The 72,089-nt window shown below is 44.9% G+C and overlaps 2 protein-coding genes across 4 annotated transcripts; one reads left to right on the forward strand and one right to left on the reverse strand.

Moving 5' to 3' along the window:
• Positions 1–20,885: 20,885 nt before the first annotated feature.
• Positions 20,886–36,402, forward strand: LOC119311567. 3 transcript variants are annotated; one of them, XM_037587218.1, is made up of 22 exons: positions 20,889–21,356; positions 21,464–21,598; positions 22,109–22,197; positions 22,312–22,401; positions 22,886–23,645; positions 23,968–24,818; positions 25,310–25,427; positions 25,869–27,236; positions 27,321–27,395; positions 27,574–27,706; positions 27,840–27,942; positions 28,015–28,104; positions 28,872–29,255; positions 29,373–29,468; positions 30,989–31,117; positions 31,186–31,329; positions 31,501–31,590; positions 31,698–31,880; positions 31,964–32,008; positions 32,167–32,288; positions 35,844–36,012; positions 36,114–36,402. In XM_037587218.1, the coding sequence occupies exons 1-22, from the start codon at positions 20,981–20,983 to the stop codon at positions 36,186–36,188; spliced, it is 5,625 nt and encodes a 1,874-aa protein (XP_037443115.1). In that variant the 5' UTR covers positions 20,889–20,980; the 3' UTR covers positions 36,189–36,402. The 3 variants fall into 3 exon arrangements, with proteins under 3 accessions (XP_037443113.1, XP_037443115.1, XP_037443114.1); XM_037587216.1 differs by lacking the exons at positions 35,844–36,012; positions 36,114–36,402 and adding an exon at positions 24,947–25,217 and having other exon boundaries at positions 20,886–21,356; positions 25,741–27,236; positions 32,167–32,592; XM_037587217.1 differs by lacking the exons at positions 20,889–21,356; positions 21,464–21,598; positions 22,109–22,197; ... (15 more) ...; positions 31,964–32,008; positions 32,167–32,288 and adding exons at positions 34,924–35,024; positions 35,194–35,249.
• A 373-nt stretch (positions 36,403–36,775) lies between these two features.
• On the reverse strand, positions 36,776–38,968 carry LOC119311568. Its single transcript, XM_037587219.1, has 5 exons — positions 38,536–38,968; positions 37,718–38,416; positions 37,513–37,592; positions 37,360–37,431; positions 36,776–37,262 (listed from the first exon to the last, which is right to left on the reverse strand). The coding sequence occupies exons 1-5, from the start codon at positions 38,851–38,853 to the stop codon at positions 36,983–36,985; spliced, it is 1,449 nt and encodes a 482-aa protein (XP_037443116.1). The 5' UTR covers positions 38,854–38,968; the 3' UTR covers positions 36,776–36,982.
• Between the last annotated feature and the right edge of the window lie 33,121 nt (positions 38,969–72,089).

Genomic DNA, 72,089 nt, shown 5'->3' on the forward strand with positions numbered 1-72,089 from the left:
ACTTTGCAGCAAAATAGGTTGTCTAGATGTGCAACTAAGCGAGCAACCTATATGATGCAATAACAACTAGCACACAAGCAAGCAAAGGATGTAAAACAAGTAGGCTTGCAAAAGTAAAGGCACGAAATAACCAAGAGTGGAGCCGGTGGAGACGAGGATGTGTTACCGGAGTTCCTTCCTTTTAAAGGGAAGTACGTCTCCGTTAGAGCGGTGTGGAGGCACAATGCTCCCCAAGAAGCCACTAGGGCCACCGTATTCTCCTCACGCCCTCACACGATGCGAGATGCCGTGATTCCACTATTGGTGCCCTTGAAGGCGGCGACCGAACCTTTACAAACAAGGTTAGGGCAATCTCCACAACAATCGGAGGCTCCCAACAACAACAACACCATGAAGCTTCACCACAATGGAGTATGGCTTCGAGGTGACCTCAACCGTCTAGGGTGCTCAACACCCAAGAGTAACAAGATCCGCAAGGGATAAGTGGGGGAATCAAATTTCTCTTGGTGGAAGTGTACATCTGGGCCTTCTCAACCAATCCCGAGCAAATCAACAAATTTGATTGGCTAGGGAGAGAGACCGGGCGAAAATGGAGCTTTGAGCCACAATGGAGCTTTGGGGGAAAGAGGTGAGTCAACTTGGAGGAAGAAGACACCTTTATATAGTGGGGGAACAATTCCAACCGTTACCCCACTGAGCAGCCCCGCACAGAGCGGTACTACCGCTAGGGTAGGGCGGTACTACTGCTGAGAGTGGTACTACCGCTCCCTACCCAGCGGTACTACCGCGCTGGAGAGGAAGACAGGCCACTGGCCCCAGAGCGGTACTACCGCGGGAGTAGGAGCGGTACTACCGCTAGAAGCGGTACTACCGCTTCTACTACCGCTTCTAGTGCCGCAAAACTCGACACGAGAAAACACCAGTCTTGAATCGAGGTGGCAGTAGCGCGGCACAGCTGTGGTACTACGGCCGAAGCCCGCGAGCGGTACTACCGCCCTGCGGAGCGGTACTACCGCTGAGAGCGGTACTACCGCTTCGTGGAGCGGTACTACCGCTGGAGGGCTTCGGCGGTACTACCGCTGTAGACCGCGGTATTACCGCTGGCACAGGACGAAGCAGGTACGGAAGAGAAGTTGCAGCTCCAAAGATGCGAAAGGAAGACGACGGGTGTGATTGGGATGTGTACGTGTTGATTCCACCCTAATCTTACCAAAGCGGATCCCCTCTTAATAGTACGGTGACTCCTACGAAACTAGTCCACCAACAACGAAATGAAGGAGCTACACCATCTTGAATAAAACACCGAGGGGAGTAAATCGTCTCGTGCCAATGGATGAATCTCTGAAAGAACTTAACACACACGATTAGTCCGCAAAAGCATTGTCATCAATCACCAAAACCACTTGGGGATAAATATGCCCTTACAATCTCCCCCTTTTTGGTGGATTGATTACAATACGGGATTTGCACAAGCATGATATAGAGAGCGTCAAGCAACTCAAACTCCTCTTTGAGTCTAGCATGATCAACCCCAAGTTTAGCCTTCTCGGAGGTTAGCACACGAGACATGACAAGAGCATGATCAAGATCTTTCTTTAACTTAGCATGGTCATCGTTGTGTGACTCCTCAAAAGTCAAACGATGCACACGCTCTTCCTCAAGAGCATTAGAGAGATCCGATATCTCATCGGCATAGTCACGACTATGACCTTCCATCTTAGAGATGGTTTCTTCGTGAGCCTCGATCATGTCATTGGCCTCACCAAGTTGTTCCAAGAGAGCAACAAAATGCTTCTTGGACTTGCCCTTGAGCTTACTCATAAAAGACTCAAACTCATTCACTTCTTCATTAGACCCATCATGTTCATCAATGCAATCCTCCACGGAGGGATTAGTAATGATGGTGGTTTTAATGTTGGGGGTTACCTTGTTTGAAGCTTTAGCCATGAGGCATTTGGCGGTGATGTTTTCGTTGGGTGAATCGAAGAGAGACACCCGGGGAGTAGAAGCAATGGCAACGGATGCCATGGCCATTGCTTATTCATTTTCATCATCATCGTCATCCTCTTGGTATTCTTCTTGAACCACCAACCCACGAGTGGGAGTCTTCTTGGCGAAGTTGTTCTTGTTGGGGAAGGACTTGGCTTTGTCTTTTCGGATGAACTTGCCACCATTGTCCTCCCGCTTCTCGTAAGGATAATCCGCAACGAAATGGCTCACATTGCCACAGTTGAAGCAAGTTCTAACTCTTTGCTTGCCCTTGACGCCACTTGAGTTGTTCTTGTTGAAGTTGGGTCTTGAATTCTTCTTGCTCCAAAATTGTCTTGAAGCAAGGGCCATGTGCTCATGGTAATCAAATTTGGTGTCTTCGGGGTTGCTTTCCTCATCTTCCACTTGTTCCTCTTCTTCCACAATAACCTTGGCCTTCAAAGCAAGGTTGGGCTTCTTTGCCCTTTGTGAACGGAGCACCGCATTGTCGGCAGTCTTGTCCAAGATGCTCATTGCAACGAACTCATCCAACACTTCACTTGAGGTCATGGAGTGAAAGTCCGGTCTTTGACGAATGACGGAGGACATGGCCTTGTTGTAGGGCATCATGGCCTTGAGGAACTTTCGCTTGATCCAATTGTCATCCGTGTCCTTGCTTCCATGATCTCGGAGTGCAACCGCGAGTTTGGTTACTCTTCGAAAGAGCTCACGAGGTTCTTCATCTTCTTTCATTGCAAACTCATCGGCTTCATCTTGCACCACTTCACAGTTGGAGCGTTGGATGCTAGCACTTCCTCGATAGAGACGCTCGACACATTTCCATGCTTCTTTAGCCATGACATGAGGTCGAAGATGAGGAAGATCTTCGGGAAGGATAGCATCTTGGATGATGAAGAGAGCACTCTCATTGAATTGATTGTCCACGTCTTCTCGAGGGGTGAAGTTGCTTGGGTCATGAGGATAAAAACCTTCTTCAATGATTCTCCAAAGGTTAGTGTTCACATGTTTTAAATGACGCTTGAAGCGATAAACCCAAGAGTCAAAATCTTCATGCTTCTCATATTTAGGAGGAGGTTCCACATGGGCATAGATGCCGGTGCCATTTCTACCACTAGTAGAAGGACTCTTTTCATTGTTAGCTTCCCCCTTGTCGGAGGGAGCATCCGTCACCTTGTTAGTGGGATCACCCACTATCATCGGCGAGGTAGATAGTTTGAGTCCTTCAAGAAAATCAGTAAACATGCTTTTAACCTCAGCCGTCATGGAAGTTTTCAATGTGTCTAAAGCCACATTGAATTCCTCACGTAAGACCGAGGTTCCCCCTTCGGTAGAAGACGAGATGGGATTCACACCGGAGTGTTCCTCCGCACCGTCGTTGGTGTCAACCATACTCTTCGGATGGTAAAGTCCTTAATAAAGAGACGAGGCTCTGATACCAATTGAAAGGATCGATATGGTTGACTAGAGGGGGGTGAATAGGCAACTAACAATTTTTAAGCTTTTCTTTGCCAAATTAAACTTTGCAACAAAATAGGTTGTCTAGATGTGCAACTAAGTGAGCAACCTATATGATGCAATAACAACTAGCACACAAGCAAGCAAAGGATGTAAAACAAGTAGGCTTGCAAAAGTAAAGGCACGAAATAACCAAGAGTGGAGCCGGTGGAGACGAGGATGTGTTACCGGAGTTCCTTCCTTTTAAAGGGAAGCACGTCTGCGTTAGAGCGGTGTGGAGGCACAATGCTCCCCAAGAAGCCACTAGGGCCACCGTATTCTCCTCACGCCCTCACACGATGCGAGATGCCGTGATTCCACTATTGGTGCCCTTGAAGGCGGTGACCGAACCTTTACAAACAAGGTTGGGGCAATCTCCACAACAATCGGAGGCTCCCAACAACAACAACACCACGAAGCTTCACCACAATGGAGTATGGCTTCGAGGTGACCTCAACCGTCTAGGGTGCTCAACACCCAAGAGTAACAAGATCCGCAAGGGATAAGTGGGGGGAATTAAATTTCTCTTGGTCGAAGTGTAGATCTGGGCCTTCTCAACCAATCCCGAGCAAATCAACAAGTTTGATTGGCTAGGGAGAGAGATCGGGCGAAAATGGAGCTTTGAGCAACAATGGAGCTTTGGGGGAAAGAGGTGAGTCAACTTGGAGGAAGAAGACACCTTTATATAGTGGGGGAACAATTCCAACTGTTACCCCACTGAGTAGCCCCGCACAGAGCGGTACTACCGCTAGGGTAGGGCGGTACTACCGCTGAGAGCGGTACTACCGCTCCCTACCCAGCGGTACTACCACGCTGGAGAGGAAGACATGCCACTGGCCCCAGAGCGGTACTACCGCGGGAGTAGGAGCGGTACTACCGCTAGAAGCGGTACTACCGTTTCTACTACCGCTTCTAGTGCCGCAAAACTCGACACGAGAAAACACCAGTCTCGAATCAAGGCGGCAGTAGCGCGGCACAGCTGCGGTACTACGGCCGAAGCCCGTGAGCGGTACTACCGCCCTGCGGAGCGGTACTACCGCTGAGAGCGGTACTACCGCTTCGTGGAGCGGTACTACCGCTAGAGGGCTTCGGCGGTACTACCACTGTAGACCGCGGTACTACCGCTGGCACAGGATGAAGCAGGTACGGAAGAGAAGTTGCAGCTCCAAAGATGCGAAAGGAAGACGACGGGTGTGATTGGGATGTGTACGTGTTGATTCCACCCTAGTCTTACCAAAGCGGATCCCCTCTTAATAGTACGGTGACTCCTACGAAACTAGTCCACCAACAACGAAACAAAGGAGCTACACCGTCTTGAATAAAAACACTGAGGGGAGTAAATCGTCTCATGCCAATGGATGAATCTCTGAAAGAACTTAACGCATACGATTAGTCCGCAAAAGCATTGTCATCAATCACCAAAACCACTTGGGGATAAATATGCCCTTACAATGCCCAATATATAAGCAGCTTCACTGAGGTCTTTCATTAACAAATTCTTATTCAAGTATCCTTTTATGCTATCCAGAAATTCTGTATTATTTCCAATCAATAATATGTCATCCACATATAATATTAGAAATGCTACAGAGCTCCCACTCACTTTCATGTAAATACAGCTTCTCCAAAAGTATGTATAAAACCATATGATTTGATCACATTATCAAAGCATATATTCCAACTCCGAGAGGCTTGCACCAGTCCAGAAATGGATCCCTGGAGCTTGCACACTTTGTTAGCACCTTTAGGATAGACAAAACCTTCTGGTTGCATCATATACAACTCTTCTTTAAGAAATCCATTAAGGAATGCAGTTTTGACATCCATTTGCCAAATTTCATAATCATAAAATGCGGCAATTGCTAACATGATTCGGACAGACTTAAGCATCGCTACGGGTGAGAAGGTCTCATCATAGTCAACCCCTTGAACTTGTCCAAAACCTTTGGCAACAAGTCGAGCTTTTTAGATAGTAACATTACCGTCAGCGTCAGTCTTCTTCTTGAAGATCCATTTATTTTCTATGGCTTGCCGATCATCGGGCAAGTCAACCAAAGTCCATATTTTGTTCTCATACATGGATCCCATCTCAGATTTCATGGCCTCAAGCCATTTCGCGGAATCTGGGCTCATCATCACTTCCTCATAGTTCGTAGGTTCGTCATGGTCTAGTAACATGACTTCCAGAATAGGATTACTGTACCATTCAGGTGCGAAACGTGCTCTATTTGACCTACGAGGTTCGGTAGTAACTTGATTTGAAGTTTCATGATCATCATCATTAGCTTCCTCACTAATTGGTGTAGGCATCATTGGAACTGATTTCTGTGATGAACCACTTTCCAATTAGAGAGAAGGTACAACTACCTCATCAAGTTCTACTTTCCTCCCATTCACTTCTTTCGAGAGAAACTCCTTCTCTAGAAAGGATCCATTCTTAGCAACGAATATCTTGCCTTCGGATCTGTGATAGAAGGTGTACCCAACAGTTTCTGTTGGTATCCTATGAAGACACATTTCTTCGATTTGGGTTCAAGCTTATCAGGTTGAAGCTTTTTCACATAAGCATCGCAGCCCAAAACTTTGAGAAATGACAGCTTAGGTTTCTTGCCAAACCACAGTTCACATGGTGTTGTCTCAAGGGATTTAGATGGTGCCCTATTTAATGTGAATGCAGTCGTCTCTAAAGCATATCCCCAAAACGATAGTGGTAAATCGGTAAGAGATATCATAGATCGTACCATATCTAATAACGTACGGTTACGACGTTCGGACACACCATTACGTTGTGGTGTTCCAGGTGGCGTGAGTTGCGAAACTATTCCACATTGTTTCAAATGAAGACCAAAATCATAACTCAAATATTCGCCTCCGCGATCAGATCGTAGAAACTTTATTTTCTTGTTACGATGATTTTCCACTTCAGTCTAAAATTCTTTAAACTTTTCAAATGTTTCAGATTTATGTTTCATAAGTAGATATACCCATATCTGCTCAAATCATCTGTGAAAGTCAGAAAATAACAATACCCGCCACGAGCCTCAACACTCATCGGACCGCATACATCGGCATGTATTATTTCCAATAATTCAGTAGCTCGCTTCACTGTTCCAGAGAATGGAGTCTTAGTCGTGCCCATGAGGCATGGTTTGCAAGCATCAAGTGATTCCAAAAGCCCATCAGCATAGAGTTTCTTCATGCGCTTTACACCAATATGACCCAAACGGTAGTGCCACAAATAAGTTGCACTATTCATTATTAACTTTGCATCTTTTGGCTTCAATATTATGAATATGTGTATCACTACGATTGAGATCCAACAAAAATAGACCACTCATCAAGGGGGCATGACCATAAAAGATATTACTCATATAAATAGAACAACCATTATTCTCTATTTTAAATGAATAATCGTCTCGCATCAAACAAGATCTAGATATAATGTTCATGCTCAACGCTGGCACCAAATAACAATTATTCGGGTCTAAAACTAATCCCGAAGGTAGATGTCGAGGTAGCGTGCCGACGGAGATCACATCGACCTTGGAACCATTTCTGACGTGCATCGTCACCTTGTCCTTAGCCAATCTTCACTTAATCTCCAGCCCCTATTTCGAGTTGCAAATATGAGCAATAGAACCTGTATCAAATACCCAGGCGCTACTTCGAGCATTAGTAAGGTACACATCAATAACATGTATATCAAATATACCTTTCACTTTGCCATCCTTCTTATCCGCCAAATACTTGGGGCAGTTCCGCTTCCAGTGACCAGTCCCTTTGCAGTAGAAGCACTCAATTTCAGATTCTTCTTGAAGTTCCCTTTCTTCCCTTTGCCCTTTTTCTTGAAACTAGTGGTCTTGTTAATCATCACCACTTGATGCTCCTTCTTGATTTCTACCTCCGCAGCCTTTAGCATCGCGAAGAGCTCGGGAATTGTCTTTTCCATCCCTTGCATATTATAGTTCATCACGAAGCCTTTATAGCTTGGTGGCAGTAATTGAAGAACTCTTTCAATGACACTATCATCAGGAAGATTAACTCCCAACTGAGCCAAGTGGTTATGGTACCTGACGGTGTCCTGGACTAGGGGGTACTCACCACATCGTCTCCCGATCAGGTGGAATGGGCTGAGGATCCCCATGGCCGTATACTCATGGGCCAGTCCGGACAGTTGTCGCATACAAGGAAGATTCCACAAGACTTGGCGATCAAGACAAGGACTCCTCCCCCACCGGCGTATTCGGCTAGGACTCTTGTTATCCTACGCCTCTGGTGCATTATATAAACCGAGGCCAGGCTAGTCGATAGATATACAACAACAATCATACCATAGGCTAGCTTTTAGGGTTTATCCTCTACGATCTCGTGGTAGATCTACTCTTGTACTACCCATATCATCAATATTAATCAAGCAGGACGTAGGGTTTTACCTTCATTGAGAGGGCCCGAACCTAGGTAAAACATCGTGTCCCTTGCCTCCTGTTACCATTGATCCTAAGACGCACTGCTTGGGACCCCCTACCCGAGATCCGCCGGTTTTGACACCGACATTGGTGCTTTCATTGAGAGTTCCGCTGTGTGATCGGCGAAACAATCAATGGCTCGACTGCAGGTCAACTGCGACGTCGACTTCTTCGTCACCAGTTCGGCTGGTCACCTTGGCTTGACCGAGGACTGCGCCCTACCTCCGATTGTCATGTTCGGATGAGGGTCTTCATCAACACCAACTCCGATCTCTATCAAGATCATGAAGGAGTCATCCATGGAGCTCGGGGGCTCAACGTCAACATTGCCCTCAGGCGACCGTGCTGTTTTTCTGGACAGCAAACTTGTATCCGCCGCCACCGCCTCCTCGAGTGTCGCTTAAATGATTACTTCAGTGGAATTATGCGGAATTAAGTCTACAACAACCCTGCAAAAATTTCGTCGAGTTCCGATGGAGGAATCTCCGGCAATCTCCTATATACCGGAGCCCTGTTGAATCTGGACGAGTTTAGGGCGTGGTATCCAACATCTAGCTCGGATGTCCTTTAGAGGATCCAACCGTTGATTTGCTGCGGAATTCCCATATCTACCACCTGCCAAAAATTCAGCTCGATCCGACCGTCCAAACTCTGGGAAACTTACGATTAGTGCATCACTTTTTGGATCTGTTTTCTACGCGAGATGAACGGGATCTCGGACATCCTTTTTGAAGGAAGTTTTCGTATGGGGTGTTGTGTTTTATTCTCAAACACATCCCAGTAGTATTAAAAGTATTTTTTTAATACGAACTTCACCGTCGCGCCGGTGTCAAACCAGCCCGACAACATCACTCCACGGCGGCCGACCTGTGTTAGACACGTCGTCGCTTTGTTGAGCCGAGCTCAATTTCTTCGGATCATCATCTCGGCCAGTCGAACAATAGTTCGTCATCGCGAAGGATAAATCGTCACCAACATCGCCGCCCCACGAATTACACGGAGCGGGCACACCTGCATCACCACGCGGTCGCTTCATCAAGTCAGCATCGACCGCGTCACGACCTGCATCGGCAGGGCCGCACTATTGCTTCTTCAAGCTGGTGTCCATCAAGCCGACCTACTTCGACATCTCGGCTAGACCGGGGGCTTCGCCATATCTTCATCAACCTACTCCGGACACTTCGGCGTCACTAGCCGACCAGGCAATGGGTGCGCGGATCGAGTCCCAATTTTGGGAATCACCTTCCTTCAGATTGCTACAACAAATAAACCAGATGCTATTAATCCTAATATTTCTTTTTGCTTGTTTGGGTTAATTTTTCCCAAGGAATTATTACTCTTGTTAGTCCATCATATGTACACAGGACTATTAAATAGTGGCCGCATTATTGACGGTCGCATGATGGTTCGGTCAGTTTCCGTACATAGTCCGGCGAACGCCGCATCCGGAACTCAGACTGACCTGTGAATCCAGGCTTTGCCACGCATTTATTGCATTACGCCGACGATCTGCATCGACATCGACTTCGGCGCCAGGCCATATTTCTTTTATTACTCACTTTGCATAAATTATTTATTATGCAACGATTTTTTTTTACTATTATCTCTGGTTTGCACTATTTTTTGTGCACAGGAAAATGATCCAGCCGGACTATATCCTTTGACGTCACCTTGGCTGGATAGGGGGCTTCGTCAACACTTCATTACCCCATGCCAGGGACTTCGGCATCACTCTGCCGTCCTGCATTGACCATGCTATGTCACCACTTCACAGTGCCGAGCTCTTTGCTCCGCCACCTCGGGACCGGCTTGGGGGATGGAACCTTGTCCCGCGTCAAGCTCGGACCGCATCGTCAATACCGAACACATTAACCAGCTAAGTTGCCTTCATGCTCAAAGTTTTAAAATTTCTAACTTGTGTTCAGTTCGACCAAGCATTATACTTTCTCGGGAAAAAGTTGCTTATCTTCCTTGTCGAAACTTTGTTCGCACACACTTGACACGCTACCCGCGCTCATTATACCTGGGGGCTTCTTTAACAGAAGCTTATTAATTCGGGCTTTATGCCCAACACATGTGTCACACTTTCGCATGTACCTTTTATTCACCATTATATGCATCGATATGACTTAAGTTTTGGCCAAGCTGGGTTGCCTGGCTCCTGTGCTTACCCCTACGTTCCCGATTGTTCGGCTAGGTGGTAAAGGGAGCACCTCTGCGATTGTTACTGCCGGGTCAGCCGGATGTGTACCTCAGACTGGGTGAAGCCGAAAGCTAGCGTTCTTAAGGGGATACTCGGTCGGTGAACTAAAAGATGATTTCTTACCTATTTATTTACCTGCCCCCAGATGTTTTTCTGCTCTTTTCGCAGTCCGGACATGCACTTTAGGGCATGCCTCCCAGGGAAAGGAACCCCTAACGGAACTATTCTCCCTGGAAGATGTTTCTTACTAACCATGTAATATAACATAACTAGTTGGGCACTTGTCTGATAAAGCACTAATGACCCCTACGCCTGGTCTCCACGCATGCCCCGGTTTTTATAACCGCGAGGGTATTCGGACACACTCCGGATTATTGGGTCCAGAGGTTGAAGCGAAAAGGTCCGCTACGACAAACGATCTACAATCCGGCTAGAAGGCATTCTACATGTCACCTTACATTATCAACTTTTACCCAAGTCACTTGGGGGCTCTTATGTTTATTTGAGCCGTTTCATACTAAGTGTTTCTCTTCCTAGCCGTTGCAAAGTTTTTATTATTATTTATCACTCCTTTTTTCGACACAAGTGTGCGGTCACTAGCCGGGGAGCCTAATTTCTCTCTCAAAGCCGCTTGAGTTTAGTTTGCTAAACTGGCCTAGTAAGCCATAGGCTGACCCGCTTGAAGTTTTGAGATAGGATGTGTCATGTTAAAGCACGGCAGAAGCACCTTTTTTTTCTAAAGTCCAATTTTCGGATTGGCACCGAACACTTGATCTAGTTCGAACATTAATTTTTTGAATAAGTTTTTTGGCTTTTCGAGCCCATGGCACTTTTAAACTATTTGTGTGTTTTCAGCACAAGTCTCGCAGTGCAACGCCAGACACCTTTTGAGACTCGGCAAAAACATTCTCGGATATTGCTATATATGCATCAGTTTCGAATTGTATCTTCGGTCAATAGTTGGGTTGCCCGGCTCCCGCGCTTGCCTCCTACGCTCCGCTTTGTTCGGCTAGGTGTGCAAAGGGAGAACCACTGCGATTGTGCTTCCAGCTCGCATGGTCAAGCACCTCAGTGGAGAAAGCCGAAAACTGACTGTCACAATAGGTGTAAACTGGCCAGCGATCCGATGACTATATTAAATGACGGGCCATTCATTGGCCGAAGTGTTTCCGGCTTGACCTTGACTGTCGTCGAACACTATCGGGGGCTATTAACTGGCCTCTCAAACTAAATCCTCGATATTTTGCTCTTACATTGGAGCAGAGGTTTCATGATCATGCTTAGCATGACAACCCAAAAAAGGAACCGATAGCGGGACTATTTTCTCTGGAAGACATTTCTTCTGTTAAACAGTAATATAACATGTCTCTCCGTGTACCTTTGTTTATAAAACCGTATGGCCAGATTGCCTTGTTTGTTGTAAATCTTTGCCCTCATAAAGGCTTTATAAAGTAGGACAAACACTCCTCGGCTATTGGCCGAGGAGGTGGAAGCCGATGGTCGGTCAACAAAGTTTTGTACAATACGGATCCGAGCATTAATGACGTAAAGTACTTGGATACATAGAGTCATTACACATAATTTGTGATTTTACTATGTATATCGATCCTTAATTCGGCCTCCCGTGCCCGCATTAAGGCTCGGGGGCTACTGGGCTTCGGGCTTATTATTTACAAATATTAAAGGGGCACATCGATCCCCTGATCTGGTGTTGCCACCCGACCAGTGTCTCGGGGGCTACTGCATTGCCTGTTCTATGCAGAAAATTTTAAGTGCAATACAGTTTCCGAGGAGATTTTGATCCTCAGGTTGGTCGGCCGCACCCAACCTGAGTCTCAAGGACTAAGCATGCCGCTTTTTGTGTCCCGAAGTATTCTGCCGAGCTAGGACTTGATCCTCAGACCGATTTTGCAAATCAACATGAGTCTCAGCGGATAATGAGGATTAGCGGTCTTATGTCATCCTTCATGTGCATCTCGGGTTTTAGACCGATACCCACCTTGAGGGCTACTGGCACCAATCAAAAATATTGACAAAAATCGGCCCACATTCGGGGTGGTGCACCACCTCAGAAGCAGTCCGGCGTAAAGCTCGAGCGCTAGTGGCTGGCTCCATAGAGGGCACTTCCGGCATTAAGCTCGGGTAAACTCCTTCAAACTTCTTTGAACCAAGGTGATTTACGACACCTCGGATACAGACCGGCATTGGAGCTTGGATACATAGTCCGGCGTTGGAGCTCGGATACAGTCCGGCGTTGGAGCTCGGATACAGTTCGGCGTTGGAGCTCGGATACATAGTCCGGTGTTAGAGCTGGGAAGCAGTCCGGCATTGGTGCTCGGCTACAAAAGATACCTCGAATGCAGTCCGGCGTTGGAGCTCGGACGCAAGAGGACGTTGCCACCCGGGAACAACTTCAAACCCGAGGCATGGCATAAAAATAACAAGGCATTGATAAAGGCCATAAACTTAAAGGGGCTCCTCGGATACCCAACGCGTAAACTCGTCGAATGCATTTCGGCGATCCTCAAGATAGAAGATGAGAAGATTTGTTGAACCAGTTTTCAAGACCGGCAACCGAAGATGAAGAACAGTTCGGAAGAATCGAGGAGCGTCCCTAACTTGAAGACCGGTTCAGGGGGCTACTGACGGTGTCCTGGACTAGGGGGTACTCACCACGTCGTCTCCCGATCAGGTGGATTGGGCCGAGGGTCCCCATGGCCGTATACTCATGGGCCAGTCCGGACAGTTGCCGCATACAAGGAAGATTCCACAAGACTTGGCGATCAAGACAAGGACTCCTCCCCCACCGGCGTATTCGGCTAGGACTCTTGTTATCCTAGGCCTCTGGTGCATTATATAAACCGAGGCCAGGCTAGTCGATAGATATACAACAACAATCATACCATAGGCTAGCTTTTAGGGTTTAGCCTCTACGATCTCGTGGTAGATCTACTCTTGTACTACCCATATCATCAATATTAATCAAGTAGGACGTAGGGTTTTACCTCCATCGAGAGGGCCCGAACCTGGGTAAAACATCGTGTCCCTTGCCTCCTGTTACCATTGATCCTAAGACGCACTGCTTGGGACCCCCTACCCGAGATCCGCCGGTTTTGACACCGACAGTACCCAAACATTTTGAGTATGTGTTCCTGACAAAACTATTCTCCTCCATCTTGCAGCTATAGAACTTGTTGGAGACTTCATATCTCTCAACTCGGGCATTTGCTTGAAATATTAACTTCAACTCTTGGAACATCTCATATGCTCCATGACGTTCAAAACATCTTTGAAGTCCTGATTCTAAGCCGTAAAGCATGTCACACTGAACTATCGAGTAGTCATCAGCTTTAGTCTGCCAGACGTTCATAATGTCTGGAGTTGCTCCTGCAGCGGGCCTTGCACCTAGCGGTGCTTCCAGGACGTAATTATTCTATGTAGCAATGAGGATAATTGTCAAGTTATGGACCCAGTCCATGTAATTGCTACCACCATCTTTCAACTTAGCTTTCTCTAGGAATGCATTAAAATTCAAGGGAGCGGTAGCACGGGCCATTGATCTACAACAACATAGATATGCAAAAGGCTATCAGGACTAAATTCATGATAAATTAAAGTTCAATTAATCATATTACTAAAGAACTCTCACTTAGATAGACATCCCTCTAGTCATCTAAATGATCACGTGATCCATATCAACTAAACCATGTCCGATCATCACGTGAGATGGAGTAGTTTTCATTGGTGAACATCTCTATGTTGATCATATCTACTATATGATTCATGTTCGACCTTTCGGTCTCAGTGTTCTGAGGCCATATCTGCATATGCTAGGCTCGTCAAGTTTAACCCGAGTATTCTGCATGTGCAAAACTAGCTTGCACCCATTATATGTGAACATAGAGCTTATCACACCCAATCATCACGTGGTCTCTCGGCAGGACGAACTGTAGCAACGGTGCATACTCAGGGAGAACAGTTATACCTTGAAATTTAGTGAGGGATCATATCTACCGCCGTACTAAGCAAAATAAGATGCATAAAAAATAAACATCACATGCAATCAAAATATGTGACATGATATGGCCATCATCATCTTTTGCCTTTGATCTCCATCTCCAAGGCACCGTCATGATCTCCATTATCACCGGCTTGACACCTTGATCTCCATCGTAGCATTGTTGTTGTCTCGCCAACTATTGCTTCTACGACTATTGCTACCGCTTAGTGACAAAGTAAAGCAATTACATGGCAATTGCATTTCATACAATAAAGCGACAACCATAAGGCTCCTGCTAGTTGCTGATAAATTTTACAAAACATGATCATCTCATACAATAACTTATATCACATCATGTCTTGACCACATCACATCACAACATGCCCTGCAAAAACAAGTTAGACGTCCTCTACTTTGTTGTTGCAAGTTTTACGTGGCTGCTATGGGCTTCTAGCAAGAATCGTTCTTACCTACGCATCAAAACCACAATGATTTTTTGTTATGTGTGTTGTTTTAACCTTCAATAAGGACCGGTCGTAGTCAAACTCGATTCAACTAAAGTTGGAGAAACAGACACCACCAGCCACCTATGTGCAAAGCACGTCGGTAGAACCGGTCTCATGAACGTGGTCATGTAATGTTGGTCCAGGCCGCTTCATCCAACAATACCGCCGAATCAAAGTAAGACGTTGGTGGTAAGCAGTATGACTATTATCACCCATAGCTCTTTGTGTTCTACTCGTGCATATCATCTACGCATAGACCTGGCTCGGATGCCACTATTGGGAAACGTAGCATGCAATTTCAAAAAAAATTCCTACGATCACGCAAGATCTATCTAGGAGATTCTTAGCAACGAGAGGGGAGAGTGTGTCCATGTACTCTTGTAGGCCGAAAGCGGAAGCGTTAGGTTAACGCGGTTGATGTAGTCGAACGTCTTCACGATTCAACCGATCTAGTACCAAACGTACGGCACCTCCGAGTTCAGCACACGTTCAGCTTGATGACGTCCCTCGATCTCTTGATCCAGCAGAGTGTCGATGGAGTCGATGAGTTCCGTCAACACGACGGTGTGATGACGGTGTTGGTGATGTGATCCATGCAGGGCTTCACCTAAGCACTACGATGATACTATCGGAGGAGTAAACGGTGGAGGGGGGCACCGCACACGGCTAAGACAATGTTGTGCCTTTGGGGTGCCCCCTGCCCCCGTATATAAAGGAGGGGAGGAGGAGGCCGACCACCAAGGGGCGTGCCATGGGGGGGATTCCTACTAGGACTCCACTCTTAGTAGGATTCGCCCCCCCCCCCTTTCCTTCTTTTCGGAGTAGCAAAGGGGGAAAGGGAGAGGGAGTAGGAGAGGGAAAAGGGGTGGCGCCGCCCCCACCCCTTGTCCAATTCGGATTGGCAAGGGGGGAGCGTGCCACTCCTATGGACGGCCCTCTCTTCTCCACTAAGGCCCATGTGGCCCATTAACTTTCCGGGGGGGTCCAGTAACCTTTCGGTACTCCGAAACTTATCAGAAACTTCCAGAAACCATTCCGGTGTCCGAATGTAACCCTCCAATATATCAATATTTACCCCTCGACCATTTCAAGACTCCTCGTCATGTCCGTGATCTCATCCGAGACTCCGAACAACCTTCGGTCACCAAAACACATAACTCATATAATACCAATCGTCATTGAACGTTAAGCGTGCGGACCCTACGGGTTCGAGAACTATGTAGACATGACCGAGATATATCTCCGGTCAATAACCAATAGCGGAACCTGGATGCTCATATTGGTTCCTACATATTCTTAAAAGATCTTTATCGGTCAAACCGCATAACAACATACGTTATTCCCTTTGTCATTGGTATGTTACTTGTCCGAGATTTGATCGTCGGTATCCTCATAGCTAGTTCAATCTCGTTACCGGCAAGTCTCTTTACTTGTTCCGTAATGCATCATCCCGTAATTAACTCATTAGTCACATTGCTTGCAAGGCTTATAGTGATGAGCATTACCGAGAGGGCCCAGAGATACCTCTCCGATACACAGAGTGACAAATCCTAATCTTGATCTATGCCAACCCAACAAACACCTTTGGAGACACCTGTAGAGCATCCTTATAATCACCCATTTACGTTGTGACGTTTGATAGCACAAGGTGTTCCTCCGGTATTTGGGAGTTGCATAATCTCATAGTCAGAGGAACATGTATAAGTCATGAAGAAAGCAATAGCAATAAAACTTAACGATCATTATGCTAAGCTAATGGATGGGTCTTGTCCATCACATAATTCTCTAATGATGTGATCCCGTTCATCAAATGACAACACATGTCTATGGTCAGGAAACATAACCATCTTTGATTAACGAGCTAGTCAAGTAGAGGCATACTAGGGACACTCTGTTTTTGTCTATGTATTCACACATGTACTAAGTTTCCGGTTAATACAATTCTAGCATGAATAATAAACATTTATCATGATATAAGGAAATATGAATAACAACTTTATTATTGCCTCTAGGGCATATTTCCTTCATCGTAAGGGTGTATCCGTTTAGCCCGGGCCGCACACTACTTAAAGGCAGTAGGTTGCAGTTGGGTTTTCTGGGCCTTTCATGTGATTTCCATCGCATAGTACTTTTGTACCACCTGTGATAGTTCCGTGAAGTTGTGTATGTGATGACGGTCGAGGGCATTTCTGATTCCCTCGTCGGTACAATTGCGATGAAAGACCAAGACTACATCGTCGTCGCAGCAATCTTTGATCTTGTTTTTAACAAGTAGGAATCTGGCCCAAAAGTGATGGACTGTTTCCTGAGGTTGCCGCCGCACATACATCAGGTCATATATGTCTGGAGGGCCTGAATTACTTGGAGAGTATTGATTGTGGTGGTGGGTGGGCTAAAACTTGAATCCCGGCCCAAATTTGTGTCTGGAGCTTGCACAACCTCCGAGGTTACTAGTTTGGGTCTGGGAAGATCCAAGTGCTCGAGGGGTTCGGAGACCCGAACATATCTGGTTCTTAATATAGGGAGAGAGGTGTCATCGGCTCCTTCCTCGACGACCGCTACCAGGCGGGTAATCGGCGGGAGATTGATTTCCCTCTAGTCGGGTTTAAGCCCAATCTGATCATAGTCCGTCAAGACCCCTAGGGCGGCGATGTGATCTAGCAGCTTGTTTAAGGACGAGACGTCCGCTGGATCCATCTTTTTGGAACACTAGAGACCAATGCGGGGGTGGTGTTTGGCGATCGTAGGGAGCGATGTTGGCTTAATGGTCGTACGGGCACCCATGGTGAAACCACCGAGCTGGAGGATCTGCCTAGAAGTTAGGCTCCTTCCAGAGGTGATGTCGTTGTTAATGATGAGGCGAGCCATAGATTGCTTTTCATGACTACACAATGAAGCTCTCAATGAAAGCACCAATGTCGGTGTCAAAACTAGCAGATCTCGGGTAGGGGGGGGGGGCCAAGGTGTGCATCTCAGGATCAATGGTAATAAGGAAGACACGATGTTTATGCAGGTTCGGTCCCTCTTAAAGGAGGTAAAACCCTACGTCCTGCTTGATTGTATTTGATGAGTATAGGGGTTACAAGAGTTGATCTACCTCGAGATTGTAATGGCTAAACCCTAGCTGTCTAGCCTATGAATATTCTGATAGCCTCTATGGACTAAACCCTCCGGTGTCTATAAACCGGAGGGGCCTAGGGTTGTACAGAGTCGGTTTACAAGAGAAGGAAATAGTACATCCGGACACCAATCTTGCTGTCCACGCATATAGGAGTCCCACCCGGACACGGGGGATGGTCTTCTGTTTTATCTTCACGGCCCATCAGTCCGGCCCATATCGAATATCCCGAACACCTGAGGACCCCTGAATCCAGGACTCCCTCAGAGCCTTCTTCCCCGAGAGGACTACCTCTCCTTTCCTCATTTTCTCCACTGTGCCCAAGCTCAAACTTGCCCGATCTCCCTTCCTAGCCATCAAAACTTGTTGATTCTCTAGGGTTTGGAGGAGAAGGCCCCGATCTACACTTTCACCGAGAGAATTTTGATTCGCCCTACTATCCATTGTGGGTCTTGTTACTCTTGGGTGTTTGGGCATCCTAGACGAAAGAAGTCACCTCGGATCCACATTCCACTGTGGTGAGGCTTCTTGGTGGTGTTGAGAGCCTCCAATTAAGTTGTGGAGGGATCCCAACCATGTTTGTAAAGGTCTGGTCGCCACCTTCAAGGGTACCGCTAGTGGAATCATGACATCTTGCATTGTGCAAGGGCGTGAGGAGAATAAGGTGGTCCTAGTGACATCTTGGGGAGCATTATGCCTCCACACCTCTCCAACGGAGACGTACCTCCACCAAAGGAGGGAAGTTCGGCCAACACCTCCCTGGCTCCATCGACTCCACCTGCGGTTACTTCGTGCTTTTACTTTGTGCAAGCTAATGGCTATTACCTTGTGCTTGTGTTTGTTGTTGTAGTAGTTCTTATCATATAGTTTGTCCACCTAATTACATATCTAGACAATCTACTTTTCTTGTTGAGCCTAATTTGTTAAAAGAAACTAAAAATTGTTAGTTGCCTATTCACCCCTCTCTAGTCGACCATACCGATCCTTTCATAATGTTTTATGTTTAGTCTAAGTGGACATTGACCGACGTTTTAATATTCATGTTTTTATTTCTTTTAAATGTTTTATGCATATTTAGTTTTTTTAGTTGCCGCATGGACCAAATGTGTCGGCCACGCACCTACGCCTACAGAACCAAAACTAGACACACTTGTCCGCTTGGCCGACCCAAACGGACAAAAACGCGTCCGTTTGGGTCGACACATTGGAGTTGGTCTTATACTTAGCATAAAGACTTTATTTCTCAGAGCCATCCACCTCCTTGGAGGCGTCATCGAGGTTTGCCCCTCCTTTTCCCCCATGGTGTCCCTGGTGAAAACTAGAATTGTTGATTTGGGCCGCATCCAACATTCTTCAGTGTTGTAGCAGTGTGGCAGGTGCAATTAGGTGGACAAACTATATGATAAGAACTACTACAGTGTTGCAGAAGGTGCCGTCTTTGGACTTTGGGGGCTGGCTCGACTCTCACACAGGTGTTTGGCCGCTGAAAAGCAGCCAACATTCTTCAGTGTTGCAGCAGTGTGGCAGGTGCTCCGACTCTGCACCATGGTGTGGCACTGCACATATTCTCCCGGCGTCTTCTTTGGCGAGTCCTTCTGGCAGCTTGGGTTTGCTCTGTGCGCTGTTTCGACGTGTGAGTCTAGATGCCTTTTGGCTGCTTCGCGAGGTGAGGCGCTTGTGTGTGCCGTCCTTCACCGCCCACCGGTTGGTCATGTCCTTGCGTGCTCATGGGAGCTTCTCCGCCTGCCAACGGGGCGGCGCTCTACGAGCCAGGGCGAGAGGGCAGGTGGTGCCCTCTTCGGAGCAGAGATCGTCGGCATGACGACGTTGTCGTTTCGGGGCTTTGGCTACACACAGGTTTCCTCCAGCGGACGAGCAACCTTCATGGCTTCATCTCCTCTTCGACACGATCACGACGTTGCTCAAGCTTCTGAGCTTGTGCTTTGACGTCGTCTGTTAGCTTGCTTCTTAGTTGCCTTATATTTTTAGGTGTTTGTTGTTAGTTTTGTTGAGTAAGGTGTGTGTTGTTTTGGTCTGGGTCTCTTAAGGGCGTCATTGATTTAACGCCGGGCCTCGGCCTTGTTTCTAAAACTTCATTTGCTTCTCAAAGATAGGGAACATATGATATCATTGATTTAGCGCCGGGCCTTGGCCTTCTTTCCCATGCATCTTTTACTTCACTCCATATTTTGTCCTAAATTTTTTGTATATACATTTTTCATTGAACTGAGGGAGTAGCTCGTTGCATTCTGCGACGAGGCAACGCGTGACTAGTGGGCAATCGAGCCAGCCAACCAAACTGGACTGGGAACAGAGCCAAAGCCAATGCGCATGCCTGCCCCTACCCTACCCCCACCCCCACCCCGCTGCAGCGAGACGCACGACTCGCACGTGCCCCTATCTGCTGCGGCTTGTCCGCTCTGCTCCCCGCACCGGCACCACCACCACCACCACTCCACAGTCCACAGTCCACACTGCCACTGCACGCCCACCATCCCCACCTCTCCCACGACCACGCCCCTGTGCCGGCCGTGCTCACCGCTCCCCTGCCCTCTCCTCGCCGCATCCCTCGGCCGGTCCCCTGCCGCGCCGGCGCCGCCCACCCGTCCTCCGGGTCGGGGTCGGGGCCATGGACGGCGACGCGTGGCCCGCGCGGTGGCCACCTCCGCGCCCGTCCGCCGCGCCGGCGCCGACGACGCTGCCGAGCCAGGTACGCACGCGCGGCCCGCCGCATTCGGGCAGGAGGGGATTTCTCGGGGAATGAGAACGCGCGTGACAGTGGTTTACGAGCGACATACGCTCTTCATTCGGGTTGCTCTTCCTTTGGTTGGGGACGATCTGCTCTGCTTCTCCCTCCCGGTTCCAAGGTAGAAGAAGAAGAAGAGATCCTCACATCGCCTTGCCTCTCTTCTGCTGCAGCGCGTTCCGCAGGCGTGCAGCACGGACCCGCGCTACCGCCTCCGCCCCTTCGCCCCCGCCGGGCCCGCCCCGCAGCCGCCGGAAACCCTCACCGCCGGTCGGCCCGCGGGAACGCCGGCCGGATTGGATTTGGGGCCGAGCCCCGCGCCGGCGCCCGACCGGTTTGCGCTCAACACCGCCGCGGCAAGGCCGGGCCAGTCGCTGCCGGGGCCCGCGGCAGTGCCGGGCCAGTCGCTGCCGGGCCCCGCGGCAGTTCCGGACCGATTCGCCCTCAACACCCCGGCAATGCCGGACCGGCTGTTGCCGACCGCCACCCCGTGGAGTCAGCCCGCGAGATCCGGGCCGAGCAGCAACCCCCTGCTCGCTCAACCTCCTCCCGGGAGTTACTACAGCTACCCCCATTTGAGCCGTGCGCCGGACCTCAACTCCCTGCTCCACACCCCCAGCGCCAGCAATGCCAGCAATGCTGCTGCGGGTGCCATTGATCTTGCTCGCGCTTATACTCCGCTCGGTTGCGCGCTGCCAAAGTACCCGAGGCACGGGCTGTCGGCCGGCAGCGGCCCCGACCAGTCTTCCTTGGGGGCATTCTTCTCCAACAAAAGTTCCTCCTCAAATGTGCAGGTTAATTTGCCGGGGGAAGGTTCGACTTCGACCATCGATGGTATGCTTTTGAGCTCTCAGTGAGACTGATAGCACTGACCTGATGGGCACAATTAATGGTTTGGGTGTTGTGACTGATAGCAGTGAGTCTCACCATTTGTCATGCAGGAATGCCCCACGGCGCCGTGCAGTTTCAGGATTCAAGTGCAGCACAAATGATGCAGAAGCTGGCATCCAAACCGGCCCCTCGCCATCAGCCCGCGCCTCTCACGGATCGTATGCATGTCTCCTGCCTGAACGTCGGTGGGTTCACCTTGCAACATGATCTGCAACCTAGTTTGACTACCGGTTTGTCGTGGGGGCGGTAGTCATTGAATGGCTAGACCATTGTTAAGTAAGCATTTTTTTTTACCCCCTGTATCTGGTATGGCCTCGACTGGAAACCCAGCCACTGAACTACGTACGATGAGCAGCTCTTGATCATAGCATCTGTGCTTGTTGCTTGTGCAGCAAATGATCATGACATTACTGCATTGTGTCAACAAGTTTAAAAGGTGTCTCTTGATGACTGAATAAAGGTTTCCAAATCATCTAGGATTAAATATGACTCTCAATTAGCAAATCTTTATTTACATACTATGTCCCACATCGGCATTTGGTTAGTATTAATTTAGTGCAAATGAGAAAACTGGGATCGATTATCAGTTGGATCGTTAACTTTTTTCAATCTCTTGATCCTGCTGCCTAAAACTATTATGATCGCTAAATGTATGCTCTTCTTTCAGTAAAGTTCTTCTATTGGCATTTGAACAGGTGGAGAGCTCTTCGTGGGTGATGCTGGGCCTTTTGGAGTTCTTTGCTCATGTCATCAGTTGAGGATGTCTGTAGCTAAGTTCTGTGAGGTACTATAGGACCGTCGCCCTAACTTGTTGTATTTTATTATCCACATACTCGACTTCACAGAACTTTTCCCGTCAGTAAAAGTTTTAACTTGCATACATTTGTTGATGATGTAGCATGCAGGAGGGCCTGCAGAAAAAGCTGGTGAAATTGTCCTCATGGAGAATGGCATGAGTATTGCACACTGGTTCAAATACTGCGTAGGGGTAAGTATTATTAGACGATTACATCTAACAGCGACTCAATCTATTATCACCTCTGTTCTGAATTATAAGGCGTTTCGGATATTCAATATGGACTACATACGGATTGAAATGAGTGAACAAACAAACTAGAACACGTCTATATACATCTGATTTTGAAAAAAGTTAGAACATCTTATAATTCGGAAACGGAGGGAGTATACTTTACTTGGTAAGTAACTAATTCCATTTTGGACACCATGAATTAGTTGTATAACTTCTGACTTGTGATGTATCACATGTTTTGTGATTCTGTGTCTGACTGCAGATGAATTAAATCGAACATGCACTTGGCATGATGATACTTTGATGTGAATTGCAAAATGATTGGTCAGAGATGATGCATTTTTATATTTTCCTCACACATGTGCAGTCCAACATGTCCTGATAGTTATGTGTTTTTATTTCATATGTGTGTTAACTGTGTTCCCCTTTTGTTTTCATCTAGGTTGGATCATATGTTACTGACACTAAGTGTGACCGGCCAGAATGGGCGTGTATAGATCCTTCTCCAGAAGGATACAGGCTGAAAAATCTCCTTGCGAGAAACACTAGTATGGAAAAAGTGGGGTTATTCAATGGATATGGAAAAGGCACAGGACCTATAAACGGAACAGTTTATTCGAATGATCTACGAAAAAGCACAGGACCTATAAGCGGAACAGTTTATTCCAATGATCTGCACAATGAGGGTAGAGGGCACACTACCGTTGAAAAGCTAGGGAATAAGAGAGATGAAACATATTACAGGAGTGCCGATGTCCACACATCCTTTGCTAGGAACTTTGCTTTACTGCAGAATTGTGAAACAAATCTAGGGCTTGCTAAAAACCATACTGTTAATACAGCGAACCTAAATCAAATTAGCAGGCTAAGTGGAAGCCCATATATTACAGCAAGCACGAGTGCACATCACAATGGGAATCATTCGTCACATAATTATGCAGATCTTCTGGAGAATAACTCTGGTGCCTCGTTTCGTAATCCAGCTCCAAGATCTCCAGTAGTTTTTAGCAATGATACTAGGGCAGGCAGATATAATTTTCACAACAAAATACTCCAAGATAGTTTGAGCAGTGCTTCGAACACCGAATTGAAGCTTGGGCAATCCTCTTATCATCAATCTCTGACTGCCCTATTTCCGTCGGCGCAGTCAACATTAATTGATTTTCAAAGACCTCAGTCACATCTGCCATCAGTAACTCAAAGTGAGTTTGTTATTATGCTCTTCTTTCATTATTTTTGCTGTCAATTGTCATTCAAGTTACAAAGTACCTGCAATAACTACTGATCAGGCATCTGCAATTTTGTGTATACTTAGCCATGCCAAGACTTCGTTTTGGTGGTACTGAAGTGTGTAAATGGTAGAAACAATAATAAAATTAGTTGATGAACAACAAAAATAATTTGCTACGATTTAGAACACCACAGCAGAAACATCAAGTTTGATCCTTGTATGTGCACCGCCTGTGAGAGCATCCCCCTTCCCCCACCTGGATATCTAAATAATATCATTACTCTTTGGTGCAGATCATTGTCCAAGGCAAACAGTCAAGGTCAGTAAAAATATAGGGGAACATAATGGACCACCAGTTGGTAGAGGAACTAGCGAACAATCTAATGGAGTTGCTAATGCTATCAATCGTTCTGAAGGTGGCAAGGTTACAGATGCATCAGCCAAGAACTCATTTATCTCAATATTTCTTTCGCATCTTGAGAGGAATAGTGAAGCCATTGATGATATTCTCAAGAGTAGTGAGCATAGCCTTCCTAGGGGTCTGGATGGTGCATATAGTTCCTATCATTCAAAAATTGCAAGTAGACAAGTTGAGCCAAGGGCTAATGATAATCCTTCTAAGTTGGCCTCTACCAGCATTCATACTGAAAGGATATCATATGACAGGGCTCTTTCAGTGGCACTCAGTGGATCTTCAAAAGTTGTACCACTTGCAAATAGTCAGAACTCTCTAATCCATAGTGACTGCCGGTCGCATTTGCTGCCTAGGCAACCCAATGCTGGAAGCTCCAAAGTTTGTGATGGTGCATATAGTTCCTATTATTCAAAAAGTGCAAATAGACAAGTTGAGCCAAGGGCCAATGATAATCATTCTAATTCGGTCTCTACCAGTATTCATACGAAAATGATATCAGATGGCATTGCTCTTTCAGTGGCACCCAGTGGATATCCTTCAAAAGTTGTACCTCTTGCAAATAGTCATGAGCCCTTAATCCATAGTGACTGCCAGTCGCATTTGCTGCATAGACAACCTAATGCTGGAAGCTCCAAAATTTGTGCAGGAGTTCCATGTCCTGCAAATTGCAGGACTGGCAATCATGCGGGTGATGTATCCCATCAGGCTCCCTGTATGTATGATAAAACGGTGAGTTGATCTTGCATTTGCACACATTGACACATCATAAGTAAATGGTAACTGCCAGCACCACAATCAAGCACCAACATGATTGTTTTATGTTTCAATTTTTTTGATGCTCCAACCATTTTATGCAGGCCAATGGACACAATACTTTTGAGTGTGTAGACGACTCATGCACACACAGAAGTTCGAGAGTTGCCAAAATCATCTGCCATTGTCGAAATTCCTGCTCTTCATCTAGGGAGTTTCTACCTAGTTTTGGCCAACATGATCAATCAGCGTTAGAAAAATCAATACATCGATGCTGTTACAGAGTTCAGGAAGATGTTTCTAGACTTGGTTTTGGAGCTGGTCACTTGTGCCGAACTCAATTCTCGAATGACGGTGCTCCAATCCATAAACTAGGTGGGTTCTGTGTTAGACAACTATTCTTATTGACTTTTTCTTCTCTTGAATGATGGCTTGTCTTACTCCAGTGGCATACTTTTTTTTTCCAGGGTTGCATGAGCTTTGCACCTGCTCCACTTTCATACCAAGGCCATCACTATGTTCTGAAGATTATATCTTGCAGCCTTCTTGCCACGTGTGCTCTCCTGATGGGTTTCATTACAGAAGGTAACTTAATATTTCTATGCTTTTTGATGAGTTCTGGTTATCGGCATTGCATTATGAACAATTTCTTTCTTCACTACATGTTATTGAAAACTATTTCAGCTCCATCGTTGTTGTAACACTATTTCCTGTTCATGGTACCAGATATTTTTCTCTGAGCAAACTTGAAACTTGGATTAGGTATTAGCCTGATTAATCGCTTCATTGGTGGCATGCCCTTTCTCTGTCATGTGCCATATAAATATTTCATAACTATAAAAGATGTGCTCTTGCAGCTACTTCCATGCTTGCTTTGACATTCTTTTATTTATTGCAGTTCCATGGGACATGCAACCAACAGCTTGACCAAATGCCCTCTGCTCGATGCACCTAATAATAAGAAAAAATCAGGTCCATGTTGGGATGGCAGATGCTGCTGCTCTGTAGTCCCAAAATGTTTGACAGGTTGTGGCTTTGCAAAGCACTGCGATGACAGAATTGACCAAAGTGGTAGTAGTTTACAAAAGTGCAAGCATGATATGCAACTGCCTATCAGATGTGTGGGAGAGAGTGAAAAATTAAGATGCCATTGCTCAAGCAGTGCTCAAACACCTTTGTTGAAAGCTGTCTCTAATAAAATGACAAACCAGCTTTTCGCTCCTATATCAGAGAGACTGAAGAATGTATCAGAAGAATCAGTGGCCAACGCCAGCTCGCCTTATATAGCTGTAAAGGAGAAAAATGGCTCCTGTAGAGGTTCTGGTGTATGTAAAGAACGACTGAATCCTGGTTTTTCTTCTGGATCCTCCAGTGCTGTGGTGACAAAGTTTCCAGCATCACCTGAATTTAACAATACATCCTCGTGTGTGGATAAATATGGCGTTGAACACAAAAAGCTCATGTTTGACGAAGGATCAAGAACTGAGAAATCTTTGTCGTCAAGCTATGATGTGCCTGTCAATACAGGATGTGAAAAGTCCCTAAATAGTTCCTCTACATTTCACTTGGACTCATCTAAAGTGAAGCGAAAACATTATCAGATTTCTGACGGAATTACACTCAAAGATAATGGCAAGCAACAATGTTCTGAAACACGAAGGAAATCAAGAAGATTGAAGTGCTCTGAGGAACAGTCAGTGTCAGATGATTGTACTAGGAAAATTACTTTGCAGTCCGAAAATGGAGACCCTCAACCACAGAATGAGGTTAGTTCGTATTCTTGCAGTGTGTCAAAAATTAAACGGAAACATACTACCATGCAACGAAATAAGCCAGTGAAACGGCCTCACATCCATCAAGAGATTTTGAAAGGTGGTGAGCAGTCAGATGGTGAGGGCATTATGGTTGGAGAATTAAATTCCTCTGAGGAGAAGAAGCAAGTAGAGGATATGAGCACTCTGGTTAGAACAAAACATCAACAGGAAGGGAGCCGAGTGTTTGCTCGAAAACCGCCTAAATATGTTTCTCTCAACTGCATTCTAAAGGAACCTAAGAGTGAAAATATTTGTAGTGAGGTTCCCCTTCTCGATTCTAGCTTAATTGCTACAGGGATAACAGATGATAATCGAAAATTTCGTAAAATTGCTCCACTTAGTCTGGTTCTTAAAAAGGCGAAGAGATGCAATGCTGTCAAAACCCCCTGCAACACAGAAAACATCCACTCTTGTGAGGAAAAGAGTGCAGTTCGTCCTGTAGGTAAATATTCTTTTGGTAATCAAAATTACAGTTCAAAAGCTGAAGATGGAATTCAGAGTTCCAAAAAGAGTAGATATTCACCTAATGCCTTGATGTTGAGACCGAACATTGAGCGTGACTGCAAAAGACCCTGCATCGGTATATTTCTGGAAATATCTCAATTAGCAGTAAGGTAGCGATTTATTCATAAAATCAGAAATATGAAAACACCTTTCATTTCAGATATTGGGGAAGGTCAGCCTATTGGCCCAACAGATGCGGAGACAAGCCAACTTTCAGTGCAAACATCAAGAAAAGGTAAAACTTGGTTATAATATTGATGGTACTTGCTTTTTTTAGTACAATACTGGAAAATACGATGATATAATGCAATATATTAATTACTATAAACATGAGCAACGGCTGGTTTCCTAAGTTCCACATGGGATGCTAAATGAATCTTGTTTTACTAACATATTGGACCAACTATATGCAGGATTTAGGAATCGAAGATCAAGTGTATCTGTTAATAGGATTAAGCGGTGTGAGGAATCTGCAAATAGATCAGCACGTGGTCCTTGTGACGATAAACAAAATGTGGTTCAAGCCTGTGAAGTGAATGTTGGAAGGTTGTAGTTCCACTAGATGTGGTTTTTAGATTTTCAGAAAAAATGGCTGATACCCTGTCATTAACGTGTCATGGTACGCTACTTTACTGGCTGTTCTAACAAAGTTCTGCTTAATACCTTTTACAATGCACAGGTACAAAGAAAGGCTTAGCTCAGCTGATTCATGTTGTGTTTGTCGAATTCCATACCTGGAGCCTTGCAATAAGTTGATGGAGTGCAGCAAGTGCTTTGTCAAAGTCAGTCATTCTATTTCTTACCTGTACCTAGTACTACTGCATATTTACATAGGTGCTATGCATCTCATGTAGGCGCACCAAGCTTGCTATGGTGTTCTAAAAGTTCCAAGAGGCCAATGGTTCTGTAGACCCTGCAAGACCCAGGCCAATGCCCAGGACACTGTAAGCAAATTCGTTCTCATTTTTTTAGTCATCTATTTATCTGTACAAGCATCATTGTGGTAGTTTACATTCCTAAGTATTGTGAATTCTCATATATGCAAATTACAGGTGGGGCTTTGCTAGTTCATCTTCTCATCACTAATTAAGCACTTTAAGTTATTTGTTGATTACTACCTAATGATGTTAGATTATCGCTCGTTAGAAGTGGTCTTATCTAATCTGATCGTCCGTATGCGGTGTAACCATGAACGGCTGATTTAGATTGTCAAGGATGATGCACATATTTTGGGAGGGTAGGGTGACCTTTCTTGCACTAAAAGGGATCATACAGTATGGAGCATCTAGACAGTAGAAATCTGAGCTCTATTAGTAAGGCCCATTTTGTTTGCACATGCCTTCTGAGTTCGATTGCATCAGAAAGAGGAACTGTATAATGCATGGTTTCCATACCTAAGGATATTTGTCGTTCCACTGCTAAAGGCACCTACATTACATCAGTTGTCCACTTGTGGTTCTGCTAAGGGGTAAGCAAGCCTTACTGGTCTAATATCTGGACCTGACCACATTAACATAAACCATCAGATGGTAATCCTTGCAATTATCTGCTAGTAGTATGTTACTGGAAACGACATCCTATAGAACTATCTGTTCATGGTGGTGTCTAATGACCTTAATTCCCTCCATGTTAAATCTGTTGAGTATTGTTGTGATTATTTCTGTGGCATAAGAAGTGCTGCTTACTGGTCTCCATTGTGTTTTTCTTTCAGGTTTGCGTTTTATGTGGCTATGGAGGTGGGGCCATGACAAGGGCATTGAACGCCCAAAAAATCCTGACAAGTTTGCGAAAAGGTCTGAGAGTTACATCACAAGCAGATAAACATGTCAAACACGATCCATCTTATGCGTCAAGATCAACGAGTTTGGAAAACATATCTAGAGTAGATAAACAGACGTTAGTAGACACTGCACATGAGGAGAACACCATCAGCAGCTCATGGACTGTGAACCACAGTTCAAGTCTACTCGTTCCACAAATGTTGCGGTGGGTCCATGTGGTCTGTGGTCTGTGGACACCTGGTACAAAATGCCCAAATCCCACCACAATGAGCGCCTTCGATCTATCAGGTGCTTTACCTGCCAAGAGTGATTATGTGAGTTCTCTGTCTTGTTATCAGACACACGATAGTACCTCTCATGACCGAATTTGTAGCCATCCTCTGATCAACTTTTTTCTTGCCCTGATCGTTTGTATTTTCCTTTGTCATCAGGCATGCTCGATGTGTGACAGAGCTGGGGGTTCATTCATGATGTGCCGAGATGTGAATTGCTCGGTGACCTTCCATGCTTGGTGTGCCCACCAGAGGGTAAGCCTTTTTTGTTAACGGCAGCCACACCACATGTTCTCAACAAATCGACTTGCTGCATGCATGCTCATTTAATCTTCATGCATATTCTTATGATGTTTCTTTTTCTTCATCGAAAAAAAAATCGAATCTTTTATTGAGGGAAAAAACTAACTTTTTAAATATGGATGAAAAAGAAAACTAACTTCTTGTGCGTCAGAATCCAGAGAAACACATAGTCGTACAATATAGACTGAGGAGTACTGCTTCATTTTTGCATGGTTGCATATGTTAATGTTACTACTCGGAATAGGTATCCAGATCATGACTGTCATACTTGATTATAGCTTGAAGGTTGAATGTTTGGCAGGTCATCTAGAAAAGATTTTGAGATATCCTTTCAGCTTTATTTTAATTGAAGCCACAATGTTTCAGATTTTTTTGATTTTATTTGCTATGTTTTTGATCATGGGTGCAATGTCCCTGGGAGTAGAAATACCACTCTCTGGAAAAGCAGTGGCTACACCAAAGTTTCATTGCACCCATAATGAACAGTAAAATCAAAACAAATAGCAAAAAAAAAATCTGAAACTTCGTGACATTGATTATGAACAAATGTTTTAGGTGCTTGCAAAGTTTGGTGGCCAAATAACATCAAATGATCTCCATACAAACGGAATACAAATCCTGCTCAAACAGTGCACATACGTTTGAACACTTTTTTTTACAGAGCTCCTTGGATGTCATTTGACCACTAAATATTGCAAGCACCTAAAACATTTGGTCATAATCGAAGCCACAAAGTTCCAGAATTATTTTTTTTGCTATGTTATTTATCGTGGGTGCCATGTCCCTGGGAGTAGAAAAACCACCCTCTCAAAGGAAAAAGCAAACGTTTATGTCTGGCTTCATAGTTTTCTGTGGCACTAGACCGAGGAAATGTAAATGTTAAATGATGCTTCAGTGGATGTGTTATTTTCTTTGTTATTCCTAGCAATGGCCTGATGGATTGGTTATGGCAAATTATGCACCAGTGAAGATGTTCTGGGTATAAGCTTCTCTGAATTCTTCTTCGCTTAGTAAATTGGAATGCACAATACCCACTTCTCATCATGTTATGCATATGCTGGATGTCTATAATATGTTTTTTTAGGGAACTATAATATGTGAACTTGTCAAGCTTATTTGCAAACTTACTGTACTAGTGATAGTTTTCCAGTCTAAGAAGGGATGTTTTGCACTAGATAATTTTCCATGGAGCGTTTCTTAAATAAAATGATACGATTCAGGCTCTGTGTCATTTTCTTTTCTTTCTCATGTAGCTCTGTTTCATTTTTATGTTCGTGAAAATTGCAGTTGGCTCCTTTTTTTGTGCGGGCACATGTGATGCTGATTGCACAAAAGATAAACCTAATGCATGGAGATGTGGTGATTTGATAGACAAGTCAATAGACAGATAGCATTATGATTATCACATTTTGACCATTGCCTTGGTAGAGTGTACTTTTTAAAGTTGATTGTTGCTTGTGGTATCTCAACAGGGTCTGTTGCAAAGTGATCCAGAAGGCGAGCATAATGAATATATTGGTTTTTATGGGAGATGCCTGAATCATGCTACTAACCGCAAGGAATGCTTGAGAAGCAATGAATGGACATGTGCACGTACAGAGGTAATTTGGTTGAACTCTATTGCCTGAAAATCAAAATCCATATAACTAATTTTACTCCTGTGGAATAGGGTTTTAAAGGACGAAAGGGTGAAGGCTGTTCTGGTTCTAATTACAAGAAACCTCAAGTGAAGAGTAGTGAGTGCAGTGTTTCCCAAGAACAGATAAATGCTTGGCTACGGATAAATGGATCAAAGCCTTGCATAAGAAGACAGGTAGCTCCTTCTACTAATCATTTACTGCATTGCAGCTGGTTATCTTGAATACTGCATATTGTCGCGTATGCTATGGAGAGACGTCAAAGTTTGCTGCATATTAGTGTCAGCTGGTATAACAAATCTGTTTACTGATTTACGTATGTCCTTGTTTCCATTTATAATAAGCAGTCCAAAGGATGGAAGCATTTGGTAGTGTATAAATCTGGCATACATGAACTTGGCCTCTACACATCAGAGTTTATACCGCGTGGCTCCATGGTAATTCGGTCATTTTTATCTTTCGTTTTCCCTTCCGATGTAAAATATTCGAATTTAATAGTTTAGCAAATAAAGGCATTTCATAGATCTGCATCGGACTATTCCAGGTTATAGAGTATGTTGGTGAAATTGTCGGGCAGCGTGTTGCCGACAAAAGAGAGATCGAGTACCACTCTGGGAAACGGCAACAGTACAAGAGCGTCTGCTATTTCTTCAAGATTGACAAGGAGCATATTATCGATGCCACCCGCAAGGGCGGCATTGCAAGATTCATCAACCACTCATGCATGGTAGTAAAGCTTTGCCTGTCCATGTATCCTGATCCAGTTACAGCGAGCTGACACATGCTTCTTTTGATGTTTTGTTGGACCAGCCAAACTGCGTCGCGAAAATAATCTCGGTCAAGAATGAGAAGAAGGTACACACCTTTCTCACATGTATTTCATTTCCTTGCAAAGGCCACCCTTTTCCAATGTTTATCTTAGACCAAAGCTCCTGCTCATTATAGGATGGATTATCACACATTCTTGTGGGCACCAACTATTATGAGCTAAAATGACCATTTTGACCATACAGGTAGTGTTCTTCTCGGAGCGCCACATAGATCCGGGCGAGGAAATCACGTACGATTATCACTTCAACCAAGAGGATGAAGGCGAAAGGATCCCTTGCTTCTGTAGATCATTTAGCTGCAGGCGGTATCTCAACTAGTTAGCTGGCTGATGTGTATCTGTGCCGTCTATGTAGTTTAGTGTATATAAAGGACTCAGGCTTGTAATTTGAACATGTGATTCATCATTTAGGGAACTTTTATTCCACGAGAACATGTGCGTCTGTGCCGTCTATTTCAGTGTATGTAAAAGGCTTGGGACTTGTATTTCGAACATGTGATTCATGATTTAGGGAACTTCTGTTCCACCAGAATTGTACTAAACATATTACTCCCTCTGTAAATATAAAAAGTTTTGGCAGTTCAACTTCAACTGCCAAAACCGTCTTACATTTAGAAACTGTTTCCATAGTTTCGGGCACAATAATGATCTTGAAACTGTTATCAGCGCAAATTGATTGACCATCAATAATGTTTTTAACCAAATACAATGTGTTACATCTTGAAAGCAAATGGTGATCTCTAGTTCAGGAGGCCTGAGTTACATACACCCTGCATTAGTTGTAGCTTTGGCCCTAGCTAGAATAGGGATTAATCTAGAATGGGTTGCTGTCATCTGTCTTGAACTTCTTTCCCCCTTGCTTCTGACTGAGGCTGGGAGAAGGCGATGGGTTGAAGTGTCATCCTCATTGAAGCCAGCCTTGCATCCCTCGCCATCGCTGACGATCTTCTTCCGCTGCTTCATCTCCTCAAACTCCTTCTGTGTGAGTTGATCGCCGTGTTCATGCCCTACATAACATGTTTGACATCTCAAAATCGTTAAAATATGATGCTCAATCTGAAATGCGGAAGTCCTTTTTTTTTTGTGAATAGTCTTGTTTGGTATCTTCTGTACTTCGGGAAGGATGTCTCGAGGTTAGACCTGTCCTCTATAAGCTTTGCTGAGATGGCCTTGATGCGCTCACAACATGCAAAGCCAAGAACACTTTTCTTTTTGCGAGTGGAACACTCTTTTTTAAACTCTTGATCTTGAAACAAGAGGTAAAGCCACCTTCTAACAGTTTTTGAGACTAATGAGAAGCCGAGGTTTAGATTCATCGAAGCTCAGCCTGGATCCTTGAGAGCTCCTTCTTTGCCTTCTCTACCAGAACCTTCACACCATTTTCCCACTTGGATGAATGAATTAGAGCATCTCCAGCCGTTGACCCCCCCAGGAGGCTTGGAAATCGCCGTCTGGGGTCGAGCCGGCGCAAAAATCGGCGCTGGGGGCGATTGGGTTCCCAGGCGCCGCCCCCAGGTGCCGATATCGGCCCCTTTTTTCACAAAGCGCCCGCTTTTCGGCCCAGTTTTGGAGAAAAATCGGCCCGATATCGGCGCAAATCGGCCCATATTCGCCGTGGTTCGGCGCAAATTCAACACAAGTAATTTTTTTATCACATAGTTCATCACCAAAAATCAATAGAAATTAAAAAGTTCAACAAAAAATAATTCAATACAAATTATACAGTTCAACAAATAAAAACTCATATTTCATCACACGTCGAGCTAGGCGTTGCCCTTGAGCCTCCATAGGTGCTCCACCATATTCTGCTGCAGTCGTTGATGCACCTATGGGTCTCGGATCTCCTGACACATATTGATGAAGGTAGTCCAGGTTGCCGGTAGCTGGTGATCAACTTGCGCAAGAGGACCCTGCCTGTAATATGGTTCAGTGTCAAACATTGGCTCTTCCTGCTTGCTCTCAATGATCATGCTGTGCAAGATGACACAGCAAGTCATGATCTCCCACATTTGATCTTTCGACCAGATCTGAGCAGGATATCGGAGCAAATCGAGATTGGAGCATACAAAATGCCCACTCGACATCCTTCCTGCAAGCCTCCTGAACCTTCGCAAAGTGGGACTTCTTGCCTCCCGGCACAGGGTTTGAGATAGTATTCACAAATGTAGACCATCTCGGATAGATGCCATCAGCTAGGTAGTACCCCTTGTCAGTGGCGGAGCCAGGAAAATAGCATCAGGGGGGCCAAGTGCTGTGAAAACTAGTTGGGGAGGGCCAATCCAATGAGAAATAGGCTTTTAACAGCAAATTATAACTAATTTCCACACTGTTCATCAATAAAGTACCACTAAATCCATGGTATTAGGGGGGGCCAGGGCCCCTGCTGGTCCCCCCTGTCCCCGCCACTGCCCCTTGTTGTAGTGCCGCCCATTGACCTTGAAGTTTACCGAAGGATAATGACCTTCAACAAGCTTGGCAAAGACAGGGGAGCACTGCATCACGTTGATGTCATTGTGAGTTCCTGGCATACCAAAGAAGGAGTGCCAAATCCAGAGGTCCTGTGTGGCCACTGCCTCAAGTACCACGCTGCAACCGCCTTTGGCGCCTTTGTACATCCCTTGCCAAGCAAATGGGCAGTTCTCCATTTCCTCACGCCCTCGATTTTGACCAAAATCGCTTCCCAACGACTCACTAGTAATTTATAATTTATTATCTATACTCCTTCCTTCCCATAATATAAGAGCGCTTTTTAGGGACGGAGGAAGTAGTTTTTTTAATATTTTGTAGATCATTTAGTTTTTTTTAGAGAAGGTCATTTAGCTCATGGACAGGAAAAAAAACCCATAGTGCATGGGCTAGGCAAACAATGTTGGGTTAGGGCTAGCTTGGGCCTCAAACCCAAACATACACGCTCGCCCCTTGGGCCTTGGCTCTCTTCCCTCGCTAGTAGTACATCTTTTTCTCCAAGTCAGGAGGAGGTCCGTGTGGTGCGGGAGAGCGGCACGGCGGCGGAGAAACCTCGGCGACCAGACGACGGCGCAGGTAAGCTTCGCCCCGCTCGCATCTTCTCCCACTAGCCTGTGCTCCCTCCCGCACCATCATCCCGTCCCCCATCCCTCTCCTCCGTGGCGCCTCTCCCCCGTCTCTCTCCTCTGAACCCCGTAGAACAGCAAGGCCTAAAATCCTAATCCTTTCCCTCCCATTATCGCAGGTTGGCTCCGATTCGGCGTGGTGAATCTGCAGCGGCGGCAGTCAGATCAAGGAAAGGTAACAGAAATACCATCCATCTGTTGTTATTTTCTGTGACCAGATCCGCTCCTGCTCGGGGCGCACACAACCTGTTCGACCCATTGCTTAAGTCGTTTCACCAAACGGTAGCGCAGAGATAGATGAGAGAACACGCCGCTGTTTTCGTCTGATGACGTGTTTGTTCCTTAGACGATGCTGTGCCCGCTGTCCTACTGCCGTGATGGCCAACAAATTCGGTTCATCTTTACGTGGCATATATAATACCTACTCTGTTTCTTTGAAAGGGAGATTTCGCGGTTCACTGCTATTGAAGGAACTCGGTTTCTCCAAGATTAGGCAGTGCCACACTGTTTCCTTGAAAGAAAATTTCGCAGTTCACAGTTGTTGGAGGAACTCTGTTGCTCCTACGCTACACTGGCTAGTAAAACATCACCATATGCCGCGCTCTTTTCTCCAGATGTTTGGTTCAGATGGTTCATTTCTCTCGCATTGCCTGTTTGCCCACGCATTATTGTGTTGCTCCTGTAGGCATTTGTTATAGACAGCGTACTGACTGTGAGTAGCCAGCCTTTGCTATTGCATAGAAACTCACACCTGTAAGTGATATGGCAGGATGGGTCGGAAAGCTGGGCTGTACATAAACTCAAAGAAGTTTGGCGGCGTCGTTAAGCCGTGCATGCTGGAGATGACGGCCTTCCTCAACTGCCTCGCCTTGAACAAGCAGATCGATGAAAAGTGCACGAGGCAGAAGGAGCTCTTGATCACCTGTACCCAGGCTCAGGTCATGATTCACTCTTTTAGTTCCCTGATTTTTTTTTTTACTTTGGAGCATTAATCCATCCATTCTCCTGTTTTCTCATGCTACTTGTGGCTCAATTGCAGAAGGGCAGGCCGAAGAACGCGGCCAAGACCATCAATTACCATCTTCAGAGGCTTGGGCGGGACAAGTTCCACTAGTTGGAGTGAAAACTCTTTCCCCATTTTTATTGCCCTGATGTCTGGGTAGCAATAATTTCTTCCAAGTAGCTTTTGCTAAACGAGCAGTAATCTTTAGACAATGGTCAGGTTTGAATCAATTTTGGATGTCAGACTTGTAAGGCATCAGCACAATATCAGTTTGGTTTTCTTCTCATGATATAATACGCACTGCACTACTTACTTTTGTTTTTGACTTAGACGAGTATATGTACGAGACGGATTGATTGATTACATAGCTTGACTGGAGTATCAGGATCATAGAGTGCGGTACGCAGGTGCTCAAGTGTCATAGCTGAATATGATGCTTAATCCTCTCTCTATGAGTGAGGAAGACTTGTTGAATTCAATTCAATTGCATACTGCGCCAGTTCACAAAGCTTGCTGATTTGCTGCACAGCTGCAATGATGCTGTTCTCTGCAAGTTAGAAGAGCTTGCTGATTTACAGTACCTCATCGCTCACCAAATTGGTAATCCCTCCCTCCGTCTCATAATATAAGAGCGTTTTGGACACTAGTTCATGCTCAACACTGCATTCTAATTCATGCAGTCTAAAAGATCTTGGAGCTGTTATCAACCCTGGATGATACTATTAACCAAGGTGCTCATCAATATAATCTTTAACCAAATACAGCTTGTTACATCTTAAAACACAACACAGAACAGCCCAGGTCCAATATAACAATTGAACCATCATAAGTACATCGCAACTAGCAAGAAGATACAAGACAGTGCTTTCTCACACAAGTGAACCCCCAGCTACATACACTCTGCATCAGTTGTAGCTCTGGCTCCAGAATGGGTTGCTGGTCTTCTTCTCATCATAGAAAGGGTTGGTGAAATGCTCACTGTCAAGGCTCTCCTGGACTCTCTCCCCCTTGGCATCTGAGAAGGCCCTGGGGTTGAAGTTGTCCTCATCAAAAGCAGCCGCCCAGCCCTCGCCGCTGCCGGCCATGTCCTCCTCCCCCCTCTGCTTCTCCATCTCCTCGACGTGCCCCTTGAACTCCTTTTGCGCGGCGTCGATCACGCCTTCCCCATTCTGGTCACACCATGCCCTGCAAAAACCAGTAACGTCGATAAGAATCGCGAAAAAAATGTTCATTCAGAAAGGTTGTTTGATTGTTGAGGAATGAGGAATGCTTGTTTATGTACTTTGGGAAGAATGTCTTGAGGTCAGACTTGTCCAGTGGGAGCTTTGTTGAGATGGCCTCTATTTGCTGATCCCTGCAAAAGCAAATAATACTCAGAATTTCAAACAAGAGCTACAATTACCTACCAAGAATAAGAAAAGTTTTTTGTATTTACGAGAAATTGAGGTTCCGATTCGTCGATGATAGCTCGGCCTGAATCCTTGAGAGCTCCTTCTTTGTCTCCTCCACCAAAACCTTCAGTAGGAAGTTCAAACACAAACAGTCAATTCAATTTGGTACTGTGCTGATTTGCTCAATGGCAGTGCTGTTCTCTGCATCTAGCTAGACATAAATTCAGAATTGCCAATGATTTTCAGTACCTTATCATTCGCCAGATCGGAAGCAGAGACGTCGCCGGCGGCGGCAGCAACATGAAGCTTCTTCTTGGCCCTCTTGGCATCCGGGGCGGGGCTCGCCTCAAGCTGGCACTCACTGTATGAAGATCGCGGCGGGGCGGAGTCGCCGCCGGCAGGGGCATCCTCACTGCCACCGGCGCCTGACTTCTTCCACTTCTTGAGCCCATTGAACCCCCAAGAGCTCTTCTTCCTCCCTTTCTCGTCGGCGGATTCCTCCGCCGCTGCCGCAGGCTCCTTGTTCTCGCCGCCGCCGCTGCCGTGGAACATGACCGTCAGGTGCCTCCTCTTCCCCTTGTCGGCCTTCCCGGCGGGCGTCGCCTCTGACGGCGAGATCTCGACCATGAGGACCGACGCGTGGTTGTTCTGGTCCACCTGGGCCAGCGGCGGCCGCGGCGGGACGTCCTGCTCCTTCTTGCCTCGGCTCTTCCACGGCGAGATGAAGGTCTTGTGCTTGGGCTTGTCGCCGGCGGAGGGAGGCGGCGGCGGGTCCTGGAGGTCGATCTCCGACCACTCTTCCGCGGACGACCTGGTGGCCGGCACGCCGCCGGCGTCGTTCGCGTCGGGGCAGTCGACGACGACGCCGAGCGCGGCGAGGCGCTGCACGAGGGGCCGCTTGGCGGCATTGTACTCGGCCGGCGAGACGCACTTGGCGCGGAGCAGCTCCTGCGCTCCCAAGAACGAACGGACCAAAGATTAGCACAAATTTCTAGCCAAGAATCGCGGCTCGATAATGGGAGCGGAGGAAGCGAAAGATGACGGGGAGGGGGAGAGGTGGTGGGCACCTGGAGGAAGAGGAGCTTGTCGCGGAGGATGGGCGGGTGGTCGGCGGGCCCCTGCGGCGGCCCGGCGAGGGCGGCGAGGACGGAGGCGCGGAAGGCGTGGACGTCGGCGGCGGGGACGATGCCCTCGCGGTGGAGCGCGGAGAGGTGGAGGATGCGGTGGAAGGAGTCCTGCTGCCACTTGAGCGCGTCGGCGTGGCGGCGCGCGGCGGCCTGGTCGGCGGTGAGGCGCTTGCCGGGGCGGCTGAAGATGGACTTGCAGACGGAGGCGATGGTCTCCTGCAGGCCCGAGTAGTACGTGGGCGTGTACGTGTACCCCATCGCCGCAGCGCAGAGCTCGCTCGCTTTGCTTGCTTGCCGCGCCGGCGAGCTGTGGCGTCGGAGGCGTGAGCAGGGGAGCGTGCGCGCTAGAGAGGTCGGAGGTGGAGAGGGAGGTGGAGGATGCGGTGAGAAGCAGGGAGGATGGGGGGACGGGGGATTTTGTTTGGGCGTTGGCCGCCCAACGGTTGGGGGGACGGAGGAACTAGCCGTTGAGACGGATCGGCTGAATCTGGCTGCCTGTGGTGCCCACACACAGCAAAAAAAATGCTTTGAAATGCCCATCGACACTGATGCCATACTCTACCTGTCAAGTTTCTTGTGTTTACTAATTGGGATATTAAGTGTTTTTTGTCAATTCGATGATATATGTCACTACTAGTTTTGTGTACGTAAAAGCGGATTTGCTACTCCCTCCGTCCGGAAAAACTCGCCTCCGCGACATTTTTTTCAAAAAACACCTTCATGTTTGCCCGACCGAACCCGCACTCCCCCTCCAACTTCCTCCGACACCGGCCGACTCCAAAGCCGCGCAGCTCCTCCGCACCACCGTGCGGCGCAGCTCCCCTGCGCAACCGCGCCGCGCCGCCACGCAGCTCCCCTCTGCAGCGCCACCGTGGCGCCGCGTAGCTCCCCCGCACCACCGTTCCGCGCTCCCCCGCAGCTCCCCCGTGTCGCACAGCCCCCTAAAAATCCCCCTTTCCCTAGTTGCTCGAGCTCGACTCTTCCACGCCGGACGCCGCCTTGCCCTCACCGCCGGAGCTCCCCCGCCCTATGCCTCCGCCATGTTGCTTCCTTCTCCTTGTTCCCCATGGTGAACCACGGCGAGGAGAAGGCTCGATTCCACGGCGACCATCACCGATTCACGAGTAGGAGGCAAGATGGATTCTGCGGCGTTCTGGGCTCACCGACGGTCGCCGAATTAAGGCAGCGGCCTCGCTGGCGCATGGAGGATGGCGCGGTGTGATACGTCTCCGACGTATCTATAATTTTTGATTGTTCCATGCTGTTATATTATCATTCTTGGATGTTTTACAATCATTTTATATCATTTTTTGGTACTAAACTATTGACATAGTGCCCAGTGCCAGTTGCTGTTTTCTGCATGTTTTTTACATCGCAGGAAATCAATACCAAACGGAGTCCAAACGCACCGAAACTTTTTGAAGATTTTTTGGGCCATAAGACATCCAGTGGGCCAAGGCTGCACCTGGGGGGGGGGGGAGGGGTGCCTCGAGGAGGGCAACACCCACTAGGGCGCGCCAGGAGGCCCAGGCACGCCCTGGTGGGTTGTGCCCACCTCGGGTGCCCCCTGAACCGCCTCTTTGCTTTATAAATATCCCAATATTCCAGAAACCCTAGGGGAGTCGACGAAAATCAATTCCAGCCGCCTCACAGTCCAGAACCACCAGATCCAATATAGACACCATCACAGAGGGGTTCACCACTTCCATTGGTGCCTCTCCGATGATGCGTGAGTAGTTCTTTGTAGACCTACGGGTCCGTAGTTAGTAGCTAGATGGCTTCCTCTCCCTCTCTCTTGATTATCAATACAATGGTCCCTTGGAGATCCATATGATGTAAGTCTTTTTGCGGTGTGTTTGTTGGGATCCGATGAACTTTTAGTTTATGATCGGATCTATGTTTTTATCCATGAAAGTTATTTGAGTCTTCTTTGATCTCTTATATGCATGATTGCTTATAGCCTCGTATTTCTTCTCCGATATTTGGGTTTTGTTTGGCCAACTTGATCTATTTACTTTGTAATGCGAAGAGGTGCTTTGTAGTGGGTTCGATCTTACGGTGCTTGATCTCAGTGACAGAAGGGGAACTGACACGTATGTATCGTTGCTACTAAGGATAACAAGATGGGGTCTATATCTAAATAAATAGATAAATGGATCTTGTCTACATCATGTCATCGTTCTTATTGCATTACTCCGTTTTCCATGAACTTAATACACTAGATGCATGATGGATAGCGGTCGATGTGTGGAGTAATAGTAGTAGATGCAAGCAGGAGTCGGTCTACTAATCTTGGACGTGATGCCTATATAATGATCATTGCCTGGATATCTTCATGATTATTTGAAGTTCTATGGATTGCCCAACAGTAATTGTTTTCCCACCATTTGCTATTTTTCTCAAGAGAAGCCACTAGTGAAACCTACGGCTCCCCGGGTCTCTTTTCATCATATTTGCCTTTGAGATCTATTTTCCTTTGCATTTATTTTCAGATCTATTAAACCAAAAATACAAAAATACCTTGCTGTAATTTATTTGTTCCGCGATCTATTTACCCTATCTACCACTTTTACCTTACGTTATTTGCCTATCTTGAGGCGTCGTACCCGAAAGGGATTGACAACCCCTTTAACATGTCAGGTTGCGAGTATTTGTTATTTGTGTGCAGGTGTTGTTTACGTGGTGTGAGGAGGTTCTCCTACTGGTTCGATAACCTTGGTCTCATCACTGAGGGGAAATACCTACCGTCGCTATACTGCATCATCTCTTCCTCTTTGGGAAAATACCGACATAGTTCTAGCAGACATCAAAAGGAATTTCTGGCGCCGTTGCCGGGGAGGATCTTCAACATCAACCAGGTTCCTAATCACAAATCTCATCTCCTCGCAATTTACATTATTTGCCATTTGCCTCTCGTTTTCCTCTCCCCCACTTCACAAAATTTGTCGTTTTATTCGCCCTCTTTTTTGTTCGCCGTTTTCTCGTCAGATCTGTTTTTGAATGCAATCTTGTTGCGTAGTCATCATGACTCAAGAGAACACCAAGTTGTGTGATTTCTCAAATACCAACAACAATGATTTTATTAGCACTTCGATTGCTCCTCCCGCCACTAGTACGGAGTCTTGTGATATTAATACTGCTTTGCTGAATCTTGTCATGAAAGATCAATTTGCCGGTACTCCTAATGAGGATGCCGCGTCCCATCTTAACACATTCATGGAATTATGCGATATGCAAAAGAAGAAAGATGTGGACAATGATGTTGTGAAGTTGAAATTATTTCCGTTTTCTTTTCGAGATCGTGCAAAAATTTGGTTTTCTTCTTTGCCTCACAATAGTATCAATTCTTGGAACCAGTGCAAGGATGCTTTTATCACTAAGTATTTTTCAGCCCGCAAAAAATATTTCCCTTAGAACCCAGATCATGAATTTCAAGCAACTTGAACATGAGCATGTTGCACAATCTTAGGAAAGGATGAAATTGATGCTAAGGAATAGCCCAACTCATGGGTTAAATCTTTGGATGATCATACAATTTTTTTATGCGGGATTGAATTTTGTTTCTCGTAATCTTTTAGATTCCGCCGTGGGGGGTTCTTTTATGGAAATTACTTTGGGTGAAGCTACTAAATTGCTAGACAATATTATGGAAAAAATTACTCACAATGGCATACCGAAAGAGCTCCTACTAGTAAAAAAAGTCAATTTGGTAGAAGAAATAAATTCTTTGAGTGAAAAAGTTGATGCTCTTATGAAGTTGGTTGCTAATAAAAGTTCTCCTATTGATTTTAATGATGTGCCTTTGTCTACTTTCATTGAGCAAAATAGTGATGCCATAGATGTGAATTTTGTGTGGCGAAACAATTTCAATAACAATGCTTATAGAGGTAATTTTAATCCTAGGCCTTTTCCTAGTAATTCCTCTAATAATTATGGTAATTCCTATGGTAATCCCACCTATAATAATAATAGAAACACCTCTAATCTTGAGAGCAATATTAAAGAATTTATCAATACACAAAAGGCTTTCAACACTTCGATAGAAGAAAAGTTGAATAAAATTGATGATTTGTCTAGAAGTGATAGAATTTCTCATGATGTAGGAACTCTCAAGATGAAGAATTTTGTGCCTAAAGTTGAAGAATCAATTAAAGCTCTTTATGTTTCCATGGATGAAACTAAGAAAAGAACCGTATGCTTAGGGCTAAAAGAGAATTTTTAGAAATAGCGTTTTCTAGTGATTACTATCATAAATGTGATGAAAATCTTAAAATGATTGGTGTTTCTTCTATTGATTCTTTGTTTAGTAAATTTAAGATTGATGAAAAAGGGACTGGAGAAGAGTCAACTTTAGTTAGAAGGCGTCCCTATGATTCGGAGGGTGAAAATCTTGTTGAAACTTTTGATAAAAGTGGGTTTGAAGAGGTCAAGACTTTAACTAGTGATGTGCCCACTATTTTGGATTACAAAGACTTTAATTATGATAGTTGCTCTTTGGTTTATTGTATTTATCTGTTGCAATCCATGATAAATTCACCCCATGCTTATGAACAAAATAAAGTTTTTACTAAACATATTGCTGATGCCATGATGAAAGCTTTTGAATAAAAGTTGGAATTAGAAGTTTCAATTCCTAGAAAATTGCATGATGAGTGGGAACCCACTATCAAAGTCAAGATTAATTTTTTTTACTATTTTGCTTATGTGACTTGGGTGCTAGTGTTTCTACAATTCCAAAATCTTTATGTGATGTTCTTGGTCTCACCAGTATTGAAGAATGCTCTTTAAATTTGCACTTGGCGGATTCTACTACTAAAAAGCCTATGGGAAGAGTTAATGATGTTATTGTTCTTGCAAATAGGAATTATGTGCGCATAGATTTTATTGTTCTTGATATTGATTGCAATCCGTCTTGTCCAATTATTCTTGGTAGACCATTTTTGCATACTATTGGTGCCGTGATTGATATGAAAGAAGGCAATATTAAATTTCAGTTTCCACTAAGGAAGGGAATGGAACACTTCCCTAGAACAAGAATTGGTCCACCATATGAATCAATCATGATGGCATCTTATGGATCTAGAACCAAAGATGACAAAACTTAGATCCTACGCGTTATGCCTAGCTAGGGGCGTAAAACGATATCGCTTGTTGGGAGGAAAACCAATGGATAAAATTTACCTTTTCTTTTTTGCTTTTTGTTCTTGTGTGTTAGCACAATTATGCTAATGTTATGATTGTGTTTTTTGTGTTTTATTTAGTGTTTGTGCCAAGCAAGGCCTTTGGGAAGATTTGGGTGAAAGTTGATTTGATCTTGCTGAAAAACAGAAACTTTTGCGCTCACGAGATTATTTATCATTTTTAACAGAAGAGTGATTTTGAGTTGACTCTTTTTCCAGAAGATTAATAGACAAATTGGTACGTCCACCAATTTATTTCAGAAGTTTTGGAGTTACAGAAGTATTCGAAATATTCAGATTTCTACAGACTATTCTGTTTTTGACAGATTCTGTTTTCTTTGCGTTGTGTGCTTGTTTTGATGATTCTATGGGTTTCTTTGATGAGTTTTTGCATAGAAAAATTGGAATACAGTAGATATAATGCAAAAACAATATATGAACAGGTTTGCTATAGTACTTATAGTAGTGGTTTGCTTTCTTATACTAACGGATCTCACGAAGGTTTTGTTTGAGTTTTGTGTGATTGAAGTTTTCAAGTTTTGGGTTATCTTACGATGGATGAAGGAATAAAGATTAGCAAAAGGCTAAGCTTGGGGATGCCTGAGGCACCCCAAGATAATATCGAAAGAAGTAGCAAGCAACTAAGCTTGGGGATGCCCCCTAGTGGCATCTCCGCTTTCTTCTAACACCCATCGGTACTTTATTTGAAACTATATTTTTATTCGTCACATACTATGAGTTTTGCTTGGAGCGTCTTGTACGATATGAGTCTTTGCTTGTTTTGCTTCGTGTTTTAAGTGTTGAATCCTTGCTGGACACAACTTTTTGAGAGAGCCAAAATTTATGCTATGCTTGCTCCTATGCTTCACTTAAATTTTTAGAGCCATGAATTTGCTCTAGTGCTTCACTTATATCTTTTTGAGCACGATGTGCTTTGTATTTTTGAAGAAATGCTCTCATGATTCACTTAGATTTATTTTGGAGTTAGTAAAATTTTAAGAAATTCTCTCTTGCTTCACTTATATTTGAGAGAAATAAAAAAAATTATGCTCATGATCTTCACTTATATTTGTTTGAGCTTATAAAAAGCAACATATGAAAATAGTCCCAAAGTGATAGATATCCAAGGAGGATATAATAAAAGCTTTCATGAAGATCATTGGACAAAATAAACTTGATTCTTAGTAATGGTTTTGAGATATGATGATATGATATGTGAGTCATGTTGATGAGTAATTGTGATTTAGTAAGAATATTGATGTTAAGGTTTGTGATTCCCTATGCAAGCACGAAAGTCAATAGTTATGCAATGAGATTTATATCCTACTTATGGTGCATTATTCGGTGTTACTTATGCTTAATGCTTGGGTACGAGAATTTTTGCTTTTTGGTTGGTCCCTTCTCAATCTTTTTGCTAGCCTTCATATTGAAGGAAATATGCCCTAGAGGCAATAATAAAGTTATTATTTATTTCCTTATTTCATGATAAATGTTTATTATTCATGCTAGAATTGTATTAACCGAAAACTCGGTACATGTGTGAATACATAGACAAACATAATGTCACTAGTATGCCTCTACTTGACTAGCTCGTTGAATCAAAGATGGTTAAGTTTCCTAGCCATAGACATGAGTTGTCCTTTGATTGACGGGATCACATCATTAGAGAATGATGTGATTGAGTTGACCCATTCCGTTAGCTTAGCACTTGATCGTTTAGTATGTTGCTATTGCTTTCTTCATGACTTATACATGTTCCTATGACTATGAGATTATGCAACTCCCGAATACCGGAGGAACACTTTGTGTGCTACCAAACGTCACAACGTAACTGGGTGATTATAAAGGTGCTCTACAGGTGTCTCTGAAGGTACTTGTTGAGTTGGTGTATTTCGAGATTAGGATTTGTCACTCCGATTGTCAGAGAGGTATCTCTGGGCCCTCTCGGTAATGCACATCACTATAAGCCTTGAAAGCAATGTGACTAATGAGTTAGTTGCGGGATGATGCATTACATAACGAGTAAAGATACTTACCGGTAATGAGATTGAACTAGGTATTGAGATACCGACGATCGAATCTCGGGCAAGTAACATACCGATGACAAAGGGAACAACGTATGTTGTTAGGCGGTTTGACTGATAAAGATCTTCGTAGAATATGTAGGAGCCAATATGAGCATCCAGGTTCCGCTATTGGTTATTGACCAGAGATGTGTCTCGGTCATGTCTACATAGTTCTCGAACTCATAGGGTCCACACGCTTAATGTTCGGTGACGATTTATATTATGAGTTTATGTGTTTTGATGTACCGAAGGTAGTTCGGAGTCCCGGATGAGATCGGGGACATGACGAGGAGTCTTGAAATGGTCGAGACGTAAAGATCAATATATTGTACAACTATATTTGGACATCGGAAAGGTTCCGAGTGATTCGGGTATTTATCGGAGTACCGGAGAGTTACGGGAATTCGTCGGGGAGTGTATGGGCCTTATTGGGCAATGGTGGAATAGAGGAGGAGGAAGCCTAGGAAGGGGCGCATCCCCCCAAGCCCAATCCAAATTGGGTGAGGGGGCCGGCCCCCCTTTCCTTCTTCTCTCCCTCCTCTTTTCTACCTCTCCTACTCCAACTTGGAAGGGGGGAATCCTACTCCCGGTGGGAGTAGGACTCCCCTTGGCGCGCCCTCCTCCTGGCCGGCGGCCTCCCCCTCCTCTACTCCTTTATATACGGGGGAGGGAGCACCCCATGGAGACACACAAGTTGATCTGTTGATCTCTCCCAGCCGTGTGCGGTGCCCCCTCCATCATATTCCACCTCGGTCATATCACAGCGGTGCTTAGGTGAAGCCCTGCATCGGTAGCAACATCATCACCTTCATTATGCCGTCGTGCTGACGGAACTCTCCCGTGAAGCTCTGCTGGATTGGAGTTCGTGGGACATCATCGAGCTGAAGATGTGCTGAACTCGGAGGTGCCGTACGTTCGGTACTTGGATCGGTCGGATCGTGAAGATGTATGACTACATCAACCACGTTGTGCTAACACTTCCGCTTTCGGTCTACGAGGGTACGTGGACAACACTCTCCCCTCTCGTTGCTATGCATCACCATGATCTTGCGTGTGCATAGGTTTTTTTTGAAATTACTACGTTCCCCAACAGTGGTATCTGAGCGTACGTGGACAACATTCTCCCCTCTCGTTGCTATGCATCACCATGATCTTGCGTGTGCATAGGATTTTTTTTGAAATTACTACGTTCCCCAACAATGGTATCTGAGCCAGGTTTATGCGTAGATGTTATATGCATGAGTAGAACACAAGTGAGTTGTGGACGATACAAGTCATACTTCTTACCAGCATGTCATACTTTGGTTCGGTGGTATTGTTGGATGAAGCGGCCCGGACCGACATTACGCGTACGCTTACACGAGACTGGTTCTAATGATGTGCTTTGCACATAGGTGGCTGGCGGGTGTCAGTTTCTCCAACTTTAGTTGAATCGAGTGTGGCTACGCCCGGTCCTTGTTGAAGGTTAAAACAACACTAACTTGATGAAATATCGTTGTGTTTTTGATGCGTAGGTAAGAACGGTTCTTGCTCAGCCCGTAGCAGCCACGTAAAACTTGCAACAACAAAGTAGAGGACGTCTAACTTGTTTTTGTAGGGTATGTTGTGATGTGATATGGTCAAGACGTGATGAGATATAAATTGTTGTATGAGATGATCATGATTTGTTGAAGTTATCGGCAACTGGCAGAAGCCTTATAGTTGTCTCTTTATTGCATAAGATGCAAGCGCCAAATAACTACTTTACTTTATTGCTATGCGGTAGCAATAGTTGCAAGAGCAATAGCTGGCAAGATGACCATGTGATGACACATTGATATAGATCAAGATGATGGAGATCATGGTGTCATGCCGGTGATGATGGAGATCATGACGATGCTTTGGAGATGAAGATCAAAGGCACAAGATGATGATGGCCATATCATGTCACATATTTTTTTGATTGCACGTGATGTTTATCTTTTATACATCTTATTTTGCTTAGTTCGGCGGTAGCTTTATAAGATGATCTCTCACTAAATTTCAAGGTATAAGTGTTCTCCCTGAGTATGCACCGTTGCGAAAGTTCTTCGTGCCGAGACACCACGTGATGATCGGGTGTGATAAGCTCTACGTTCAAATACAACAGGTGTAAGACAGTTTTGCACGCGCAGAATACTCAGGTTAAACTTGACGAGCCTAGCATATGCAGATATGGCCTCGAAACACTGAGACCGAAAGATCGAGCGTGAATCATATAGTAGATATGATCAACATAGTGATGTTCACCATTGAAAACTACTCCATCTCACGTGATGATCAGACATGGTTTAGTTGATTTGGATCACGTGATCACTTAGATGATTAGAGGGATGTCTATCTAAGTAGGAGTTCTTAAGTAATATGATTAATTGAACTTTAATTTATCATGAACTTAGTCCTGATAATATTTTGCAAATTATGTTGTAGATCAATAGCTTGCTTATAGCTTCCCTATGTTTTTATATGTTCTTAGAGAAAACTAAGTTGAAAGATGATAGTAGCAATGATGCGGACTGGGTCCGTGATCTGAGGTTTATTCTCATTGTTGCACAGAAGAATTATGTCCTTGATGCACCGTGATAACCCACAAGTGTAGGGGATCGCGACAGCTTTTGAGGGTAAAGTATTCAACCCAAATTTATTGATTTGACACAAGGGGAGCCAAAGAATATTATTGAGTATTAGCAGCTGAGTTGTCAATTCAATCGCACCTGGATAACTTAGTGTCTGCAGCAAAGTATTTAGTAGCAAAGTAGTATGATAATAAAGGTAACGGTAGCAAAAGTAATGTTTTTGGGTTTTGTAGTGATTGTAACAATAGCGACGGAAAAGTAAATAAGAAAAGAACAATATGTGAAAAGCTCGTAGGCAATGGATCATTGATGGATAATTATGTCAGATGCGATTCCTCATGTAATAGCTATAACATAGGGTGACACAGAACTAGCTCGAGTTCATCAATGTAATGTAGGCACGTATTCCGTAAATAGTCATACGTGCTTATGGAAAAGAACTTGCATGACATATTTTGTCCTACCCTCCCGTGGCAGCGGGGTCCTAGCGGAAACTAAGGGATATTAAGGCCTACTTTTAATAGAGAACCAGACCAAAGCATTAACACATAGTGAATACATGAACTCCTCAAACTACGGTCATCACTGAGAAGTATCCCGATTATTGTCACTTCGGGGTTGTCGAATCATAACACATAATAGGTGACTATAGAGTTGCAAGATAGGATCAAGAACACACATATATTCATGGAAACATAATAGGTTCAGATCTGAAATCATGGCACTCGGGCCCTAGTGACAAGCATTAAGCATAGCAAAGTCATAGCAACATCAATCTCAGAACATAGTGGATGCTAGGGATCAAACCCTAACAAAACTAACTTGATTACATGGTAAATCTCATCCAACCCATCACCGTCCAGCAAGCCTATGATGGAATTACTCACGCACGGCGGTGAGCATCATGAAATTGGTGATAGAGGATGGTTTGATGATGACGACGGCGACGAATCCCCCTCTCCGGAGCCCCGAACAGACTCCAGATCAGCCCTCCCGAGAGAGATTAGGGCTTGGCGGTGGCTCCGTATTGTAAAATGCGATGAAACTTTCTCTCTAATTTTTTTCTCCGCGAGACGGAATATATGGAGTTGGACTTGAGGTCGGCGGAGCCTCAGGGGGCCCACAAGACAGGGGGCGTGCCTAGGGGGGGAGGGCGCGCCCCCACCCTCGTGGACAGGGTGTGGGCCCCCTGGTCTTGATTCTTTCTCTAGTATTTTTTATATTTTCCAAAAAGTGCCTCCGTGGATTTTCAGGACATTCCGAGAACTTTTGTTTTCTACACATAAAACAACATCATGGCAGTTCTGCTAAAAACAGTGTCAGTCCGGGTTAGTTTCATTCAAATCATGCAAGTTAGAGTCCAAAACAAGGGCAAAAGTGTTTGGAAAAGTAGATACGTTGGAGACATATCAACTCCCCGAAGCTTAAACCTTTGCTTGTCCTCAAGCAATTCAGTTGATAAACTGAAGGTGATAAAGAAAAACTTTTACAAACTCTGTTTGCTCTTGTTGTTATAAACATGCAAAGCCAGCATTCAGGTTTCTGCAAATATTATGAACTAACCATACTCACAATAACACTTAGGTCTCACAATTACTCATATCAATAGCATAATCAGCTAGCGAGCCATAATAATAAAACTCGGATGACAACACTTTCTCAAAACAATCATAACATGATATAACAAAATGGTATCTCGCTAGCCCTTTCTGAGACCGCAAAACATAAATGCAGAGCACCTTTAAAGATCAAGGACTGACTAAACATTGTAATTCATGGTAAAAGAGATCCAGTCAAGTCATACCCAATATAAACCAACAATAATGAATGCAAATGACAGTGCGCTCTCCAGCGGGTGCTTTTTAATAAGAAGGGTGATGACTCAACATAAAAGTAAATAGATAGGCCCTTTGCAGAGGGAAGCAGGGATTTGTAGAGGTGCTAGAGCTCGATTTTAAAATAGAGATTGAATAACATTTTGAGCGGCATACTTTCACTGTCAACGCAACAACTATGAGATGGCTGTATCCTCCATACTACATGCATTATAGGCAGTTCCCAAACAGAATGGTAAAGGTTTATACTCCCCCAACCACCAACAAGCATCAATCCATGGCTTGCTCGAAACAATGAGTGCCTCCAACTAACAACAACCCTGGGGGAGTTTTGTTTAATTATTTTGATTTGCTTTGATCTTTTTGGATCATGGGACTAGGCATCCCGGTTACCGACCCTTTCTCGTGAATGAGGAGCGGAGCCCACTCCTCTTGAGAATAACCCACCTAGCATGGAAGATATATGTAGCCCTAGTTGAAACATGAGATGCTTGAGCATACAAAACAGAATTTCATTTGAAGGTTTGTAGTTTGGCACATACAAATTTACTTGGAACGATAGGTAAATACCGCATATAGGAAGGTATAGTGGACTCATATGGAACAACTTTGGGGTTTAAGGAGTTTGGATGCATAAGCAGTATTCCCGCTTAGTACAGGTGAAGGCTAGCAAAAGACTGGGAAGCGACCAATTGAGAGAGCGACAACAGTCATGAACATGCATTAAAATTAATTCACACCGAATACAAACATGAGTAGGATATAATCTACCATGAACATAAATATCATGAAGGCTATGTTGATTTGTTTCAACTACATGCGTGAACATGTGCCAAATCGAGTCACTCAATTCATTCAAAGGAGGATACCATCCCATCATACCACATCATAATCATTCTAATAGCATGTTGGCACGCAAGGTAAACCATTATAACTCATAGCTAATCAAGCATGGCACAAGCAACTATAATCTCTAAATGTCATTGCAAATATGTTTACTTCATAATAAGCTAAATCAGGAACGATGAACTCATCATATTTACAAAAACAAGAGAGGTCGAGTTCATACCAGCTTTTCTCATCTCAATAAGTCCATCATATATCGTCATTATTGCCTTTCACTTGCACAACCAAACGATGTGTTTAATAATAGTGCACGTGCATTGGACTAAGCTGGAATCTGCAAGCATTCAACTCAAAAGAGAAGACAAGATAATATGGGCTCCAAGTTAAATAAACAATCATGCATATGAGAGCCACTAAGCATTTTCAATTTGGTCTTCTCGACCCCCAAAGGAAAGAAAAGAAAATAAAACTATTTACACGGGAAAGCTCCCAACAAGTAAAAGAAGAACGAGAAATCTTTTTGGGTTTTCATTTTAATTTCTACTACAAGCATGGAAATAAACTAACTATTTTTTTTGGTTTTTCTTAAGATTTATCAAACACACAAGAAGAAAGCGATTTTTTTAAACTAACATGGATAATACAACGAAAGAGTATGAGCACCGACGACTAGTGTGTGAACATGAATGTAAAGTCGGTGAGAAATACGTACTCCCCCAAGCTTAGGCTTTTGGCCTAAGTTGGTCTACTACCAAGGACCGCCTGGCTGATATCCATAGTTGTAGCTGGGGTCGTACTGAGATGCAGCAACAACCGCCTCCTGAGCTGCGGCATGTTGGCGAGCTGCCTCCTCTCTCCCCTCATGTTCATCTACTTCCTCCCTGGTAACAACATATCTTCCTTTTGCCTGATAATCAAAAAGGAGAGGAGCAGGAAGAGTAACATGGACGATGTTGCGTCTGTTATAGATTAGTCGATAATGGAGGAATTGTTCATTCCTCCTAAGAAAATGATGATTGACCATAGAATCATAATCTAAATAAGCAGGAGGTATCATCATATCCCCCTCTCGTGGGGATATACCAAGATAATTAGCCACACGGGTTGCATAAATTCCTCCAAATAAATCTCCAGCTCTACCATTATCTGCAACCTACGTGCAACTATTGCCCCCAAGTTATAACCTTTATAACCTAACACATCACTCTTGAGGACACAAAGATCAGGGACACACATATGACATGCTTCATCTTTACCGTTAATGCATCTACCAATGAAGAGAACAAAATAATGTATAGCAGGAAAATGAATGCTCCCAATGGTAGCTTATGCTATGTCCCTGGATTCTCCCACGGTAATACTAGCAAGGAAGTCTCTAAATTCAGATTTGTGAGGATCATTAATATTACCCCACTGCGGAAGTTTGCAAGCAGATGTAAAATCCTCTAAGTCCATGGTATAAGATGTATCATAAATATCAAATAGGACACTAGGAGAATTACGCGTACAGTTATATTTAAACCTCCGCACAAAGGAGTCAGTCAATTGATAGTACTGAGGACACTTATCTTGTAAGAAGTCCTTCAGCTCAGCATTATGCACATACGCGTCAAATTCCTCCTTAAAGCCTGCTTCGACCATAAAATCTTCTGATGGCCACTCACAAGCTCGTACATCCGCGTCCCTTGGTAATTCAACATCTTGCTCACGCATAGCAATCCTGGTTCCTTTCTTTACCGAGGAACCACCTTGGTACAATCTCCTAGACATAATTCTTTTTCTGAAAAATTTCTGAAATTTTAGTAACTTCAAAATAAAAGTGAATAAAACTAAACAAGATTGGTAGCAACTACTCCTACAAGTGCCTAGAGCCTATATCATGCATTAGAATTGCTTGGGACCTCATAAATTCAACATGCAATCTCAAGAACATGGTCACCTATGCAACAAAAATTGGCAATGAATAAAGCACTAGAACAAAAACTAATTGGACCAATGGAGGAGTCACATACCAAGCAATAATCTCCCAAAGCAGTTTTGTGAATAGAGCTTTGAGCAAGGAGATCGAAAATCGCAGCAAAATGAGCTAGAACTCGTGCTTGAGCTGGATGGGGATTTTTTTGGGAATAAGATGGAGTGTGTGGGTGCTGGCATAAGTGGAGGGGGGACACCAGGGGCCCACGAGACAGGGGGGCGTACCAGGGGGTGGGCGCGCCCTCCACTCTCGTGGCCTGGTGCTTGCCCCTCCTGCAGTGATTTCAGTGCCTAAAATCCCCAAATATTCCATAAGAAATCATACTAAATTTGCAGGGCAACTGGAGCACTTTTATTTTCGAGATAACTTTTTAATGCACGGATAATTCAGAAAACAGACAGATAATACTATTTTTGCTTTATTTATTCTAAATAACAAAAAGTAAAAAGAGGGTACAGAAGGTTGTGACTTCTAGTTTCATCCATCACATGATCATCAAAATGAATCCACTAACAAGGTTGATCAAGTCTTGTTAACAAACTCATTCCAAATAACACGAAACCGGAGAAATTTTGAATAACACTAAGTTACCTTAACGGGGATATGAAAATCCCCAACAATAAGAATATCATACTTTTTCTTGACAGTAGGGAGAGGAAATTCAAAACCTCCAATAATGATAGTTGGACTTTTTCCAATAGAATTGATGCTATGAACTTGAGATTGTTTCCTCGAAAAGTGTACCATATGCTCATTACCATTAACATGAAAAGTGACATTTCCTTTGTTGCAATCATAACAGCCCCTGCAGTATTCAAAAAAGGTCTACCAAGGATAATTGACAGACTATCGTCCTCGAGAATATCAAGAATAACAAAGTCCGTTAAGATAGTGACATTTGCAACCACAACAGGCACATCCTCACAAATACCGACAGGTATAGCAATTGATTTATCAGCCATTTGCAAAGATATTTTAGTAGGTGTCAACTTATTCAATTCAAGTCTATGATATAAAGAGAGAGGCATAACACTAACACCGGCTCCAAGATCACATAAAGCAGTTCTAACATAATTACTTTTAATGGAGCATGGTATAGTTGGTCCCCCCGGATCTCCAAGTTTCTTTCGTATTCCACCCTTAAAAGTGTAATTAGCAAGCATGGTGGAAATTTTAGCTTCCGGTATCTTTCTTTTGTTTGTAATGATATCCTTCATATATTTATCATAAGGGTTTACTTTAAGCATATCAGTTAAGCGCATGCGTTAGAAAATAAGTCTAATCATTTCAGCAAAGCGCTCAAAATCCTCATCATCCTTTGTCTTGGATGGTTTAGGAGGAAAGGGCATGGGTTTCTAAACCCATGGTTCTCTTTCTTTACCGTGCTTCCTAGCAACAATATCTCTCTTATCATAACGTTGATTCTTTGACTGTGGGTTATCAAGATCAACAGCAGGTTCAATCTCTACATCATTGTTTTTGCTAGTTTGAGCATCAACATGAACATTAACATTAACATTATCACTAGGTTCATGTTCATCATCTGATTGTGTTTCAGCATCAGAAATAGAAATATCATTGGGATTCTCAGGTGTGTCTACAATAGGTTCACTAGAAGCATGCAAAGTCCTATCATTTTTCTTTTTCTTCTTTTTGGAAGAAGTAGGTGCCTCTAAATTATTTCTCTGAGAATCTTGTTCGATTCTCTTAGGGTGGCCTTCAGGATACAAAGGTTCCTGAGTCATTCTACCAGTTCTAGTAGCCACTCTAACAACAAAGTCATTTTTATTATTTAATTCATCAAGCAAATCATTTTGAGCTTTAAGTACTTGCTCAGCTTGAGTAGCAACCATAGAAGCATATTTGTTAATGAGTTTAATTTCACCTTTAACTCTAGCCATATTATCACTCACGCGTCCTATCTCGAAAGCATTATTCTTTAACTCTCTACCAACATAAGCATTAAAACTTTCTTGTCTAGCCACAAAGTCATCAAATTCATCTAAGCATGGGCTATGAAATTTAGTAGAGGGGATTTCAACTTTATCATATATATAGAGAGAATTTACCTTTACTACCTGTGTTGGGTTATCAAGACAATGTGGTTCTTCAACAGGCGGTATATTAAGACCATGTATTTCTTCAATAGGAGGTAAATTCTTAACATCTTCAGCTTTAATATGTTTTTCTTTCATTGATTTCTTTGCCTCTTGCATATCTTCAGGAATGAGAAATAAAACACCTCTCTTCTTCGGAGTGGGTTTAGGAATAGGCTCAGGAGTTGGCTCAATTGGTTAGGAATTGCCTTAGGAACTGGCTCAGGAAGAGTCCAATTATTTTCATTAGTCAACATATTATTCAATAGTAATTCAGCTTCATCGACTGTTCTGAAAACACAACCAGCACAACTATCCAAGTAGTCCTTGGAAGCATCGGTTAGTCCGTTATAAAAGATATCAAGTATTTCATTTTTCTTGAGAGGATGGTCAGGCAAAGCATTAAGTAATCGAAGAAGCCTCCCCCAAGCTTGTGGGAGGCTCTCTTCTTTGATTTGCACAAAATTATATATTTCCCGCAAGGCAGCTTGTTTCTTATGAGCAGGGAAATATTTAGCAGAGAAGTAATAAATCATATCCTGGGGACTACGCACACAACCAGGAGCAAGAGAATTATACCAAGTCTTAGCATCATCCTTTAACGAGAACGGAAATATCTTAAGGATATAATAATAGCGAGATTTATCATCATGAGTAAACAGGGTAGCTATATCATTCAACTTGGTAAGATGTGCCACAACAGTTTCAGATTCAAGGCCATAAAAAGGATCAGATTAAACTAAAGTAATAATTTTAGGATCAACAGAGAATTCATAATCCTTATCAGTAACACAAATAGGTGAAGTAGCAAAAGCAGGGTCAGGTTTCATTCTAGCATTAAGAGACTGCTGCTTCCATTTGGCTAATAATTTCTTAAGATCATATCTATCATTGCAAGCAAAGATAGCTCTAGCAGCTTCTTCATTCATAACATAACCCTTAGGAACAACAGGCAATTCATAATCATTGGGAGAATTTTCATCATCACTATCATCAATAATAGCATCTTCAATAATTTCATTCTCTCTAGCCCTAGCAAGTTGTTCATCAAGAAGTTCACCTAATGGCCAAGTAGTATCACGCACAGAAGTAGTTTCATCATAAGTATCATGCATATCAGAAGTGGCATCATCAATAACATGTGACATATCAGAGTTCATAGCAGTAGCAGATTTAGGTGTCGCAAGTTTACTAATAACAGAAAGAATCTAGTGCAGAGCTAGATGGCAGTTCCTTACCTCCCCTCGTAGTTGAGGGTAAAATCTTGGTTCTTTCGTCTTTCAAGTTCTTCATAGAGATCAACAGATATAAATCCCAAGTGACTCAGAGAATAGAGCTATGCTCCCCGGCAACGGCGCCAGAAATTAGTCTTGATAACCCACAAGTGTAGGGGATCGCGACAGCTTTCGAGGGTAAAGTATTCAACCCAAATTTATTGATTCGACACAAGGGGATCCAAACAATATTCTTGAGTATTAGCAGTTGAGTTGTCAATTCAACCACACCTGGATTACTTAGTATCTGCAGCAAAGTATTTAGTAGCAAAGTACTATGATAATAAAGGTAACGGTAGCAAAAGTAATATTTTTTGGGTTTTGTAGTGATTGTAACAATAGCGATGGAAAAGTAAATAAGCGAAGAACAATATGTGAAAAGCTCGCAGGCAATGGATCAGTGATGGATAATTATGTCAGATGCGATTCCTCATGTAATAGCTATAACATAGGGTGACGCAGAACTAGCTCCAGTTCATCAATGCAATGTAGGCATCTATTCCGTAAATAGTCATACGTGCTTATGGAAAAGAACTTGCGTGGCAGCAGGGTCCTAGCGGAAACTAAGGGATATTAAGGCCTCCTTTTAATAGAGAACTGGACCAAAGAATTAACACATAGTGAATACATGAACTCCTCAAACTACGGTCATCACCGAGAAGTATCCCGATTATTGTCACTTCGGGGTTGTCGGATCATAACACATAATAGGTGACTATAGACTTGCAAGATAGGATCAAGAACACACATATATTCATGGAAACATAATAGGTTCAGATCTGAAATCATGGCGCTCGGACCCTAGTGCAAGCATAAGCATGGCAAAGTCATAGCAACATCAATCTCAGAACATAGTGGATACTAGGGATCAAACCCTAACAAAACTAACTTGATTACATGGTAAATCTCATCCAACCCATCACCGTCCAGCAAGCCTACGATGGAATTACTCACGCATGACGGTGAGCATCATGAAATTGGTGATGGAGGATGGTTTGATGATGACGACGGCGACGAATCCCCCTCTCCGGAGCCCCGAATGGACTCCAGATCAGCCCTCCCGAGAGGGATTAGGGATTGGCGGCGGCTTCGTATCGTAAAACATGATGAAACTTTCTCTTTGATTTTTTTCTCCGCGAGACGGAATATATGGAGTTGGAGTTGAGGTCGGCGGAGCCTCAGGGGGCCCACGAGACAGGGGGCGCACCCAGGGGGGAGGGCGCGCCCCCACCCTCGTGGACAGGGTGTGGGCCCCTGATCTTGATTCTTTCTCCAGTATTTTTTATATTTTCCAAAAAGTGCCTCCGTGGATTTTCAGTACATTCCGAGAACTTTTATTTTCTACACATAAAACAACATCATGGCAGTTCTGCTGAAAACAGTGTCAGTCCGGGTTAGTTTCATTTAAATCATGCAAGTTAGAGTCCAAAACAAGGGCAAAAGTGTTTGGAAAAGTAGATACATTGGAGATGTATCACACCGCTAGGTGACAAACCTATTGCAGGAGTAGATGCAGACGTTATGAACGTTTGGCTAGCTCAAAATGATGAATACTTGATAGTTTAGTGCACCATGCTTAACGGCTTAGAATCAGGACTTCAAAGACGTTTTGAACGTCATGGAACATATGAGATGTTCCAGGAGTTATATTGTCTGGGTACTACAATCGCTTGAATCAAGTGGGAGTTAATCTTCCACATAAGATAGTGATTGACAGAGTTCTCTAGTCACCATCACCAAGTTAGTAGAACTTCGTGATGAACTATAGTATGCAAGGGATGACGAAAACGATTCCCGAGTTTTTCATGATGATGAAATCGATGAAGGTAGAAATCAAGAAAGAGCATCAAGTGTTGATGATTAACAAGACCACTAGTTTCAAGAAAAGGGCAAAGGGAAAGAAAGGGAACTTCATATAGAATGGCAAGCAAGTTGTCACTTCTGTGAAGAAGCCCAAAGCTAGACTGAAGCCTGAAATTGAGTGTTTCTACTGCAAAGGAAATGGTCAGTGGAAGCGGAAATTCCATGAATATTTGGTGGATAAGAAGGATGGCAAGGTAAAAAAGGGTATATTTGATATACATGTTATTGATGTGTACCTTACTAGTGTTTATAGTAGCCCCTGGATATTTGATACTTGTTCGGTTGCTAAAAAATTAGTAACTCGAAACAGGAGTTACAGAATAAACAGAGACTAGTTGAGGGTGAAGTGACGATGTGTGTTGGAAGTGGTTCCAAGATTGATACGATCATCATCACACACTCCCTATCCTTTCGGGATTAGTGTTAAACCTAAATAAATGTTATTTGGCGTTTGCGTTGAGCATGAATATGATTTGACCATGTTTATTGCAATACGGTTATTCATTTAAAGTCAAAGAATAATTGTTGTTCTGTTTACATGAATAAAACCTTCGATGGTCATACACCCAGTGAAAATAGTTTGTTGGATCTCGATCATAGTGATACACATATTCATAATATTGATGCCAAGAGATGCAAAGTTGATAATGATAGTGCAACTTATTTGTGGCACTGCCGTTTGGGTCATATCGGTGTAAAGCGCACGAAGAAACTCCATAAAGATGGACTTTTGGAATCACTTGATTATGAATCATTTGATGCTTGCGAACCGTGCCTTACGGGCAAGATTACTAAAACTCCATTCTCCGGAACAATGGAACGAGCTACTGAATTGTTGGAAATAATACATACCGATGTATGCGATCCAATGAGTGTTGATGCTCGTGGCGAGTATCATTATTTTCTGACCTTCACAGATGATTTGAGCAGATATGGGTATATCTACTTAATGAAACACAAGTCTGAAACATTTGAAAAGTTCAAAGAATTTTAGAATGAAGTGGAGAATCATCATAACAAGAAAATAAAGTTTCTATGATCTGATCGTGGAGGAGAATATTTGAGTTACGAGTTTGGCCTTCATATAAAACAATGTGGAATAGTTTCACAGCTCACGCCACATGGAACACCACAACATAATGGTGTGTCCGAACGTCATAACCGCACTTTACTGGATATGGTGTGATCTATGATGTATCTTACCGATTTACCACTATCATTTTAGGGTTATACATTAGAAACAACTGCATTCACTTTAATTAGGGCACCATCAAAATCCGTTGAGACGACACCTTATGAATTGTGGTTTGGCAAGAAACCAAAGTTGTCGTTTCTTAAAGTTTGGGGCTACGATGTTTATGTGAAAAAGTTTCAACCTGATAAGCTCGGACCCAAATCGGAGAAGTGCGTCTTCATAGAATACCCAAAGGAAACTGCTGGGTACACCTTCGATCACAGATCCAAAGACAAGATATTCATTGCTAAGATGGATCCTTTCTAGAAAAGGAGTTTCTCTCGAAAGAAGTGAGTGGGAGGAAAGTAGAGCTTGATAAGGTAATTGTACCTTCTCCTGAATTGGAAAGTAGTTCATCACAGAAATCAGTTCCAGTGATTCCTAAACCAATTAGTGAGGACGCTAATGATATTGATCATGAAACTTCAGATCAAGTTTCTACCGAACCTCATAGGTCAACCAGAGTAAGATCCACACCAGAGTGGTACGGTAATCCTATTCTGGATGTCATGTTACTAGACCATGATGAACCTACGAACTATGAGGAAGCGATGATGAGCCCAGATTCCGCGAAATGGCTTGAGGCCATGAAATCTGAGATGGGATCCATGTATGAGAACAAAGTATGGACTTTGATTGACTTGCCCGATGATCGGTGAGTCATTAAGAATAAATGGATCTTCAAGAGGAAGACGGACACTGATAGTAGTGTTACTATCTACAAAGCTCGAATTGTCGCAAAATGTTTTCGACAAGTTCAAGGTGTTGACTACGATGAGATTTTCTCACTCGTATCGATGCTTAAAAGTCTGTTTGAATCATGTTAGCAGTTGCCGCATTTTATGAAATCTGGCAAATGGATATCAAAACTGTATTCGTTCATGGATTTATTAAAGAAGAGTTGTATATGATGCAACCAGAAGGTTTTGTCAATCCTAAAGGTGCTAACAAAGTGTGCAAGCTCCAGTGATCCATCTATGGACTGGTGCAAGCATCTCGGAGTTGGAATATACGCTTTGATGAGTTGATCAAAGCATATTGTTTTATACAGACTTGCGGTGAAGCCTGTATTTACGGGAAAGTGAGTGGGAGCACTACAGCCTTTCTGATAAGTATATGTGAATGACATATTGGTGATCAGAAATAATGTAGAATTTTCTGGAAAGCATAAAGGAGTATTTGAAAGGAGTTTTTTCAAAGAAAGACCACGGTAAAGCTGCTTACATATTGAGCATCAAGATCTATGGAGATAGATCAAGATGCTTGATAAGTTTTTTCAATGAGTACATACCTTGAAAAGATTTTGAAGTAGTTCAAAATGGAACAATCAAAGAAAGAGTTCTTGCCTGTGTTGCAAGGTGTGAAGTTGAGTAAGACCCCAAAACCCGACCATGGCAAAAAATAGAAAGAGAATGAAAAGTCATTCCCTATGCCTCAGTCATAGTTTCTATAAAGTATGCTATGCTGTGTACCAGACCTATTGTATACCTTGCTCCGATTTCGGCAAGGGAGTACAATATTTGATCTAGGAGTAGATCACTGGACAGCGGTCAAGATTATCCTTAGTGAGTACTAAGGAAATATTTCTCGATTATGGAGGTGATAAAAGAGCTCGTCGTAAAGAGTTATATTGATGCAAGCTTTTACACCAATCCAGATGACTCTAAGTCTCAATCTGGATACATATTGAAAGTGGGAGCAATTAGCTAGAGTAGCTCCGTGCAGAGCATTGTAGACATAGAATATTTGCAAAATACACATGGCTCTGAATGTGACAGACCCGTTGACTAAACTTCTCTCATGAGCAAAACATGATCATACCTTAGTACTCTTTGGGTGTTAATCACATAGCGATGTGAACTAGATTATTGACTCTAGTAAACCCTTTGGGTGTTGAGCACATGACGATGTGAACTATGGGTATTAATCACATACAGATGTGAATATTGGTGTTAAATCACATGGTGATGTGAACTAGATTATTGACTCTAGTGCAAGTGGGAGACTGAAGGAAATATGCCCTAGAGTCAATAATAAAGTTATTATTTATTTCCTTATTTCATGATAAATGTTTATTATTCATGCTAGAATTGTATTGACCGAAAACTTAGTACATGTGTGAATACATAGACAAACATAATGTCACTAGTATGCCTCTACTTGACTAACTCGTTGAATGAAAGATGGTTAAGTTTCCTAGCCATAGACATGAGTTGTCATTTGATTAACGGGATCACATCATTAGAGAATGATGTGATTGACTTGACCCATTCCGTTAGCTTAGCACTTGATCGTTTAGTATGTTGCTATTGCTTTCTTCATGACTTATACATGTTCCTATGACTATGGGATTATGCAACTCCCGAATACCGGAGGAACACTTTGTGTGCTACCAAATGTCACAACGTAACTGGGTGATTATAAAGGTGCTCTACAGGTGTCTCCGAATGTACTTGTTGAGTTGGCGTATTTCGAGATTAGGATTTGTCACTCCGATTGTCGGAGAGGTATCTCTGGGCCCTCTCGGTAATGCACATCACTATAAGCCTTGAAAGCAATGTGACTAATGAGTTAGTTGCGGGATGATGCATTACATAACGAGTAAAGAGACTTGCCGGTAACGAGATTGAACTAGGTATTGAGATACCGACGATCGAATCTCGGGTAAGTAACAGACCGATGACAAAGGGAACAACGTATGTTGTTATGCGGTTTGACCGATAAAGACCTTCGTAGAATATGTAGGAGCCAATATGAGCATCCAGGTTCCTCTATTGGTTATTGACCGAAGATGTGTCTCGGTCATGTCTACATAGTTCTCAAACCCGTAGGGTCCGCACGCTTAATGGTCGGTGACGATTTATATTATGAGTTTATGTGTTTTTATGTACCGAAGGTAGTCCGGAGTCCCGGATGAGATCGGGGACATGAGAGGAGTCTCGAAATGGTCGAGACGTAAAGATCGATATATTGGACTACTATATTCGGATATCGGAAAGGTTTCGAGTGATTCGGGTATTTATCGGAGTACCGAAGAGTTATGGGAATTCGCCGGGGAGTGTATCATCCTTATTGGGCCTTAGTGGAATAGAGGAGGAGGAAGCCTACTAGCAAGGGGCGCATCCCCCCAAGCCCAATCCAAATTGGGTGAGGAGGCTGGCCCCCCTTTCGTTCTTCTCTCCCTCCTCTTTCCTACCTCTCCTACTCCAACTTGGAAGGAGGGGAATCCTACTCCCGGTGGGAGTAGGACTCCCCTTGGCGCACCCTCCTCCTGGCCGGCGGCCTCCCTCTCCTCTACTCCTTTATATACGAGGGAGGGGGCACCCCATGGAGACACACAAGTTGATCTATTGATCTCTCCCAGCCATGTGCGGTGCCCCCTCCACCATATTCCACCTCGGTCATATTGTAGCGGTACTTAGGCGAAGCCCTGTGTCGGTAGCAACATCATCACCATCATCACGCCGTCGTGTTGACGGAACTCTCCCGTGAAGCTCTGCTGGATCGGAGTTCGTGGGACGTCATCGAGCTGAACATGTGCTGAACTCAGAGGTGCCGTACGTTCGGTACTTGGATCGGTCGGATCGTGAAGACGTACAACTACATCAACCGTGTTGTGCTAACGCTTCCACTTTCGGTTTACGAGGGTACGTGGATAACACTCTCCCCTCTCGTTGCTATGCATCACCATGATCTTGCGTGTGCGTAGGATTTTTTTTGAAATTACTACGTTCCCCAACACATTTTGCACTAAGTATGATCACTACTTGTGCATCCAAAATCCTTTAAACCAGTTTTGCCATATGAGTCCACTATACCTTCCTATATGCGGTATTTCCATGCCATTCTAAGCAAGTTTGCATGTGCCATCTCAAATTTTCAAAATAAATTTCTCTTTTGTGCGCTCTACCGCTTGCGAGGCGGTGAAGGGTGACCAATATTTTCCATGCTAGTTGTGTTATTCTCACGATGAGTGTTTATTCACTTGTCATTGCATGCGAGTCCCGAAATGTATAATGAATTTACTTTATGTTGTCAGATAATAAATTCCTTGGAAAGTGTTGGTATGGTGGGCAACCATGGATTCGGCTAGCCATGGAAAGTGAAAGTGTTGGGGAACGCAGTAATTTCAAAAAAATTCCTACGATCACGCAAGATCTATCTAGGAGATGCATAACAACGAGAGGGGAGAGTATGCCCACGTACCCTCGTAGACCGAAAGCGGAAGTGTTTAGTAACGCGGTTGATGTAGTCGAATGTCTTTGCGATCCAACCGATCCAAGTACCAAACATACAACACTTCCGCATTCATCACACGTTCAGCTCGATGACGTCCCTCGTGCTCTTGATCCAATTGAGGACGAGGGAGAGTTCCGTCAGCACGATGGCGTGGCGACGGTGATGATGAAGTTACCGGCGCAGGGCTTCACCTAAGCACTACGACGATATGACCGAGGTGTGTAACTGTGGATGGGGGCACCGGACACGGCTAAGAGAAGACTTGGTGTGTGCTAGGGTGCCCCCTGCCCCCGTATATAAAGGAGGGAGGAGGAGGAGGCCGGCCCTAGAGGGGGCGCGCCAAGCGGGGAGTCCTACTTGGAGTCCCGGTCCAAGTAGGATTCACACCACTTTCCTATTCCAACTAAGAGAAGGAGGGAAGGGGGAAGAGGGGAGAAGGAAGGAGGGGGGCGCCGCCCCCTCCTAGTGCAATTCGGACCAGCCCATGGGGGGGCGTGCGACTATAATTTTTGATTATTCCATGCTATTATATTATCCATCTAGGATGTTTTATATGCATTTATATGCTATTTTATATTATTTTTAGGACTAACCTATTAACCTAGAGCCTAGTGCCAGTTTCTGTTTTTTCCCCTTCTTTTTGAGTTTTACAGAAAAGGAATACCAAACGGAGTCCAATTGACGTGCCAATTTTGACGATTTTTTATGGACTAGAAGAAGCCCTCGGAGTAGAAGAGTTGGGCCAGAAGAGTCCCGAGCCATCCACGAGGGTGTAGGGCGAGCCCTACCCCATGGGCACGCCCCCTTGCCTCGTAGACGACTCGGAGACCCCCTCGACGTGAGACCGATGCCAAAAATTCCTATAAATACCCAAACCTCCAGAAAATAACCTAGATCGGGAGTTTCGCCGCCGCAAGCCTCTGTAGCCACCAAAAACCAATCGAGACCCTGTTCCGGCACCCTGCCGGAGGGGGGGTTCCCTCACCGGTGACCATCTTCATCATCCCGACACTCTCCATGACGAGGAGGGAGTAGTTCACCCTTGGGGCTGAGGGTATGTACCAGTAGCTATGTGTTTGATCTCTCTCTCTCTCTCTCTCTCGTGTTCTTGATTTGGCACGATCTTGATGTATCGTGAGCTTTGCTATTATAGTTGGATCTTATGATGTTTCTCCCCTCTACTCTCTTGTAATGGATTGAGTTTTCCCTTTGAAGTTATCTTATCAGGTTGAGTCTTTAAGGATTTGAGAACACTTGATGTACGTCTTGCATGTGCTTATATGTGGTGACATTGGGATATTCACGTGATCTACTTGATGTATGTTTTGGTGATTGAGGGAGTCCTGGACTAGGGGGTGTCCGGATAGCCGAACTATCATCATCGGCCGGACTCCAAGACTATGAAGATACAAGATTGAAGACTTCGTCCCGTGTCCGGATGGGACTTTCCTTGGCGTGGAAGGAAAGCTTGGCGATACGGATATGTAGATCTCCTACCATTGTAACCGACTCTATGTAACCCTAGCCCTCTCCGGTGTCTATATAAACCAGATGGTTTTAGTCCGTAGGACAACAACAATAACAACAATCATAGCATAGGCTAGCTTCTAGGGTTTAGCCTCCTTGATCTCGTGGTAGATCTACTCTTGTAATACCCACATCATCAATATCAATCAAGCAGGACGTAGGGTTTTACCTCCATCAAGAGGGCCCGAACCTGGGTAAGACATCGTGTCCCTTGTCTCCTGTTACCATCCGCCTAGACGCACAGTTCAGGACCCCCGAGATCCGCCGGTTTTGACACCGACATTGGTGCTTTCATTGAGAGTTCCTCTGTGTCGTCACCGATAGGCTTGATGGCTCCTTCGATCATCAACAACGACGCGGTCCAGGGTGAGACTTTTCTCCTCGGACAGATCTTCGTATTCGGCGGCTTTGCACTGCGGGCCAATTCGGTTGGCCATCTGGAGCAGATCGAAAGCTACTGGAAGTCTTAACTTCACGGCTGACATCCGCGGAGACTTGATCTTCAACGGATTCGAGCCACAGCCGAGCGCGCCGCACTGTCACGATGGGCATGATTTAGCTCTGCTGCCGGACAGTGCCCTGGAGGCTGCACACGAATCCGCTCCAACCCTCGATTTGGAGCCGACTACGCAGATCGAGGACGGATGGTTAGACACCGCCTCGGGGGCTGCAACCTCTATGGCGATAGAGCCGAATATCGACTTTGTCCCTTCTAAAGCTCGCGACTCCAAGGTGCCGGGCTCCTTGCCGGACTCCGAACCTCCCGCGCCCCCACCAATCGAATCCGATTGGGCACCGATAATGGAGTTCGCCGCCGCGGACATCTTTCAACACTCACCTTTTGGCGACATTCTGAGCTCGCTAAAATATCTCTCGTTATCAGGAGAGTCGTGGCCGGACTGCGGTCAGGACAGTTGGGATGCGGACGACGAAGAAATTCAAGACCCACCCACCACCCACTTAGTAGCCGCTGTCGACGATCTAACCGACATGCTAGACTTCGACTCCGAAGACATCGACGGTATGGACGACGATGCCGGAGACGACCAAGAACCAGCGCCTACTGGGCACTGGAAAGCCACCTCAACTCACGACGTATACATGGTGGATACACCAAAAGGAAGCGATAACGAGGAAAACCAGGACGCGGCGAAGGACAATTCCCCCAAAAAACAGCAAAAATGACAAAGCAAGCGCCACCCGAAGTCCCGCCTCGATAACAACGGCACCCATACGGACCCAGCCGTAGAGCAGGGCGAACCAGTGGACGAGCAACCCATTCCCGGCGAAAACAATAGTCCAGACAATCTCACGCCGGACACATCACCGGAGCATAAGAACCTTCATAGAAGGCTTGTCGCCACTACAAGGAGTTTGAAGAAGCAAAAGCGGAAGCTCAAAACGGCGGAAGACGTACTCAGAATGAGATGGAGCAAAGTACTCAAGACTGCAGATAAATACGGCGATAGTCACCACGCAAAGAGCTACCCGAAGCGCAAACTATTGCCTGAATTTGACGAGGAGGCCGTAGAGCCCCCACAGTCAAAAAAGGAAGAGGCCACCTGGACGGATAGACGACCACATAATAGGCTAAGAGCGGCAAGCGGCGCCGCACATAATCCGGCACACTTTCCAAACAAGGATCCTAGCAAAAAGGATGGCCCAGCCAGGTCCATCTATGGGCCAAAAAAGAAGGCTCCAGGAAGCAACACAACCCGCCGAGTGTTCGAAGATAACAACACAACTAAATACAGGGGCGTCGCACACCCACTATGCTTCACTGACGAGGTACTGGATCATGAATTTCCAGCAGGATTCAAGCCCGTAAACATAGAGGCATATGACGGAACAACAGACCCCGGAGTCTGGATTGAGGATTATATCCTACACATACATATGGCTAGAGGAGATGATCTCCATGCCATAAAATACCTATCCCTCAAGCTCAAAGGGCCAGCTCGGCATTGGCTCAAAAGCCTCCCAGAAAATACCATTGGAAGTTGGGAAGAGCTTGAGGACGCGTTTCGAGCGAATTTTCAGGGAACTTATGTCCGCCCTCCGGACGCAGACGATTTAAGTCACATAACTCAACAGCCCGGGGAGTCCGCACGCAAATTCTGGAACAGGTTCCTCACCAAAAAGAACCAAATAGTCGATTGTCCGGACGCCGAAGCCTTAGCAGCCTTTAAACATAACGTCCGAGACGAATGGCTCGCTAGACACCTCGGCCAGGAAAAACCAAGAACAATGGCCGCACTAACAAGCCTCATGACCCGCTTTTGCACGGGGGAAGATAGTTGGCTAGCAAGATGCATCACCAGCGACCCAAGTACATCCGAGGTCAGGGATGGAAATGGGAAATCACGATGCAGAAAAAATCAGCGCAGGAACAAGGAAAGCGGCCCAGATAGCACGACGGTCAATGCCGGATGCAAAAGCTCTCGGCCGAATAACAAAACAATGCCCCTTAAGGACAAAAGTGACGAGCTATCCAACCTAAACAAAATTTTGGATAGAATATGTCAAATCCACAGTACCCCCGGGAAGCCTGCAAACCATACCCACAGAGATTGTTGGGTCTTCAAGCAGTCCGGCCGACTTAACGCCGAACACAAGGGGCTCAACACACCAAGCGAAGACGATGACGAATCCCACAAGCAGTAGACCGGAGCACAGAAGACTTTCCCACTAGAGGTCAAAACAGTGAACTCACTTCATGTGATAAATTGTGCGGAAGCAATATAAACTGGCTATACCAGGACACCATCCACAGAATGGGGATAGACCCTACCAAGATTCGCCATAGCAACACTTCCTTTAAAGGAGTGACGCCAGGCCCTTATGCCAAGTGTACAGGCTTTGTACTACTAAAAGTTGTGTTCGGTTCACCCGATAACTTCCGTCGCGAAAAGCTAATCCTCCATATCGCCCCATTCAAAAGTGGCCATCAAGCACTACTGGGACGCGAAGCTTTCGCCCGCTTTAACGCAATACTACATTACGCGTCTCTCACACTCAAAATGCCCGGTCCACGAGGCATAATCTTATCAAAAGGAAACTCCAAGTGTTCCCTGACCATGGAAAACGTGAGACTGCCTTGACAGCCACACATCAATCCAACCTTGCTGATCAAAGCCCCTAAAAACAGGTCATTTAGACCTCGGACACGGTTAGACGAGTCCGGCTTAGATAAACAAGGGGCTTCCCAGCCGCATACCTCTTTACAAGGGGCTGCACGTATAAACAATGAGAGCCAATAAAACTCAGTTTTTTTCATCTCCCAAATTATACTCTGTTTTAAATACATTTTTTGCACGATATTTTTCCCAAACTAAGTTCTTCTGTTTTACAGATGAACCACGTGCTACACCTGTCCAGGATACAACACAACGGAGACACAGGCGCAGACGTGCAGCAGGGACCCGTTGCAAGGGTTCTTTTCAGATTAAGACCCTACGTAAACCTTTCTTACTGTCTCTTGTTGATACTCATCCCCCGGTTTCCCACCATAACCGAGGAGGAGGCTGGCGTTTTGGCATCGGCCGCGTCAGAAGTTCTCGCTTGCACCTGGACACTAGGGGCTTAGGGCATTGTTCTGCCCGTTATCATAAAGTCCGAATACCTTAGGGAGTGTTCGGCGTCTCGAGTTAGGCCTTATATGCATCAGCTCCGAATCATGTCTTTGGTCAAATGTTGGGTTTGCCCGGCTCCTGTGTTTTGCTGCCTTATGTTCCGCATCGTCGGCTAACGCGGCACCAGGAGAACTACTGCAATTGTGCCCCGGTTCGGCCGGGCGAGCACCTCAGTAGAGAAAGCCGAAAACTGACTGTCATGATATAGCGGGAGACTGGTTAACCACTCGATCGACTATCGGAATGTTTAGAATTCCTCCGCTTTGACGAAGGACCGCTTCCCGATCAGGCACACACACGCCCCGAGTTCGGAGATCGTGGTGCCTCTAGGGGCTATATCGTAGCCCCACCATCGAGCTCCTATGGCTTAGTGAAAGTGATAAAGCATTATAGTCTGGTTGCCTAGTTTGCTCTGCTATCACCTCCTTCAAAGGACCAAGACGTTGGATTAAGTGTGAAAATGCGCTTTTTTTTGCAAACACCCCCGCACTATGTGCGTGGGGGCTGAAGCCAAAGACTGCCATCTTTCAGGTTGTAAATACATATACATTAACGGCCGCACAGGAGATATTTCAATACTTGAACGCACAAGTATAAAAAGTCGTTATATTATAACTTTTATCTCACAAATCTTACACGTCATTTGAACATGACATTTTTCGAGCACTGCGACTCTATTAAACGAGCGCCCTGCAGGACTTCCTCAAAATAGTGCTCGGTGGGTAATCGGCTCTCGTTCGAACCCCGGGACGCAACAGCGGTGGCATTCATCTCCGCCAGTATGTCTTAACATGGGCAAGAGCCATCCGTGCACCCTCTATGCAGGCCGACTGCTTCACCGCCTTGATATGCGGCACCGCCCCAAGGAATTGCTGCAATAAACCAAAATAACTCTTCGGCTTGGGCCTTTCCGGCCACAGATGAGCCACCACATCCGTCATGGCTAGTCCGGACAATCTATTCAGCTCAGCCCACTCAACTAACTGATCGTTCAACGACAGTGGACGCTCTGGACTATGGAATTGAGACCAAAACAACTCTTCCATTTCATGATCCTTCTGACTTCGGAAGTGCCGCACTGCGTCCGCCGCACTCGCCGCCAAATCCAGATAAGGATCCTCCGCACTCCATAACTGGCCCAACTGAGCATACTTCGGATCCGTGAATTTCCTACGCAATAGAAAGGGCTTTCCAGCCACAATATCTCCGGCCTGACGCAGTTCCTCCTTTATAGCCCGCATTGCAGAATGAGCATCCTTGGCTTTGGCGGTGGCCTTCTTCAGGCCCTCTTGCTCCGCTTGGCGTTCTCTTTCAAGAACCTCATAGCGGTCAGTAGCATCTTTTAATTTCATGGCCATTACGGCCATTTCCTCCCTGCTTCGGCAGTGAGCAGCCTTCTCGGCTTTTAGCTCCTCCGCTGCCTTCAAGGCAGCCGCATCACTCTTTCTGGCTTGGTCCTTGGCTCGAGCAAGCTCCGCCCGAAGGTCCTCCACAGCAGCGGCACCATCTGTATCAAGCATACATGTTGTAAGGAGTGGGCGTCAGCTCCCTTACCAGGTGACCGCGGAAACACCACTTACCTTGCGACTCATCAAGTTGTTTATTGACCAGCGTGATGTCCGCATCCGCAATGTCGAGTTGCCGCTTCAGTTCGGCACCTCTATCAGTCCGGCTGGCCACCGAACGCTTCGCCACCTTCATAGGAAAGGCGACATTTCGTAACTAAGATTATGATCCTCGGCACGTTGTCGCTTTCGACAACATACAGAGTCTTAGGGGCTACTATCTATACAGGGCGCACCCTATGTGCAAAACTGTCAAACAGTATGTCATTTTTTTTGCATACCTCAAAACCCGTCAGTAAATTTCCGATGGCCTCATGTAACCCGCTTTCGGTGGATGAGATCCTTTCAATCACCGCACTCATTAATGCACGGTGATCTTCTGAGAGAGACGCCCTCTCGAGCAAACCCTGCAGCTCCACCGGTCGCACTCCAGTGGGTGCCGAACTCCCAGGCCCCGCCGGACTTGGGGAGACCCTCCATGACGACACCTCAAGGTCGTCTGCCCCACCTGATGGGACGGCAAATGGAGGTGTTTTGCTCTCCATCATCTCCGGACGAAGGTCCCCGGAAGATGAGCTCTGCTGGGAAGGGCTGAGATCCGAACTACAAGGTAAAAACTTCGGTTATCCTTAGAAATAAAATAGGGATGTCCTTTATTATAAAACTTCTTTTTTTCTACTTACGGCTCGCTGGAGGGCTGAGTCCTTTGGGGAGACTGTACGGCCGGGACTCCTCCTAGCACAGGACCTTCTGGTGCAGATTTCTTTCCCCACTTCGAGGCTTTGGCCTCTGGGTTTTCGGAAGCGGTCCTCTTCTCCCCCTAGAGGGAGGGATTCTTGATTCCCCCCTTACTGAGAGCCTCCTTAACAGAGGTGGTAGTTTCCCTGTTCCCTCCTTCGCCTTCCTCCGGAGGCGCAACCTCCAGCATTTTGATTAACACGGGATCCGGCGTGGTCTCAGGGAGGGGGGCCGGACACTGTATCAGTTTTGCTTGCGCTATCCACTCCTGTTCAAGGGATAGCTGGTTAAAAGGAAAATCCATGATAAATAAATGGATGATATGTCCGGTCACAGGGCTACTTACTTGAGTATCCGGGTGATTGCAGCTTAGGCCGGCATCCTCGGTCAAGTCCAGACACACTTCTTGTGATCCAAAGAACAGTTTGTACATCTCCGCGGGTTTTGTACCCATAAGTGTTGGAGAGCTCGTGGTCCCTCCGGATTGAATTCCCACAGGCGGAGGGGGCGACGTTTGCAGGGCAGAAGACGCCAAATCAGCATAACCTGCGTCACTACGACCAGATTGATCTCCCTCTCTTGGAGATCTCGAATCCGGCCCTGCAATAAGGGTACGTCCTTGGACGGCCCCCAGTCGAACCCTTTGTTGACCCACGATGTCAGCCGTGGTGGAGGGCCTGGGCGAAAGGCGGGCGGCGGCCTCTGCCTGCTGCCCCTGGTAGCGGTGATATAGAACCACTCCTGTTGCCACAAACCGAGCTCCTCCTGAAAAGAGCCCTCGGGCCATGGAGCATCGGCCCTCTTGCTTATAACCGCCCCGCCGCACTCTA

The sequence above is a fragment of the Triticum dicoccoides genome, chromosome 5B, assembly GCF_002162155.2.
Source record: "Triticum dicoccoides isolate Atlit2015 ecotype Zavitan chromosome 5B, WEW_v2.0, whole genome shotgun sequence".
NCBI lineage: Eukaryota > Viridiplantae > Streptophyta > Magnoliopsida > Poales > Poaceae > Triticum > Triticum dicoccoides.

Bases quoted from the DNA above. Each gene is read 5' to 3' on its own strand.
- LOC119311567 (XM_037587216.1), top strand. From the start codon at position 20,981: ATGCCGGACCGGCTGTTGCCGACCGCCACCCCGTGGAGTCAGCCCGCG. The intron at 21,599-22,108 runs GTGGGTTCACCT...GCATTTGAACAG, and splicing joins TGTCTCCTGCCTGAACGTCG to GTGGAGAGCTCTTCGTGGGT. The intron at 24,819-24,946 runs GTGAGTTGATCT...CATTTTATGCAG, and splicing joins CCTGTATGTATGATAAAACG to GCCAATGGACACAATACTTT.
- LOC119311568 (XM_037587219.1), bottom strand. From the start codon at position 38,853: ATGGGGTACACGTACACGCCCACGTACTACTCGGGCCTGCAGGAGACC. The intron at 37,593-37,717 runs GTACTGAAAATC...TTCCTACTGAAG, and splicing joins CCGATCTGGCGAATGATAAG to GTTTTGGTGGAGGAGACAAA. The intron at 37,432-37,512 runs GTAAATACAAAA...TTGCTTTTGCAG, and splicing joins AATCGGAACCTCAATTTCTC to GGATCAGCAAATAGAGGCCA.